General features: G+C 40.8%; 1 protein-coding gene across 1 annotated transcript; it reads left to right on the top strand.

Annotated features, from left to right (window-relative positions):
* Positions 1 to 13754: 13754 nt before the first annotated feature.
* On the top strand, positions 13755 to 39223 carry TAMALIN (trafficking regulator and scaffold protein tamalin). The gene is made up of 8 exons (XM_075199698.1): positions 13755 to 14010; positions 24486 to 24535; positions 25500 to 25554; positions 26905 to 27007; positions 31138 to 31231; positions 32569 to 32635; positions 32920 to 32986; positions 33728 to 39223. The coding sequence occupies exons 1-8, from the start codon at positions 13831 to 13833 to the stop codon at positions 34162 to 34164; spliced, it is 1053 nt and encodes a 350-aa protein (XP_075055799.1). The 5' UTR covers positions 13755 to 13830; the 3' UTR covers positions 34165 to 39223.
* Positions 39224 to 72089: the final 32866 nt, after the last annotated feature.

The raw sequence follows: 72089 nt of genomic DNA, 5'->3' as shown, positions 1-72089 counted from the left end.
GAGAAACTTGTGTTTTGTTATGAAAACTATACTTTGTGGTATGATACTGTTGGCCTCAAGGGTCATGCTGCAAGCTTGTATCCTGAGTTGCAAACTTAAATATATATTTTTGTTAATTGTTAAGTGAGGTAATAGTTGTTACAAACGTGTGGGAGAATGAGATATAATCATACTTGCTTACTTACAGTAGGCGGCGTCCGGGAAAGGGGCTTGACTGATGGGCAGGAGGGGGCGGGGCTCCTTGAATCGCGTCATTTTGGCCCCTGCCCCCATGAGTAAAATGACGTTTTGTCGCGGGGGGCAGGCCCCGGGAGACTGACCCGAATTTCGGGAGTCTCCCGGACTTTCCAGGAGAGTTGGCACGTATGGATATAATTACACCCTACAAGGTCTGGAATTTTAGCTATAGAGGACCAGGTCAATCTGTCTTATGTCACAAATCATTTCAGGTAAACAGTGGAGGAAGGGTTGTTTGTTCATTTTCTCTCTACATGGTAGATAACAAGAGCTACTACTGCTATCCCTTCACTTTCTGCCAAACTGAGGTCAGCAGGAGAAACGAATGTTTAATGCAGACTTAATTAAAATAGTGAAAAATAATCTCTTTAAATAGAGTACAGGGAGTTTGTGATGATGTGAAATAGATTGATTTTAATTCTAACTATAAAAAATATCCATTCTTACCTATATTCTATATTTCCAACAAGTGTACATGACCATTTGTTTTAAATGGGACACTTTGCTCTGTACTCCTAACTGAAATTTCAAGTTACCACTTCACATTGTTGTCCGTACTAAGTGATTGCTGTCAGCAGGCTAGGCTGAGATCTCAGATGTGTTGCTAGGATGTTCTCAACAACTATAGCTGGACATATAGGTGAACACATCTAATGCTAGCCACAAAGGCTGAGATCTTGTAGCTGAGACCGGTCACTTGGCCCTATAGCGCAGAAACGACAGTGATGGCCCATAAAATCCATTAAAAAATGATCAGATGAGGAAGTTTGTTATAGATTGTAAGCTTTCGAGCAGGGCCCTCTTACCTCTATGTCTGTATGTATTACCCAGTATTGTCTTATTAATGTCTGTTCCCAATTGTAAAGTGCTACGGAATTTGCTGGCGCTATATAAATAAATGTTGTTGATGATGATGAATTCTGGTAAGTAGATTTGTGTTTATGCAGGGGGACAATTTGCAGAAAGGGGAGCATAGTGTGTGCAGAAAGGAGGATAGAGTGTGTTCTGAGAGGTACAGAGTGTGTTCTGGGGTGACAGCGTGCAGAAAGGGGGACAGAGTGTGTTCTGGGGGACAGTGTGCAGACAGAGGGACAGAGTGTGTTCTGGGGTGACAGAGTGCAGAAAGGGGGACAGAGTGTGTTCTGGGGAAGAGCATGCAGAGGGGGGACAGATTGTGTTCTGGGGAACAGCATGCAGTAAGGGGTGTGATCAGGGGGGACAGCATGCAGAAAGGAGGACAGAGTGTATTTTGGGGGGACAGCATGCAGAAAGGGGGACAAAGTGTGTTCTGAGGGGAACAGAGTGTGTTCTGGGGGGACAGCATGCAGGAAGGGGAACAGAGTGTGTTCTGAGGGGGACAGAATGTGTTCTGGTGGACAGCGTGCAGAAAGAGGAACAGAGTGTGTTCTGGGGAACAGCATGCAGTAAAGGGGAAGGGCTGTGTTCAGGGGGACAGCATGCAGAAAGGGGGACAGAGTGCGTTCTGGGGGACAGCATGCAGAAAGGGGGACAGAGTGTGTTCTGAGGGGGACAGAGTGCAGAAACGGGGACAGAGTGTGTTCTGGGGGACAGAGTGCAGGAAGGGGGACAGAGTGTGTTCTGGGAGGACAGCATGCAGAAAGGGGGACGGAGTGTGTTCTGGGGGAGAGCGTGCAGAAAGATGGACAGAGTGTATTGTGAGGGGGACAGAGTATGTTCTGGGGGGACAGAGTGCAAAAAGGGGGATTGAGTGTGTTCTGGGGGAGAGCATGCAGAGGGGAGACAGATTGTGTTCTGGGGGACAGAATGTAGTAAGGGGGAAGGGGTGTGTTCAGGAGGGACAGCATGCAGAAAGGGGGACAGAGTGTGTTCTGGGGGGACAGCATGCAGAAAGGGGGACAGAGTGTGTTCTGAGGGGGACAGAGTTTGTTCTGCGGGGACAGCGTGCAGAAAGACGGACAGAGTGTGCTCTGGGGGACAGCGTGCAGAAAAGGGGTCAGAGTGTGTTCTGGGGGACAGCGTGCAGAAACGGGGACAGAGTGTGTTCTGGGGGACAGCATGCAGAAAGGGGGACAGAGTGCAGAAAGGGGGACAGAGTGTGTTCTGGGGGACAGAGTGCAGGAAGGGGGACAGAGTGTGTTCTGAGGGGGACAGAGTGCAGAAAGTGGGACGGAGTATGTTCTGGGGGAGAGCATGCAGAGGGGGGACAGATTGTGTTCTGGGGAACAGCATGCAGTAAGGGGGAAGGGGTGTGTTCAGGGGGGACAGCATACAGAAAGGGGGACAGAGTGTGTTCTGAGGGGGACAGAGTTTTTTCTGCGGGGACAGCGTGCAGAAAGACGGACAGAGTGTGTTCTGGGGGACAGCGTGCAGAAAGGGGGACAGAGTGTGTTTTGAGGGGGACAGAGTGCGTTCTGGGGGACAGCATGCAGAAAAGGGGACAGAGTGTGTTCTGAGGGGGACAGAGTGCAGAAAGGGGGACAGAGTGTGTTCTGGGGGACAGAGTGCAGGAAGGGGGACAGAGTGTGTTCTGGGGGACAGCATGCAGAAAGGGGGACGGAGTGTGTTCTGGGGGAGAGCGTGCAGAAAGATGGACAGAGTGTATTGTGAGGGGGACAGAGTATGTTCTGGGGGGACAGAGTGCAAAAAGGGGGATGGAGTGTGTTCTGGGGGAGAGCATGCAGAGGGGAGACAGATTGTGTTCTGGGGAACAGCATGTAGTAAGGGGGAAGGGGTGTGTTCAGGAGGGACAGCATGCAGAAAGGGGGACAGTGTGTGTTCTGGGGGGACAGCATACAGAAAGGGGGACAGAGTGTGTTCTGAGGGGGACAGAGTTTGTTCTGTGGGGACAGCGTGCAGAAAGACGGACAGAGTGTGCTCTGGGGGACAGCGTGCAGAAAAGGGGTCAGAGTGTGTTCTGGGGGACAGCGTGTAGAAAGGGGGACAGAGTGTGTTCTGGGGGACAGCATGCAGAAAGGCGGACAGAGTGTGTTCTGAGGAACAGCATGCAGTAAAGGGGAAGGGGTGTGTTCAGGGGGGACAGCATGCAGAAAGGGGGACAGAGTGTGTTCTGGGTGGACAGAGTGTGTTCTGGGGGGACAGATTGCAGAAAGGGGGACGGAGTGTGCTCTGGGGGAGAGCATGCAGTAAGGGGGAAGGGGTGTGTTCAGGTGGGACAGCATGCAGAAACGGGGACAGAGTGTGTTCTGGGGGACAGCATGCAGAAAGGTGGACAGAGTGTGTTCTGAGGGGGACAGAGTGCAGAAAGGGGGACAGAGTGTGTTCTGGGGACAGAGTGCAGGAAGGGGGACAGAGTGTGTTCTGAGGGGGACAGAGTGCAGAAAGTGGGACGGAGTATGTTCTGGGGGAGAGCATGCAGAGGGGGGACAGATTGTGTTCTGGGGAACAGCATGCAGTAAGGGGTGTCTTCAGGGGGACAGCATACAGAAAGGGGGACAGAGTGTGTTCTGAGGGGTACAGAGTTTTTTCTGCGGGGACAGCGTGCAGAAAGACAGACAGAGTGTGTTCTGGGGGACAGCGTGCAGAAAAGGGGACAGAGTGTGTTCTGAGGGGGACAGAGTGCAGAAAGGGGGACAGAGTGTGTTCTGGGGGACAGAGTGCAGGAAGGGGGACAGAGTGTGTTCTGGGGGGACAGCATGCAGAAAGGGGGACGGAGTGTGTTCTGGGGGAGAGCGTGCAGAAAGATGGACAGAGTGTATTGTGAGGGGGACAGAGTATGTTCTGGGGGGACAGAGTGCAAAAAGGGGGATGGAGTGTGTTCTGGGGGAGAGCATGCAGAGGGGAGACAGATTGTGTTCTGGGGAACAGCATGTAGTAAGGGGGAAGGGGTGTGTTCAGGAGGGACAGCATGCAGAAAGGGGGACAGAGTGTGTTCTGGGGGGACAGCATACAGAAAGGGGGACAGAGTGTGTTCTGAGGGGGACAGAGTTTGTTCTGTGGGGACAGCGTGCAGAAAGACGGACAGAGTGTGCTCTGGGGGACAGCGTGCAGAAAAGGGGTCAGAGTGTGTTCTGGGGGACAGCGTGTAGAAAGGGGGACAGAGTGTGTTCTGGGGGACAGCATGCAGAAAGGCGGACAGAGTGTGTTCTGAGGAACAGCATGCAGTAAAGGGGAAGGGGTGTGTTCAGGGGGGACAGCATGCAGAAAGGGGGACAGAGTGTGTTCTGGGTGGACAGAGTGTGTTCTGGGGGGACAGATTGCAGAAAGGGGGACGGAGTGTGTTCTGGGGGAGAGCATGCAGTAAGGGGGAAGGGGTGTGTTCAGGTGGGACAGCATGCAGAAACGGGGAGAGTGTGTTCTGGGGGACAGCATGCAGAAAGGTGGACAGAGTGTGTTCTGAGGGGGACAGAGTGCAGAAAGGGGGACAGAGTGTGTTCTGGGGACAGAGTGCAGGAAGGGGAACAGAGTGTGTTCTGAGGGGGACAGAGTGCAGAAAGTGGGACGGAGTATGTTCTGGGGGAGAGCATGCAGAGGGGGGACAGATTGTGTTCTGGGGAACAGCATGCAGTAAGGGGTGTCTTCAGGGGGGACAGCATACAGAAAGGGGGACAGAGTGTGTTCTGAGGGGTACAGAGTTTTTTCTGCGGGGACAGCGTGCAGAAAGACAGACAGAGTGTGTTCTGGGGGACAGCGTGCAGAAAGGGGGACAGAGTGTGTTTTGAGGGGGACAGAGTGTGTTCTGGGGGGACAGCATGCAGAAAGGGGGACGGAGTGTGTTCTGGGGGAGAGCATGCAGAGGGGGGACAGAGTGTGTTCTGGGGGACAGCATGCAGAAAGGGGGACGGAGTGTATTCTGGCAGAGAGCATGTAGAAAGACGGACAGAGTGTGTTCTGAGGGGGACAGAGTGTGTTCTGGGGGGACAGTGCAGAAATGGGGACAGAGTGTGTTCTGGGGGGATGGCATGCAGGAAGGGCAACAGAGTGTGTGTTTTGAAGGGGAACAAAATGTGTGTTTTGAAGGGGGCCAGTGTGTGTGCAGAAAGGGGGACAGTGTATGTTCTGAGGGGGACAGAGTTCAGAAAGGGGAACAGAGCGTGTGTTTTGAAGGGGGACAGAGTGGATAAAGGTGGACTGCATGCAAAAAGGGGGACACAGTGTGTTCTGAGTGAGACAGAGTGCAAAAAGAGGGACAGAGTGTTTGTTTTGAAGGGGGACAGTGTGTGTTCTGAGGGTGGACAGCGTGCAGAAAGGGGGATAGCGTGCAGAAAGGGGGACAGTGTGTGTTCTGAGGGGGACAGAGTGCAGAAGTGGGCAGAGTATGTTCTGAAAGGGGCAGCGTACAGAAAGGGGGACAGCGTGTGTCCTGAGGGGACAGAGTGCAGAAGGGGGGCAGAGTGTGTTCTGAGGGGGACAGTGTGCAAGGGAGTCATGAATTGGCCGCTGTGGTGTGATGAAATGGCTAGGGGGGTCATGAATTGGTCACTTGTTGGGGGTATGATCTCTGCATTGTGTGGTGTTCATGAGGATGCTCTCTAAAGAGCCTAATCATTGAGGGTTTGTAATGTTTGCACATTTTTAAAACAGGACCACAACTTTGCTGAAGATAGCTAAACGACAACTAAGCTACAAGAACAAACAAGAAAGAACAGCAAGAACAGGTAAGAGAATCTGTCTAAATTTGTTTGCAGGAAAATACACCTGAATTTTCCGTTAATGATTCGGGTGTGCGCTATGGTGTATTAGTCCAGGGCGGCCAGAACCCTTAATTAGGCCCTGGATATTGGCATGTGTGTGTGCCCATCTTCCGGCTGCATTACCAGGCTCCTGTCATCTCTGTGTGTGTGACTGTTTATCCATAACTTGTACAAAAGCCATTAAGGGAACCTATGGCCAGTAATATTCACAATATATATATATATATATATATATATTCAGTATTCCCGCACTTTTACAAAACTTGAGGTGTTTTACACTCTATTTACATCTGCTGTGCAGTTTCGTGCAAGCCATTGTTCTCTGCTATCTGCCATTTTCTGTTAAGAGTTGACCGACAGCAGCGTCCGTCAGGGGATTACCGAAAGGAAGTCTGCTGTGTGTAGGAAAATAACTTGATTTATTTCAATCATAATGTGTTTTGACAATCTTAAACATATTACCATTATTTTTTAGAAGGTTACTATTATATCTACTTTATAAGGCAACTTGTAATTTTACTTTAGCAGCGTTTAAATTAAAGTGATATGGAGTTCCCAATAGCTGAACTTCCCTTTAAAGACCATTAATTTCCTGTTAGTGTTGCTGCAGCCTGTCGCTATGTCTCATCTAACAAGCTGGATAACTGCGATGTAGGCTCTCCTGGCCAGCCGTTCTGTATCTGTTGCCAGCACTGTACTACCATTTTATTGATTCATTTCAGTCTCCAAGAGCAATGATTCAGCAATCAATGAACTCACATAATTAAAACAGCATTTCATGTCTGGCACACGGACAAGGTCTATTCATTTCTATCTTGGCTAAATACTAGTCATACATCATTCCTTCTTTTCCTATCAATACAAGACACCAATATATTTTGCCTGAACTTACAGAAACGGTGCTATATATAAAATAGTATGATTACATGTGCTAAAATACAGCCAATCACAGGTACATTTTTAGACCATCCCTGTAATTCATACTTGCCAACTCTCCCGGAATATCCGGGAGACTCCCGAAATCTGGGTCATTCTTCCGGACTCCCGGGAAAGAGGGCAATTCTCCCGATTCCCGACCGGCTGTGGAAAAGTAAATAAAGGGGGCGGCGTTTATTGGAGTCATGGGCACCTCATTGTGGCCCCGCCCCTTAGTTTTATTGGTCGAAAATGGTGGTGACAGCTTTGGGGGCAGGGCTAACAGTGCGATTCTTTGAGCCCCGCCCCCACACACCCACCTGCGCCCCGGACCTCCCGGGGCACAAGCTGCCAATATTGGCAACTATGCTGTAATTTTAAGTGCAAATTAGAAATTGCATCTGTGTTCTTGCACAAAACATTTTGACAGTGCAGCTTTACTATAAAGATGTGTTTGTTGTAAAAGATGAGTATTTGTTTTTATTCAAAGGTACATTCTGACAGCACTGGGGAGGATATTAAGGAGACAGGATGCATTATGGGAGAACAGTTGCAAACAGAGTTGAGAGGAAGCCATAAATTACTTACACCAATTAGGTGATTTGGTTGCCAACAGTAAGCAGACAGCAAAATGTAAACACACAGAATCCTTTTTACTTTAACAAGCGCTGGAATCAACATGTTAATTTCCATAATACATACAAAAGATTGGTGATGGTAACATGTGATTTGTAAACTTCAAAATAGATAAAAGGAATTCTTGAAATGAAGATTTGATCCCTTTAATGACTAAAATGTGAAATTACTTTCTTTAGTTGAGCCGAGTGTGACCTAAATGGAAACTTTGATTATAACTGATGCAGTTATTTTTTTTTTTACTGATGTCATTAACTGCCAGATTGGGTTCTTCATTACAAACAATTATGTATTGGTCATCTAGCTTAAAGCCACATTACTACCTAATTAATACATTTTGCTCATCTGCTCCAGCCCTTCCCCTGGGTCTGTAATGTAGTTCACTAGTTTAAAATGGGCGCAAAGGGGTGTTGTGCTGTACAGTCAGGGCCGGATTAAGGGAATGGAGGCCCCTGGGCTAAGGGCGCCTCCATTCCCCCGTGAGGCCCCCATTGTGAGCCGCCCGCCGCCCCCCATGAGGGCCCCCCCCCAAAGTGCTTACCTGTCAGTCCAGTCCTCCGTCCCCGGCGCGCTGTAAGCTCCTTACTGAGGAGATCTCGCGAGAGTTCACTCGCGAGATCTCCTCAGTAAGCAGAGTACTGAGCGCCGGGGACGGAGGACTGGACTGACTGTGCTCAGCAGCATTGATCGGGCTGGGGGCGCCCCCGCCCCCGGACCGATCAATAATGCTGCTGCGGACTTTGAAGGGCCCCCTGGATGCCCGAGGCCCCTGGGCTATAGCCCAGTTAGACCTCGGGTTAATCCGGCCCTGTGTACAGTAGTTGCAGTTTTTGGTTGATTGAAGAGATGAACTATCCTAATTCTTCAGTGCATGAGATTTATCAATATTGTGTGTGTGCGTGTGCGTGTGTGTAAGGGGGGTGGCAAAATGCATACAGCAGTAAATTACCACCACCATTACCACCATTTATTTATATAGCACCACTAATTCCACAGCACTGTACAGAGAACTCATTCACATCAGTCTCTGCCCCATTTGGGCTTACAGTCTAAATTTCCAAACACACACACACACAAACCTACACACAGACTAGGGTCAATTTGTTAGAAGCCAATTAACCTACCAGTATGTTTTTGGAGTGTGGGAGGAAACCCACGCAAAAACAGATAGAACATACAAACTCCACACAGATAAGGCCACGGTCGGGAATCGAACTCGTGACCCCAGTGCTGTGAGACAGAAGTGCTAACCACTGAGCCACCGTGCTGCCCTAGTAAATAATCAATTTCCTCTACTATGGTATGTCCAAAATATGTAAGACACATATAGCTGTCACTGTGTATACTTTGATGCATTTCATGCAGTTAGATATCATTTTAGTGGCCATCGAATAAGTATTTTGTCATGTAGCATGTAAAATGGTAAGACTGGAAGAGAATGGAGTATTCACTGGACGATCAATACGTAAAGTGCAGAATGCCTATATGCATTGGACACAGCCAGTTCGTGGACTGACCTGTATTCATAAGGCTAGGTAGTCTATTTCACTAATTCAGTATTTCATCAATTTGTGATGTAATTAAGAACCACGTTCAGCTCTTCATAATCTGTTCATCTGTAATGTAGCTGTCAAAAAGTACACTTGTAGTTTATGTTAATTAATATTAAAAACCCTTGATGTGCTGTAGATTAATATTTAGTATTGTACATGGAAGTGACCATCAAGTGCTGTATTTTGTAGTGCTGTAAGACATGCATCAACATGTCTAGCTTGTTGTTTGCCAAGTGCTCTCACTAAACACAGCGCTATCTACATTGAGCGAAAGAGTCATGTTTTCAAATATGTCCATGTCCTTTATAATCAGAGGAGATCCAGGGGGTCATGTCCCCCAAGGCTACTTCTAGTCTGACAGAATGGGGTCACCACTATTAGCAAGACCTGCTTTTCCCTAAACCATGGACTTCTATTTTATCAGCACTGTATTGTTCATGTAGTCAGGAACTGGATAATGTTGACATAGTCAAGTGAATTGCAGCAATGCTGAATATTACTTTAGCTGTTTCCATATCTTAGCTTCTGTAGAATAAATTAACTACAAAAATATGCAAAGTGAAATAGATCAGTTGTCATATGGGACCAGAGTGCTTCTAATAGTGAATAAACCCCCCATTTATTTATGTAACGGCAAACAGTTCACTGTTGCTCTAGACATATGGCTTTTCCCCCTGGAATGATGGTGCTGAGTCAAATTGCATTCAAGATTGTACATTAATTTACTAGTTATTCATAAGGTTATAAGTAAGAATTCTCTGTATTCTAAGGATCTATGTCAGCACTGGTTATCAGGTGGCCCTAGGGCCTCATCCGGCCCTCTGATCCAAAGTGTATCAGGTTGCCCATTGCTGATCTATGCAATTATAATATGTTGTCAGTATTTGTTTATGTATGCTTTTCAATTATTTGTATACATTAACGGAACATAACGCTTTTGGATATACAAAACAGAAACGGATATTTATCAGGTTTTGACTGTTTTGCCTAAGTGCTATTAGAAAACAATTATGTTGTGTGCCTAATGTGCAATGCTTCATTTCAACGTCAGTGTAAAATAAACATAACTGGGATTTGCCTAGCCTGAATTTGGATACAATGCAGACAGAATATTTTTGGCAGCACAGCACGTTATGGTCATGGTGGTATATTTACTAAACTGTGGGTTTGAAAAAGTGGAAATGTTGCCTATAGCAACCAATCAATCAGATTCTAGCTGTTATTTTGTAGAATGTAGTAAATAAATGACAGCTAGATTCTGATTGGTTGCTACAGGCAACATCTTCAGTTTTTCAAACCCGCAGTTTAGTAAATATACCTCATGGTTTGTATTTCCCAACAGAAACATAGCACAGAAAACCATCTGTCAGTAAATGTAAGCTGTATAAACCCAGATCTCAATAAAACAATGAGATTAAGAGATACATACAGGGATCTCTGCTGGATGTCAATGTAAAGAGCACAGATGGCTGTGAGATTAAGGTACATGTACATGATCTCTAAGGTCAAGTGAATGTTAGCAACATAATCACATATCCCAGTGTGACTTCTGATCATTTTACAGAACGCTATAATTCTGCAACTAACAAAACCACTCAGGCTGTAGATGTAAAGATGCTATCAATACAATTAAGGCAAGTAAAAGAAAATTTAAGTCAGTAAATAAACCTGTCCAAACTGTGCTCTGTATCGAAATAAATGCCACTGCCATACTCTGTGTCAATGTAAAATTGATTTACTTGCAGCTTTGGGCAAAGCCAGTACGTTTCAGTCCATCCTTTGTATTGATGACAAACTTCCTGCTATGGAGATTCTTTACAAATTCATCTTTAATTTCCAAGCATTTGAATCTAATGGTATTTTGTTCACATCCGATATCTATTCTGCCTCTTGATCTAAAAATGATCATTAGTGAACTAAACACAGAACAATATTGAATGTCAGCCAAAATTGATGAAGCTTCACATGCTGATATGGTCAGCCAGCAAATCCCATGACCAGCTAGGAAGGGCTCAACATTGCTGCTACCATTCAAATGTTGGGTTCATCTTTGGGAATAAAGATTAACAAACCTTTGTTATTGATTAAAACAATTAAGTTATAAAACCATATACCTGTCTATGCTGCCCTGCGAAAATAATTGGTGACATGGACTATTACATTTGCATGTGGTTCATGGTGGACACTGGGAGATTATGGTAGGACCAGAAGTTGTTATATGGAAGTGGGCATATGTTGGTTATATGGGTCTTTGTGAGTGTGATGGTTATGTGGCTGTCATGAGGAACTGGTTTTCATATAGTATGCTGGCCAGTTCAGTCTGTTATGTAGTTTGTCTTTATTGCACTATCCTACCTACCTGATTGATGTACACTGGAGAAGACCACCAACATACGGCATTATTATAGGTGCTTATTCTGGTACGTGCATTAGCTGTGTTTTATTTATCTAATTCACTGTTGGTGCCTCTATTGTGCATCTTCATATATAAAAAATAAAAAGTGGGTAAATGAGAGACACCAAGCATATTGGAAGCAAGGTCTTCCACACTATTGTGTTAATTATACAAATAACATCCCAACATGTCCAGGGCCATGTATACAAATGGGAAACTGTCCTGGTTTCCTATTAATATGGCTATAATAGCTGCAAGAGGAAACCTCAATGACTTTCAAAGAAGGGTGATTATTGGGGGGCATTTGGCAGAAGCGTGAGTGACCCAGACAGCTCAACTTGCTAATGTTATAAGAACAGGGTGTCTAAGTTGATGTCAGAGTGGAACTGAGGAAAAACCTTGTTAACAACAGGCAACAGTGGAGGTGGAATCTAGTCCAGGGTGGTGATATATGTGCATTAATCTGTGCATTTATTTCAGGTGGCAAAAAAGGATCAGGTGACTGAAAATTTCACCCTGTGGTGAATTAAATAAAATTATATAAATTAAATAAAAATTAAATAAAATAAAAAATTAAATAAAATAAAATAAATAAAAAAAACTCTTCTGTGAGAACTCCACAGAGTAAGATATCATAATCAGGCTGAAGTGTTTAAATCACTCATTATAGTAATAGACGTTCACTGGGCAAAAAGCACATTCAATGGACTACTGAGCAGTGATGGAAGGTGGAATGGTCAGATGAATCATCCTTTACTATGTTCTTGACCAACACGTGTGCACATGTGAATCCAACTTAAAGAAATCTACAGCCCTGAGTGATTGTTTCCATCAGTGAAGTGCTCCGCTGGTTCCTTAACATTTTGGGGCACATTTTCCTGTCATCCCTTTATAAGACAAGGTAAATGCTTATCACTACTTAACGGAACTGGGTGATCATCTTCACCCCATGTTGCAGCATTAATATGCAGGGATTAACATACTCTGAAACAAATAGGGTGGGGGCAAAGTGATCCTGACAGAAGGGTGTCTCCCAGGATGACACCTACAGAGCATGTGTGGTTGCCCAATGGTTTGATGAGCACGACACGGATGTTTTCCACATGTCATGATCGTCAGTCACCAGATCTAAACTCAGTCCAGCATTTATGGGATACTCTGAAACAACACCTGCGGCACGTTCCACCACCATGAACCAGGCAACAGTTGAGTGAATTTCTTTTGAAAGAATAGTGCTATATCCCTCTTCCACAATACCACACACTGGTAGACTCAATGCCATACAGACCATTCTGGTTATAATTGGTGGACTAATGTCAGGGACATAACTAGAAATGTCTGAGCCTCGTTGCACAATTGTGATGGAGCATTTCTATGCACCATAATAAAGTCACACAAACCACAATGTCTGCTCAATCCCCAGTCAGTAGAGTACTAATTGTAATAGTAACAATCTGCCACATTAGTCTGAATTATAGTCATTTTCTTACAAAGAAAAGTTTGCATTTTAAGGCATATTTTTTCCTCTAGGATAAGGGGTCAATGTGCTGCTGGGCCCCATAGCATTCACATAAACTTCTATGGCTGTAGTTAGCACTTTGCTTAATGTCCTATCAAATTACTTTAAATTGGTATTAAAAAAAAAATTGTCCACATTGTACCTTTGTGCCATCTTTTTTTTTTGTTTTCTTGCATTACCATGCATATAGGGGGCTTATATTTCATTAAAATTCCCCGAAAAGCATCACAGCAGATACCTCCAATATCTGCTGTGGGCCCAGTGTCTTCGAACGCAAAGCAGCTTTCAATGGGGACTGCTATTTTGCACGATTTAGATGGTGCTAGCCATTGAATCCTATGGGGAGATCATTGTGGTAGAGGGATCCCTCACTGCATTTTACACCACTTTGCAATAGTGTCCATAGAAAGAGATAGAACATGGCTAAAATGCGTATTTGCCAGGGCAGCTATTTGTCGTGACTGCTGTCCCAGCAGAACACTTTTAATAAATGCTCATGATCTTTCATTCCTTTATCATTACAATAAGAAATGAAAATGATTGTGTCAAAAAAGTGGTAGATAATAAATATGCCCCAGAACATCTTTCTTGCCATACTGCTCACCATGCGTTATACAAAGGATCTGTGAAAAATATATTTTCAGTTTGCAGAAGAACCTTACTAGGAACAATTGAATACGCCCCATATAATTAGATAACACATTATGTAACACTAACATTATAATATGTCTTATGTCATAGAACAAGGCTGCTAGTTGCAGCAGACATGTGCTCTCTGTGTGTGAGTCAGGTCATGTTCCTGCATGGAGAGGCGTGTCCTCCGCTTGGCCCAGCCCCCCAGAACAGTTATATGTCTCCTGCTTCCCTCCCTCCCCTCCATAGAGAGTGAGCTGGGTGCAGGAGGCTCACACTGCCGGCTGTGCTGCTGCTGCTGGGACAGCAATGACTTTCAGACGCCTCAAGAAGCTGCATCTGAAGGAGGACTATGCATCAACCCCGGACCAGGTCATCTACCGGGAGAGGGACAAAGCTGACCCCTACATGGCCCTGGGCACTTACCGGACAGATGACATGTACAAGGCTCTGGTGGTCTCAGGCGGGACCCTCCCCAGAACTAAAAAGGTAAAGAAATTAAATTGCTATGTTTTATTTTTTTTAATTGAATGCAGAAGCTGTTTAGAATGCGGCTCGATAGTAGATTAGTGGAAAGTGCTGCATGGAGGAGTCAGCACAATTAGTCAATATCCATGATCGAGCCCCCTGCAGTGTGTAGCTAATGTAAGGAACGTGTCTATATCGCCTCCTTCTGTTGTCATAGCATTTAAAAGACTTTACTGGCACACTCTGTAACACTTAGGTGGGGGCGAAGTGATCCCATTGTGTTCTAAGCACTATTGTTTGAAGTCAGGCAGCCTGCGCTGACATTGAGCCCAATCTACCTGTGCTAGTACCTACTCTATGTCACACAATGATGAATAGCCCATCTCTCTGCACCTTACCATAGACTACACTTCTCTGCTGTAATGGGCAGCAAGTGGTAGACTGGACAGAAAGTTACAACCAGCTGCCATCTCTAGCCTATGTGCTTGTTCCTGGTTTTCTTTTCATTTTAAGAAGGTTGATATATATTCAAATTATCTTAAAAACAAACATTGTTGTTTATTTTTACTTTTGTTTGCAACTCATCCAATTGTTGCCCTTTCAAAGTATCCACTGCTTCAGTAATAGTTCATGTACACATCAAGTTGAAACTTTAGCACTTCTCCTTGTGTATCAACCCATTGTCCCATAGTGTAAGCTTGCAAGCAGAGCCTTCTTACCTCTACGTATGTAGGCATTACCCAATATTGTTTTATTCCTGTTTGTTACCAATTGTAAAGCGCTACGGAATCTACTGGCTCTATATAAATGTTGATGAAACTTAAAAAAACAAAACAAAAAAAAACGGTCTTTAAGGTTGGAAAATACAATGACTGCTTATTTCTATATTTTTTGGTAGCCCCATCTCGGTTACTATTTATACATCTAAGACATTATCTGTAATTTGGGTCTATTTAGCCATCTAGACATTTCCTGAATAATTCCTGTAACACGTTAAACCTCTTACCACAGCTATGTTTTGTGGCCGCTCAGGTCTTGTTCTCATAATATGTTTCCGCTGTTCTCAGTTTGTCCTGGGGAGTGAGTTAGTGCAGACAATTGTTTTACTTAAGGCAGGATTTGATGGTCAGGATGACTACTAGTGGGAGACTGACAGTGCCAAACTTCAGCACTACAAGGTCAGCTGTATGTTTTACAGGGAACTTTTTTCTGACAGCAAGAGTTTTGTTTTGATCTGCTGTTACTCTGTAATTACATATACAGTGTTAGATTCTATACTACATGCTAAAGGAGGTTCTGGAAACTTAATTTACTATAATTAGGACAGAGTGGACTACATTTACTATAATAGTCATTTACCTAGCATAATTGTTTATATGGTCTGTTCTCCAAATTGAAGCTTTAAAAATATTAAATCTGTAGAGCGTAGTTATTGGTTCCTTTAGGATTTAGTATTGCAATGTAGGCCCATGCTTGGCTTTGCCCATGTTTATCAAGTCCTCAAAACCACTAATAGAAAGGACATGTTTTTAGAATATGCTTGATTAATAACAGGTGTACATCTGACTTACCTGTTTCAAGTTGAGTTTGGGGAGAGCAAATTTTGCAGGATGCCTCTAAAACATTAATGTGCTAAATGGTGTGTTAATTGGCTACTTTGAGACTACTGCAACTACAAAATTTGTACAGCTTATAAAGTGATTCTGGTTGTGAGAGAGCGCCATATTGGTCACAGTATACAGATTAGCTCTAATATCTATGTTTCAAAGTGGAAGGCGGGGGGGGGGGGGGGGTTCTTTACAAGTAATAGTTTTATGGTAGTAATAAAACCTTTCACTATTTTAATTTGTTTTATCAAATTATGTTTGTATATTTGTCATTTTTATTTTATATTTAAGAAGGGACAGGTAAGCTGTCAGTTTGTCAGTTAGAGGTTTTTGTGGCAGGTTGCTGCATGGGTTAACTGGTGGAGCCAGGTGTGAGGATCTATGTAGTGCAATGTCTGCTAAGGCTTTGTGATCAGTGTAATGTCTGGCTGAGGTAAATTTAATGCAGAAGTACAGAACTGTAGTAGAACAATAGGTATTGTTCAAACATAGTGTAAGAGCAAATTTGAAGCCTATAACTTCTCTCTGGCAGGGGTGACATGTCCTAAATTAGACACAGTAGTGAAATATATTATCTTTGCATAGTGAGCAGGTGTAAATAGCCCTGCTTACACAGGAAGGTGAACAATTGCAGAGCTTATCTACCAACACTGAATTTAGGTGTAAATTTGCACTAAACCATAGCAGCCAATCAGACCGTTACTTTCATTGTCTATCGTACACCAGTCAGATAAAAACAATTTAACTTTAGTTACTATCCTATGGGGCAAATTTTGCACCCAAATGAAATATTGAGCCTTCATATCATAATACATCACAATGTGTGAAGTTCATACCCTGTGCACTGATAATTGCTGACCTCATAATGATCTATTGATAAACATTGCGAGATCCATTTTTTTCCCCCTGCATCCCCCATTCTACAATTGTACGTCAGTGTGTAAGCTAAAGTTAGCCACCTTTGTAGCCAATGTTTCCAAATCTTTGCTTGTCTGGTTCCAACAACCAATAAAAAGGCAGAGAATGATTATCTGTCCTTCCCAGATTAAAATGCAGTTGGATGGTATCTGTTAGATTGGATTTGGCCAATTGGATAGAGATCTGTCAGTTTGACAATCAGTTGTGCATGTGCCTTATCATGGAATATAAAGGCTAAATCTAATCTGAAGGAATATAATTATTTCAAGCTGGATCCAGCATTTGGCACCTAGATAAGAAACTGTCGGTTATGCAAACATTCTGCTATTTACTTGAAACTGGGAAATCGAGTTTCTGTTTGAGTGCAGCAGGCTTCTCTAGGGCTCATTTTATTATCAAACTAGGGCCTAATTACTTACTAATTTGCATGACTTGAAGTCAGCCAAGTCAAAGCCCTGCCATACAGATAAACATCTGCCAGCTTTCATTTCCTAAACAATTCTAGAATACTGACTTAGACAGGGTTCCTCCCACACCACATTTGTCTGACTTTTCTAACATAGTGAACTGAAGTATTAAGTGTAAATGAGGATTAATGACAGAAATTGTATATAATAAGCTTAAGTGCCTTGCATGGGGTCCATGTCTTAACTGCCCATAATGAGTGAACCTTATGTTCTGTATAACCTTATTGCACTGACTGTTTTTACATTGCAGTCTTTGTAGGAGTCATGTGTGTCATGTTTTTAAAGCTATATAAACGAAGGTCCCACAAATTGCAGCTGGTCCTCTTATTTAATAACTTATATAGTTTAATTTAGAGAGATAGCTAGGCGAGAGGGTTATCTGTTCGGGATTGTAATGGAACTTGAACAGAACCTTTTCTGTGTTTGTTCCATCTGGGCTAAGGAATATGTCCTCCCCATCTGTCAAGCAAAATAAAATGACTGTACTAATACTTCTCTGTGTTTATCAATGGATGCATAGATTTATGGTGCTAGCCTGTAACGGAAAGCTCACAAGATCAACCTGTATTTTAAATATTGGTTTTATAAAAGCAAACCTGTAATGAGGTTTGTCACTTTTGTGCAATGTCTTTCCATTGCTTTAGCTTCCAGAAGAAGTTAAAAGCATATTTCTCTCGTGACAGCCAAGTTTGGGTGAGTAACTCACATTGGCCCATAAGGCTTATAAATAATGTGAATGAGATTAGATAGGACCTACAACCGCTCCAAACTGCCCCGCTAGTCTTCCATGTGTGGTGAAACCTGACAGATCCAGGAACCGAGTGGTTGGGTGCATCAACCAGAGTGGCCTCTGTCATGGATAGGAGGTGCCATAGATGCAGAGTGCTGTGAGTGCTGCTGTAGAGCTCCAACTGGTTGTCCATAAGTGGTTGAAATCTTTAAATCGTTTTATTTAGGTGGTTTCATTGTTAATTCCAAAGATCACTAATCTTTGAGTGCACTTATTTCTTGTCCTTTGTGATTCATCCTGTTACCAACAGAGGCACCTGATCAGACTTTGTGCTAAGCAGTTTTGTGGCTGGTCAAGCAGAAATAGTTGTCAATTCTGTTTACTCACTTTGGTTAATATTTGCTAGGTGAAACTTTTTTAACCTCCCCATGTTTATGCAGTATGTGATAATTAATGACAGTGTCACGATTTTGACTGTTTGCTAACAGAAACCGTATTATATTTTTAGTGCCATAAAATCTGTTTATCATATTTATAACCCATGAAAATAGGAAGGTTTAGCCAATGTGGATTATATTTGTTTTTCACACATTCAGGTCTGGCTGCTCTTCCCAAGCACTTTATGGTCTGGTAAAGCCACATATGTACATGCTGGGGCTCAACACTTTGGTCAGACGCTAACAACTCCCATAGTGAGATAATGGTCACCATGTACTGGATTTTCCCCTGTCTCTGAACATTCCTGATCAGATGTTGATTGGGTTTGGCAGTCTGTTGTATTATATAATAAACTACTCTTTACCAAAAACAAAACCATGAACATTTGAAACTCCAGCTTGTGAAAGAGGTATAGATTATTAGCTATACATATTTGGTTAGGAAACCATTCCACATATACTTATTATTTTATGCTTAAGTAGTGTGTGTGGTATCTTCTAATATGTAATATTGTGTACACCATTGTCAGGTTATGACACTGCCCATTGTTTAAAACATGCTGACTGCCCTTTCTTTAGCTAGATGTTGCACATGTGAACTTAGAAGCAGCTTAAAATTACTGCCCTGAGAGTTATCTATCTTGATGTCTTTACCAACTAATTTCTGGGGAAACACATTGACTAATATTGCATTATTCTTGCAAATTTAGTTGTGAATGGCATGTTCCTAAGGTTCATTGGAAAGCTGTTGGTAGGCACGTCAGTTAAGTTTATTTGTTCATATTATTGTTAAGCCTTATTTAATTTTGGTGTGAGGGCCTGTATATATTTTATCTTCACTTAGTGATGGTTCATACAAGCAGCTGAAGTACCCAGTCCTAGAGCCAACCTGCTGGTTTAGATCCAACCTGTAATGAGAGCATAATAAAAGTTAAAGGATAACTCCATTATAAACTACAAATTAATTTTTGGGTGGAATTATGTGAGGTAACTAATATAGGAAACATTTGTTCACTTCTACCTCTCAAGTGGATTGCACAGTGTCTAATGGTCCTGTTAGCAGTGCCAAGTCATTTATCCAATGTTCTGGCATCACGTAAGTGATTCCCAATGGAACGTGTTGCATAAATGATTGGGGGACACCAATGCCAGACTCCACTCGTGTACAAATAGTGCCAATTCCACTCATGTTTCTGATGTAAAAGTTCCTGATTTGGGTTAGTTAATGTAATATGTGCCCATGTAAAAGTACAACAATTAAATTTTTGCTTTAGTTTTCAAGTTAATTACAACATGTCTAAATTATACACAGAAGCTATTTTCTGGCGACTTGCTGGGTGTGCTGCAAACACCTGGGTCTTTCAGATTTAGTAAAGTTCACAGTCAAACTTGACAGATCCAGCTGCTGGATTCATGGGCAAGTTACCCAAATTGGCCCATGCATTGCCAGCTTTAGGCCACGAAAAGCGATGTTGAAGGGACATTATTGGCTTTGGCACGTGCTGAACAGGTGTCAGGTCTCCGCATATTCTCCATTATAATGTTGGCATAAAAAGCTTATGGGATATGTTTCCCAGAGCTATTTTTTTAGAGACATAATTAGTGAGTGATAGTGTAATTCAATGTTTTATTAAGACGGAAGTGTCTTCTGAGCTCTAAAAGTGGTGTAGTAGTGACAAAGGTCAATTTTTATTATTAAAGTACCTTGGGGTGAATGGTGTCTGAAGGCTGTGCTTTTGGCACCAGACTTATTTTTTAACCAAACACTGAAGCTAATCAGCTAATGATGTGTCTGCTGCTTTGTCACTGTCTATTTGCTGATCCTTTTTGTTTATCCAATTTGCGCTAATTATACTGCTTATGTTAGTGGCCATATGCAACTAAACTGCTGTCTCACTTTTTCATGAACATTTTTTTAAAGAATCAATTTGTTTTGTGCTCTTAGACAAGCAGGGGCGTGGTAGTCACTTTTTTTTTTTAAATTGACATAATTTAATTCTGCTTTGTTTAAGCTTTATTGGCTTATTATCCTTGGGGAGCAGATGGTTCATGAAGTTAGGGACAATAAGATTGAGCATTTCATGTAAGTAGACAGGGGCTTGGACATGTTTTAAGAGACTTGCACAATTGTGCATGTTTATGTACTTTACAATATAGTTTTATAGCTTTGAGAAGTTTATTTACTTTGACAGACATAAAATGTTTAACCAGTAGTAATCATAATATATACAGTTCTCTATTCGCCATATGGTTGGCAAGGTATACTGTGATATATTGCTTTGTAAAAATGCAATTTTTCACATTTTTATTAGCTTTTCAGTTCCTTATTTTTTCTTTCTATGAATAAATGCTGCATTAGGAGGTTTAGATTCAGCAAACTGATGGTACACTATGCACCTGTTGTCTGTGTACACTCGAGGCATCCATTTTGTGTGCTGAGCCAATGTTCTGCCTACTAAGTCACTAGAAGCTAGCTCGTTGGTCCAGCGCACAAAATGGCTACCTCCAGGATTTCAGTTGAACACATATATTTATGTGGTGTGGTTTTATTTATTGTATGAAAATGCTACATATACTCTGGCTATGTCCTCCATGTGAGTATTCCTTTTTCTCCCGGGACCTGTGTTGACATGTCAGACTGGTTTTGAATAACTAAACTGGTTTTGCAGTGTCTGTAGTAATAAGCACCTGAGGAAAACAGGAGTAAGATAGCCTAGGGACTTGTTTACAAGTTTGGATGACAAAGTATCTTGTGGTCCTCTTGTGTCATAGGGACACTGGATGTTCCTGTGGCATTAATGCTTTTCTTTTAACAATTTTTTGGAATCATTGTTGCTATATAGAGTAACTAGTCGTTCTTGACATTTATAGATGTGGGTGCGTGTTCCCTACAGACAAATAACTGGGAATAAATGTAGAATGTGGATTATTATCACCAGAAGGCGGCAGTAAAGAAAATGTCATTAAACTGCAAATCATATCATTTGTGCAATATCAGAAATTAGTGATAGTTTCCTTTCATATGGATATCATGTTGTCAGCAAGAAGTATTTGTCATTGGAATACAAGTCTCCCTAAACATCAATTACGTAAAACAATTGTGATGAGTCTTTCTGATGTTTCATAATAAACTTGAATAATATACAAACCTAGTGATGATAGGAAAGCTTGTAGACACTTCTGCAAATATGTACAAATTCTGCATTACTGTACAACACAGGATACAGACTTAAGCTGGGTACACGCTATTGAAAATGACTTCAAATGGGATTTCTGTAAAGATTTTCCCAACGACTGAAAGTCCCGATCATCATGCAGATTTATGTGTACACATCTACATGATTTAACTTCAGATCTTCGCTATACATCTATCATAACCATCTGCTGGAAAGATCCTGACTCTGCACTCTCTATAGTGATGCCTACACTGCTGGTCCTGCGTGCATACACACATTCACATTTCCCTACATCAGTGTCGGCTAACCTGTGACACTCCAGGTGTTTGTGAAACTACAAGTCCCAGCATACCCTTTCAGCAATATATAGCAGCTACATATTTGATCGTGTTTTTTTTTTAGGAAGTTTATAAAACCAAATCAAACATTAGTGTGCTTTGGTACGATTACACATGATTGTGGGAGCGTACACACTTTTGCAATATCTGACCAAAAGATCATTTATCGTGTGATCTGCACGATAACTGCATCCGTGTGTACCCAGCTTTACATTTGGACTTGACGTAAGGTGTTTGCTTTGGATTGTAAGCGTTAGCTAGCACCATAAAAGTAAGACAACAAAACACTTCCCTATTAACGTCTTCAAATTTACAGAAACAAAACGCATAAATGTTCAAAAACTAACAATGTGTTCCTTTTTTAGCCTTGTGTAATATGTAACGTAATTCATTCCATGTAATAAAAGCAGAAGCAAGCTCTGAATCAAGAAAGAAGTGGTTTGGTACAGTTTATTTTATCTGGTTCACATCAGTTTATTGGCTTAGTGGGTTCCTCAAGTTTCTGCAACAATTGTCTTTTGCAGCAAATATTACATGGCCTTAGCAGTTTAATACATATTTTACATTCTTGCTTGTGTGAAGCTTTGGCCAGAGATATTCTCTCACGATTTCCCCTCTACGCCTACATTAAGGATTGAAGGTCCTATTCAAATAAGCTTGGAAGAGGCTCTTTCCCCCACTCAGTGTCTGACGCTTGTTTCGATCTATGAACCTCGTATAACACAATGGCAGAAATTGTCTTTGGAAATGAATTGCAAGTTATTAAAATATATGCTGGACAATATGAAAGAGACTTTTATGAGTGAAGACTGGGAAAATAATGGGCTCCCCTCATAAACTTGTGTGAGGGGCATGTGTTATATAGAGTATAGAGGAATATGGCACAATTGTAAGATTCCTATTAAAGTTGATTGTTTGAATGCATGTTGGATGCAAATTTCTGGGTCATTTACGCATGAACCATGTCAGTTTTTGAATATTAAACATTGACATAAAGGATTAGATAAGGATTATGTTGTATTTGTTATATGAACGGCAGGATGTTGGTTTTCCCCTCAGATTGCTTTCCACCTCATAACTAGCACAACAGATATTGTTTATGTTCATAGATTGCTGCGATTGAGGGCTATCTAGGCTGTTTGTGGCCTATAGGCTGTAAATTGCTGTGGATGGGCATGAACTCACTGCTGATCCTGAGGGTTAGGGTGTCGTTTGGGAGTGGCAGAAAGTGTATTGTCGTCCTCTTATTACACTGGATGTGCACCATGGGATGTATGGTTTTGCCACATGTAACTAGATTGGACATAGATCATTTGGACCAAGAGTCTGGATTCACAGTATTACTTTGTGGAGGTGGATGTAACAGATGGGAAACATTGCTTTTGTTCAGTGAATGTCCATTTGCTTATTAATCTGTACAATGGAAATATCCATAGTGTTATGAAACGTCTTGGTTCAACAGCGACAGAGATGCACAATGTACAGAATCATTTAGGGCTAGTTATTACATGTTGTGATCTGTATTTCATCTGTAGCTGGAGAGTGACAGGTTATTGAAGCCCATTATACAATATACTCAAACGCTGTCTCTAATAATTGCCATTTCATTTAGAGGAACGGCTATATGTAGGTCTGTAACTAGATTTGTGTGAGGGGATGTAACTGTCTGTGGCGCAAATCTGAAAGGGAGGTATGAGCGCAGGCAAATTAATATTTTAGGTTAATTTGGTTAAAGTTGACGACAATGGTTCAGTGTCTTTATGCGGCCTTTTCTGCTAACAGTGCTATTAAAACTACATCTGCATTTATCTTCAAGCAGAATAATTATTGAAAGGAAACAATCTTGCCTTTAGTGGTCTTTGTAACTGATGCACATTCCTATATGCAAGTCCATATGGCTATGTCCATACAGAAAAATAATCACCTGACTACCTAACAGTCTCACTAGGAACCTTTTAGTGTTTTCCCTCTCATTACCCATTTGACTGGAGACTTACATTTACACATAATGTATTTATTGTGTTTAATCCCAGATTACCCTACTGAATTCCTTATTGTTGTCTTGGTGCCTCACTTAAGATTAACGACTAATTTAGATTTCTACTCTCAATTAATGTCTTTGTTCTTAAAGAGCAAAACATAATTCTTTACCGTATTAAGTGGGGTAAAACGCACATATTGGCTGTTTGAACGTGTTCTAAGTCTATCACAGCTGGCTTACTTCTCACATTTCACAAATCATTAACATTTTAGATGAAATCAATAAAAATGTAACATAGAAGTCTTTGCAGCATCAAAGGGGCTAGACTGCATTAAACGGTTGTTAGTGACTTATTTGGTTAAATAGAAGTGACATGTTTAGCCCTTAACACGCGTTTTCTTTTTATCTGATGTATTTTGTTATTGTTTTGATAAGTCTGACTTGTAGGCCGGGCTCAGTGCATAGTATGAGTGGTGTATATACTCACCTCTGTGTGAGATGACAGGTTCTACAAAGTGCAAGGGAGTCTGTAGCTTATCTCTGTTAGCTCTTTGAAGCCATGGTGGGAAAAGATGACACTGAGAACCCCTAAGATCCAATGCAGACAAATCCCCCACTATTAACATTATTAGGTTTGTCTGAGGAAGCACTTTGCTCCCTATTAAGGAGATAAGACATGACTGCTTATGGACAGTGCTAGTTTGCTCTTCTTTGTACAGGCTATCCTAAATCAATTACTGTAGCGTTAAGCCAATTTGTTCCAAGCAGTACAAAAACCATGAGCAATTGGATTATTTCCGGGTTTACATTTTTTTTTAAATTACTGTTTTGTTTGCATCCAGGGTACTCCTATGGGTTGGAGGAATGTGAGCCAGATGTCCGAGCATCACAGGTAAGGGTTAAAACCTTCTTTTGTTGGCTGATATTTATGTCATTGTATACATAATGTAAATGATAATACGCTGCCACCGACCGTTTTATGCTATAACTGCGTTATACAACCAGCTTGCAGTACTGTTACTTTACTGCTGTAATTGCTGCTTTTTTTTTATTTAGCTTTTTCTATGTGTATTTGTCCACATGGTTTTAACTGTTACTAAAGAGTGACAGTATTTTATGTTTTAAGTACAACATATGGCAGCTGGATTCCATGTTCTGCCCTGTGTGCTTTACTCAGTTAATGATGAGCATAGTGATTGTAGATTAATTTGTAGTGTAGATATTACATTTTATACCTAGTGTACACTACATGCAGGTGAAATTCCAACTATAACTTATAGCAACATAGTCTTGTGAGATGGATAGAATTCCTCTTCATATACTACATATGTGATATACATTCTTACCTGGAAATCCTACAGCTCACACTCCTCGGCACAGAATCAGATATGCAGAGGTAAAGGGGGATTCCAGGCGCCCTGAGCTTGTCTGACGTATCTATCCCCTGAGTGGTTAAAGAGAAATATACTCTCTACGTGTTGGGCTACTTTATATTAAATGTGCATTGGCCATCATGTTTAATGTTGGTACTCCCAACATGTTAGGTTCTGATTTTTGAATCCCAATTGCCAACATTGTAAGCTAGTAGTTTAGCATTAATGATGACCTCTAACACAACATATGTGCAAATGTGGGCTTTAACAGACAGCAGAATAAAGGCCTATTGAAACGTTGGTGGGTGTCGTGGCTTTGTAAATGAGCGGCCCAAAGCCTCATTTAAGAAGGACAATGACTTGTATTGTGAGACGCACAGTGCATATGCTTTGTCTTTGGTAGTGGTAAACTGCTGTGAAGATGTAGGGGGGGGAGGAGAGTGCTATAAACATAAATGGACCATTTTCTTGTTTTATTTCCAGAAAAATAGTCACTCTAGAAAAAGAAGATTCTGAAACCTTTGGATTTGAGATTCAGGTGAGTAAATTCTAAACAGTCTAATTTAATGTGCCTTGGGAATATGAATGTTACAGGTGGTTAATATATAATCTGTTCTTGTTCTGTTCACCTAGACAGGGCCTTTGAGTGTTATCTGTTCAGTAAACAGAAGCATCTGGCAGTGTGTTCATCTAGTTCAGCCCCTGTCATGGTTGCTAGGCTGTGGTCAGATGAAGTATTTGTATATAGTCTGTCTTTCCATATTTCTGTGACCATGTAATGCTTTGTTTGGGGAAGGCCAGAGTTTGTTCCATATGTCTCTAAAATTATATTATACAGTGCCCTTTAAAAAGGTTATTCTATTCTTGAAATCTATATAATTAGCGTGACAATAATATGTAGGCAGACCCCATACCCACCTACCAGATCTCTTCTCACCTGGTGCTTACATCTCTGGTTCCTGAAAAAGTCTAAAATTAAATGTGTGGTGTAAGAAATACTTCCAACATTGCAGCATTGACAAATGCCTTTTCTAGGGAATTAAAACAAACACTGGATTAAAGTAGAATATCGTTACATTGCAATATGGTGTTTTTGAGGTGGGTAATAAGATATTAATAATCCACTATTGATGTTGAGTAGCAAGAATATAATGCCAGTATCTGTCTCCTGAATGGTGCTGATCCAGTTTTTTTGCATTGCATTATGACATGGGGTGATGGGTTTTATTAGTAAGAACAGTTTTGGTTTTCTATCCAATCAAATCTGATCTGTCTTATAATCGTTTTAGGAAAACACACGTACAATGTTTAGTCAGTTTAGTCAAATTGTGTTTACGAGTTAGCTTTACTAAAGCTGGGTACACACTACACTGTTTTCGTCCAATAATCGGCTCAAACAGCCGACATACGACCGCTCGTTCAAAAGTCGGGTCAGTGTGTGCAGTTGACAATTGTCGCCTCATTTGGTTGGTCGTACTGTTTAATATTTTCGTTCCAATCTGGTTTCCGCTGTGTAGTGTGTATAAACTTCCGACCGATCCACAACAGTGAGTAAGAATTTAGTCGTTGCTCACGACAACATAGCTATAAAAAGTCGCTAAAGGGACGTCTGCTCTTCCCTTTATAGTCCTAAACAAGTCTAGTGTGTATGCAGTCCATGGACCGAGCGATCGGAACATCCATTGCATGTAAAATCGCTCGGCATAAAAAGTTGGTCGAAATTTCTGTAGTGTGTACCCAGCTTTAGTAATTAGTGTAATCTACGTTTCGTGGCACTAAATAAATACGTACATCAATTTTCCTTCCTGGTGACATTTTGGACCTCCCTCAGGAAGGGGTACATAGAAAAGCAGCCTCAATTCATTCTTCACCTCACTTCTTTCTATAGACATATGGGCTGCACCATAAAGACAAGAATACTGTGGAAATGTTTACGTTTGTCTGCCGGGTACATGAAGGAAGTCCTGCCATGTTGTGTGGCTTGAAAGTTGGTAAGTTTTCTCACGTGTCTCAGGATAATTAACAATGACTGTTTGACTTTAACATAAAAAAAATATATATATATATATATATATTTGTATTTGTCTGGGCTTTCCTCATGTTATCGCCCTGTTGTCATTTGTAAGAAATGAGTGGGTTTACTTGAAAAACTAACTTCCTGACACTTTCCTGTTAGTGATATCTTTATAATGAGCACAAGCCGCAAACCGATTATCTAATTTAGTGTGAAACCTAAAATCAGTAATACAATTACATCTCCTTGTTTGGTGGGGAGTGGTCTTTGGTTAATTAATCATTCATGTGTCAGCTTTTTTTTTTTTTTACTGTGTATTGTCACCATCCATCATAATGAATCTTTATCTATTTTAGTTTATGCCAGCTGAGATCAGTTTATTTACGAAAAAGTTAATTTTTCGTTTGTCTTAACCCATTCTTTATTAAAAATCCATTATATTATTTATAAACTTCATGATTTATAAATGAGGTTTATAGCGAGCGCAATGTACATCTGAGAAACATTGTTAGTGATGAGCAATCAACCAATAAACTATACAAAACGAACTGACAACATCGGAAAAAGAAAATCTAAAACATGGAAAATGATGCATCTGGCAGTTTCCCAACCCGGATACAGGTCCCAGCATGCTTTTCTGTAACCTAACAAAACACCTATTTATGCCCGTGTGTGCAACACCTTAAGGGTAACATGTGGTGTTTATGTAATCACTAGACTGTGAGGGTTTTCTACTCCTTTTATTACAATTTGTCCAAAAATCTGTTATCTCTGTACTTGTTTAATTGTACAGGTACCACTGTATCTCGCCAACGTCATGCCTCTTCATTTGAGCCACTGTTTCAAAACTCCCATTTCCTGGCTCATTTAAGTTGATATGTTCATGGACAGCCAGGCAGCGGTACTTTTGATAATCACTGTGGGTTTCAAAGCATGTTTGGCCCTTGGCTGCAGACAGAGCTTTCTTAGGGAATGGTGCATGAAGCCGTGCTGGTGAGTTAGATGCCAGTCTTATCTGACGTGGGCATTTATTCGCTGACTTGGGCCAGGTAGCAGGAGATCTGATGCAGTGGCTCGAGTCAAAGTTGGACTGGTGATTCAGTGGTGCCTGTATAAACACATACCTACACCCCATCACCTCTCAAGCTTTGCAGAATTTCAGGACATTGAAGTGTGAGAGAACTGACCGCTGAACAGAAAATGCAGGCTAGCTCATAAAATTGAGCTACTAATGACATTTACAAATATGAATGGGCGTTTTAGAAGCTTATCAGAAAGAATGAGATTTTGGAAAACTGTCATACTGTGAATTTTGTTTCTTCACTTCCTGTCTGTAATGCCATTGAAGGACACAATCGGCCGCTTTTAGCCAAATATGTCTAATGGAACAATAGTTTGCACAGCCAATGCCAATAGAATGTCACACGTCTTCAGTTCTCAAGGTATATGTAAATATTAATGTTATTAGTAGCTTATATTTAGCAAACATGTTGGGTTTAGTGGTCCTGTAATTTTTGTCTACAGTTGAACATTTTTGAGCAGAGCAGAATTTCCTGTAATTGGTTGTTTATTAAATTCAGTCCTATAACACGAACAGATGGCACTTCCATTAGCCTTGGTTTTGCCCACACTAGTGGCAGAGATGTCAGTGCTTTTTTTTTTAGTAAATGGTGATAACCATGATGATGTGTATAGGAACTTCCAAATCAGTTAGTGATGGCCCGTTACCATGCCTGACAGTAGATGGGTTGCTGCTGCAGGAACTGTTAACCTGATTAGCCTATCGTAATATGTCTTGGTCCCTTCTGTACAGTAAAGAAGAGATTTTAGGAGGCAAAATTGAAAATCCGTCCACCCTAGAGCCTGCTGGAGAGATCCAAATGTGATAACTTTTTGTCGCCACTTGTCTAGGACCAGGTTTGCTCTACCAGTGTCCTGGTCACCGTTTGTCCATATGTAGACAATGAAAAGGTCCTATATACTTTCATTTTATCACTTATGTAAAAAAGTCCATAATGTGTTGTACACACAGTGACCTCACTGGCAATAGTGGCAAGTTAACGATGCATCTGAGTGTATGTACAGAGAACTCATTCACATCAGTACCTGCCCCATTGGAGCTTAGTCTAAATCCCCTAACATACACGCAATGCGGCACGATCAACCCAAGTGTGCCGATCAGATTAGATTGCAGGAAAACCCCATGTACTTCCCGCTACTTTGTCCTCTGCCTTGGAGGAAATGCAAATTATTTGTTCCAGTCATCCTGTGGGTTGTGTGGGATCCTTGAGAGCCTGGAGTCTGTTATAAACTGGTAGTTTAATGTGGTAGAAAGTTTTTCAGGCACATAGTATGTACTGGCATGAACAGAACACATTTGCACTCTGTGTAGTGTCCCTCCTTATGCGTCACAATAGCCTTACACTTTATTTAAATTGTCTTGTGTGGGCAACACACCACCAGTTGGCTTGTGTTCGAGAGCCAATGTACTGGAAGCTGGCAGACTGATGCCACATGACTCTATGGAGCACACTGAGCATGCTCCTGCCAGTACATGTGCTGTTCATTCATTAATAATCATGAATATTCATAGCTGCCCAGGATATGGTTAACTACATAGAAATGGATACAGTGTTATTAAACTATGCATGTAATCCATTTATTCATATTGTGTAAGCAACAAGTAGATCTGACAAAATGTAGTTTTGATGACTTTTCACTATGCAGTGTAGCTTCTATAGCTGTAAACAAAAAATTGAGCTACCTGATTGCATTTTAGTGGTCACTAAGTTGTGATGAAAGGTTTCTTAAATCTGTTAAATTTCTGTTTAAGTCCGTAATCTGCCCTCCATAGCTAGTGTGTGCAAAGTATCAGAATCATTAGCTGAACAGCAGTTTCTTAATGTGAAACTTATGTTTGTGGAGATGTTTTTGTTTGAGTCCCTGTTGCTTTTCTCCATTATACAACATGTCCTGTGCAGGAAATGAGTCACTTAAGCTAAAATCTTGGAAAGGAGCCTTCAATTGTGTCCACACAGCATCGGACGGAGCATGAACTTCCATTCCTGCTCTAATCAGAGTTGCCAAACTTCACTAAGATTCAGGGAAATATTTGAAATTTGGGCCCCTTCCTAGCATCCCACTTTATTTCTGTGTTTGAGGAAGTATAAAGAACAGTCAGTGACCACAGCAAGATTCAAATTCAGTTGTAGGGTATATTTGTATATTTGTATATACTGTTGTACATCTGTGTTAATAAATACAGCCCATACACAGAACCCAAGCTCCTGTATTATTGTACATATTGTGTATACCACCTATATATTTAGATTGGGAAAGCTCACAGGCTATGTAGTTTAAGCCTTGTGGTCACAATTGACATACCTGAGATTGAAGTGGAAAACATACAGTATTTGCAAGCTGTGTGTGTGTTTCCTTTAGCGACCATTAATTTCCAGGAATTTCCTTTTAGTGTCCATACCAATCGGAGGCATAACTAGCGAGCTGTGGGCCCCGGGGCATGAAGGAGGGAACTGGGGCCCCCGACCCTCTGCATCTGCCATGCAGCACCTTCATTATCTCTGTGGGCCCCGGTGCGCTGTGCCAATGGAGGTTTCGCAACTGATCCCAATTTATATTTGCCTTCCAATGTAAGCAAGTGTTGCAGACCTTATTAGAAACAGCGCCACCTAGCTAATATGTCATATGAAAAATATTCAGTGACTGCACCATCCATCAAGGGTGACTTTGAAAAGTGGATTTTAATGGAAAACCTACACATCCCGTTACATTTATCCTGAGATTAGAAAAGATTCTTTTGGAGCATGGTCATATGGAGAGTACATAGCTGCCTTCAGATGTATTGATAGAAGTGTTTAGAATAGTGCAGTAGCCTTTAATAGTGTGTTATACATAAGGTGTCACGTTGTATTTATACATTTGAAATTAAGCCTGTGCAACTATATGTAATTCTTACTAGTTTATGGAGTTTTGATTGAAGCAGCCTTGTTTTGAGTTCTGTACATTACAAGATTTGTTGGGATAATCTTATGTATCTGTATCTGTTTATTTCTATATACATATGATGTGGTGTTTTTTTCTCTTAAGGTGATATTATTGCTGGAGTAAATGGCTTAAATGTGGAAGGAGTCAGGCACAAAGAAATCGTAGAGCTGATAAAGTCTTCTGGGAATAAAATGAGGTAACTGATTTAAAATAAAGTAAATTAAAAAAGTTTGTATTGTGATAATCGGGGAGGGGGGGGGGATTTAATTGTAGTTTCACATCTCACAAAAAATACAGATATGGGCATTTGTTTTAATTTGTTACCAGTTATTTGTAATTTGCTCTAACTGCCTGGATTGCTGTATGAGGAAGAGAAAAAGCAAACTGGACTATAAAATCAGGAAAATGTTAAAAAGTCATTATATTAAGTACTGCGGTTTATGGTTCACAGGAGACAACTTCCAGGTACACCACGCCCTCTCATGCATGCCAAAAAGAAAGTTTGCACCTTTTTGTCTCCTGAGCTTTGTGAATCATAAGTCATGTTACTGCATATAAGCTTTTTAATGTTTTTTTTAGTACTAGCTAGGACATACTAATTATCAGAATCCACTCGTTCCAGATTGAACATGATATAAGCAGACCACTCTGAAAATCATGTAGGCATTTAGAACATTGATCTAGCACTTCGCTGTTTACTGAGCGGCAATGTGAATCGCGGGTCATAACAGGGCACCACATCAGTGATCCTGATGTTCTGCATGATGGAGCATTTGGCTCATGTCTCTATCCATCCCGGGATGTGGTGTGAGCAAACCATAAACCAAGTACTTAATGATTTCAGTTTTGCTTTACTCTTCCTTGGGTTATACTACAGAGTAGAGTGTAATCCCCCTTGGAGTTTGTTCCTTGGTGTACTGATTGGGGCTCCTCTTTGGCAGTGTGAAGCTGCTGATTGTTGATTTGTAAGGTGACACAGCGGAGAAAAACTGGTCATACAACCAGGACATACAAGGCAGACCAAGTAAATGCAGACCTAAAAACAAACAGTAAAGCATCCTCAACAAATCTACTGTTTGTAGAAACTCGATATAAAGTTTTGACTATATGGTATCGATGTCCAAGTCTTTTGGCTCCATTCTGTCCTGGGGTTCCTAACTTGTGTTGTAGGTGTGATGTAGCGGTGGGTACACATTTCTCATATCTGGTGGGAATATCCTAAATTACGTGACTTTTGGTGCAGTGTTTTTGCTCACACTAAAATTATATTGGCACGGGTAATCCAAGACTCCATCTTTTTGGTGATTACAAAAGACAGACATCCCAATTTCCAAGTACAAAAAATCTCTTCTAACTAAACTGTGCTGCCAAGGCTGTAATCCCAGTTCTCGTATGATCCCCCATGCCTCCGACGATAAATGTAACTACAAAGTGTAGTGTGGACCCCACTCATGAGAGCTTACAATCTAATGCTGCAGAAATGATTGCCATGATTTATTTTTTGCCTAATGTTCATGTTGTGTATATTGACAGGCTGGAGACGGTTTATGGCTCTGCTATCCGAAGAGCCGAATTGGAGGCCAGGCTACAATATTTGAAGGTCAGTATGTGTGTATATCTAGATCACTATTAATGTCTCAGCTGAATATACCTTAAAATTGTGAATTCCTGGCATATATGAGCAGTGTCTTCCACCCACCCACCCCTCCTAACTAACCTTACACCCCTGCTATGATGCTCCCCCAGGTACATATTCCCTCTTAAAAAAAAAAAAAAAAAAAAAATAATAATTTGGGAAATTTCTGTCTCTTTACCTGTGAGCATCATAAGAATTCTTCCATTCTCCCAGAGTAATGAAATGACATTTGTTTCTTGTCCTTACAGCAAACCTTGTATGAGAAATGGGAAGAATATCGCTCACTCATGGTACAGGAGCAAAGATTACTACATGGTATGGGAAGTTCTTACTTTAACAGAAGTACATTTGTTATTTCACACTACATATGGCTTCATTTGTTGTTGTTGTTGATGTTTTAACCTATTACTTTAGTACCAGCTGTTCATTTATTTTGTTTTTCTTTAGATGTTGCTATTTTGACATACAAGTTGCTTACCGAGTTCTACTTCCTTGAATTATTTTGCATTTATTTGCTTCTCCTATTCACTGATGTTTGTTCTGACTAATTTCTGTTTACACAACACTTTTCGTATAACCTTGGGGGACATGCAGCAGAGCTGCCTGACTGCAGGCCTTGACCCGTACAGCAGGACATTTAATGTCCTGACAAAGGTTATGCATTAAAAAGTTTCTTTAGTGTTTTTTCTTTTTTTGTGGCTGAGTAATTAGGTGCATAAAAAATTAGAAGTTTACCTCCAAAGATAGAAGCTGAAATTTATGGTTTCAAAACACCAGTTTGTTTGCATAGGTCCCCGTCATGCGTGAGAATCCTTTCTGGGATAAGTTGAAACAGATACTGATGGTCATAAATAAGTTTTACTGTCTTGCATGTTTTTGATTGACTTTTTATGATCAACCATGGCCTGTTTATTTTGTTTTTCCGTTTATTATTGGGAATAGAGCTGCTATTTGTTGTTTTTTTTGTTTTTTTACTATCCATATGTGTGTAGATCATAACTTGAATAATAGGTTGCTGAACTGTTTGTCTTAATGCAGTTGTCTCCTGTTTTCTAGGCATCGTTGTAAAGGACCCCAGTGTATATGACACCTTGGAATCTGTCAGATCATACATTTATGGGACAGTGCCTCAATGTACCAAAGAGTTTCTGCCAAGCTCCTTAGCCACTGGAAGTATGTGCAGCAGTGCAAGCTGTCTGAGTACCACGGAGGACAATGAGGAGGCCGTCTATCAGACCTGCTACTTCAGCTCGGACTCTACAGATGAACTTGCCAAGGTGCCCAGCAATGGCACCATCAAGCCTTACAAGTCTCCACTAACCCGCAGCTCTAGTGTGAAGTGTGCAAGCCCCGCCACGAACTGGGATAAGCCAAAAGAGCAGCGGAACTATGCATCTCTACCCAGAAAAAAGCACAAAAGTTTTCGGAAAAGACTCTTGAAGTTTATCCCGGGACTAAACAGATCATTAGAAGAGGAAGCCAGTCCTCTTTAGCATATCTTTATATAAACAGTTAAGTTATTTATTTATTGTTTTGCAAAAGAGTGAAAAGCTTTGTATTTACATGGTTAGACTTAATTTCAAAACTTCATAGCATTTGTTTTTCATTAAAATGTTTGGCAAGGCAATGGGTGCCAAACTCCAGGTTTTTCTATGAAAAAAAAATGTAAGTATTCTTCCAATGACTTTGGTTGTTCAAAGGCTTATGGAGGAGTACTCCAGCCAGCAGGAAGCTACTGCACATTGAGCAGTTCTGGTTCAAAGCAATATAAAGTGACACGTTCTTTATTGTGCTGTAGCTGAGTAACTCTAATCAGTCCACGTCTCCTTAGCTGCCAGGGGAACCTGCAGTGCACATAATATGGTAACTCTGCCTTTCCATCAGGTTTTATGCATTTAACACACTCACCATTGTTCACTGGTCCAGGAAGTGCTTGCTTGTGGATACACTAAATGGTTAATTTCCTGCACATCTAGGAACACTCGCACCACAAGGCTCTTATTGACTGTTGTCATGCAGGAACTTCTCAAGTTATACACTTATTACATGTACAGTTGTTGGCTTGTGCAGAAGTGTCCACCCAGATTTTGCATATTACAGGGTTCTCCTCCAAACTAGCAGCACCTGAATATGGGACTCCCACAGTTCTGGGAACACTCGACCACCTGATTGGACGGCCACAGCGGCTCGTGTTGATTTCATTAGAGATCCTGCCAGGCAGTAAACGCGAGGGGGAGGGAGCTTTAGCTGTATATTATGAACTGGGGTCTGCAAAGGGTACCGTGCAGTTCTGTTTAGAGTGGTGAGGACCAGCAGGATATTCATTCTGGGTGGACATACTTTATTTTTTTTATTTTTTAGAATAATGTCCACTAAACCTAAAATAAAATATGAATCCAATTTGAAATTTTCTTTCAACATTCTTACATAAGTTCCCCATACCAAGACAAAGCTGGAAATATTTCTCCACGTAGGTAATCTTGATAGCGATGTGCAAACCATTGTAGCCTCCAGATGTTTGTCTCCCGGTCGTTTCTGTGCAGATGGTCGCAGCATAATTCCAAATGTATTCTGTTTTGTCAAGTTCCTGAAACTGACTTTTAGGGGGGAATTCAATTGGCAATTGCTTTATTGCCAAAAGTAACACAGCCTGCGCATTATTACCGTTACTACAGTAATAGTGTGTATTACCTTTAGCCTGATCTTTTATTTTTGCTGAAATCCGGGTTTAAATGACTATTAAAGGTAAAAGAGCGCAGGCAGCGTTACTTTCCGCAGTAACGCGTCCAATTGAATTCCACCCTTATAATTATGCACTATTACTCATACACATTAATAGTATCTGTTTTGCATGAACCAACCTTTATTTTAGGTTTAGTGGTTGTTATAAATTGGCAGAATTTTCTTTTTAGTAAGTCCCAGGGTATGGCCGGTTTTCCAAGAGAAGTAATCGCTGCTTGCTGTCCTTGAATGACCCTGAGCTTCTTTTGGCTTCAGTTATGTATGGTTCATAAGCAGTTTTTCTCAGTCTCCAGCTTTTTCTTAACTATAAAATATAGTAACTTTTCTATCTAGCAGTTCAGTTTATGTTATGCCATACAAGATACAATGATGTGTAAGATCTGTGGTGCTTGTAAGGGATTTAAAGCCTCTTGTTTTACAACACAAACTCTCTAGCCCTGCGATGTTGATGTTAATAGGGCACTCCTACATTCCTAGATGCCCATGTTATACTGCCTGCCTGTGTGAGCGGAATGTTTGCCCTCCTCTGCTTGGGAATTGTTCCCATGTGTAGTTGCAGCTTATTACAAATCTCCTTTGACTCGGTACAGTATTACCAGTCAGCAGCGTGCTGGCAGGCAGAACAAGCACATGTGCCGGACAAATGTTACTGAACATTACGGTCCCACATCGGCTCCAACCACAAGTCCACATTCCAACATCCCAAGTAAATCTCCACAGCTGTGACAAACTATGCACAGAAGTCATTGTGGAGCTGAAGGCTTGTACTGTCAGTGTGTGCTGTGGATTCCTTAGGGGCTTACACCCTCTTACTGGGTCTGCTGACCAGTCTACCAGCTTGGTTACCCTCACAGGGTGTTTAATGCACATTCATAAGTAAACTATAGGTAAAATCTAGTTTACATTTTGCTGTGTTTTGAAACATTCCCAAACTGTACTGAATAAAAGATCGTTTTAAATGGCAAGTACCACTTACACTTACAGCCAATCTACATTACTCTAACATACAATTTGTAATGATACATGCTGGAAAAAGTGACAGCCTGTGTATGTATATAGTAAAATAGCGCTTCCAGGTACGTTCAGGTTTTTTTTAGCATATTTAACATTTTTTTCATTCTTCAAATATGCTACTAAAATGCCTCCCAGTTCATCTCAATGAGTCTTTAAAAAAACTAAAAAAAAAACTCCACAAACCTAATGCCTTGAAGTGTTTTTACCCCTCTCTCAATTAAAACTTCAGGTTCAGACATGACAGCTATTCATTTGTACGTAGCCTAATGTTGAGGCACCTTGACAGTCTCCTAATAACATTAGGCAGAGACCGGTCCCGGTTGTAATCGGTGTAGTGCATAATAAACCAATGGTAGTGTTTATGGATATATTATATGGGTGCTCGGTGACCTTCAATATATTAGGCTGTATTTAGTAACCTGGTTAGTTTTCCTACTGTGAATTATTTCAGACGTCAATAGACTGACATTTATGTGCCCACTCCCTTCTGTCTTGCCGTGTAACATTTTTATTCAGCGAAACTGGTATTGTATGCTGGCATAGGACTGGTTAGTTCTACACACGGTCCTTGGTAATCTTGTCGGAGGTTTTGGAAGCGTACACTTAATTAGATCCATGCAGATGAAGCAGCTCACCAGCATTGCATGTGCACTGAAGGCGGTTTGTACTCGTCAGACCTGTTACCCATATGCTGGAACAGCTGTGCCAATTTGTAGAAGATGGATTTGTTGTTGTTGGAGAACCCTTACAGTTCAGACCAGCCTTAAAAACCACTTCCCTTCATGGTTTCATGTTTACAATCTTCATACATGCCACCCCTAGTGCAGCATGGGAGGACTTCTCGGAGTCAGTTTTTCATAGGCTTGCTCCATTGTATAGCCCTACAGCTTGCTTCTAATGCAGTATGTCATATAGCGGGTGTGCTGCTGTACATTAGAAACAGCAATAGTTCATGTTGGGCATTGCTCACTAATGAAAATTCTTGCATTTCGGCTACTGCTGTTGGTGTCTGCTCACTTTAAGGTTGTTTTTTTTCCTCCACATTACTTTCTGCTCATTCATGTTCAGCCTCAGGCAAAGGCTGCCAAATCATTAAACATAAAAACCAAAACGTACAACTAGTAATCTCAGAGTAGGATGCTGGAGGCCTGAGACATCTTGTTTCTTCCAAATGACTAAGGCCCTCCAGCCCCTCTGAGAAGACAGAGGAAGTTGTTTGAGTCTGACACATGGTTACATCCAGTCTAAACAGTTCATCTTGGGCAGCATTTAGGAGCAAATGTCAATAAATGAGACAAACCGCTTAGTATAACAATGTTTCCTAGACACATGTTCAGTGTATGTTGCACAAATTCCTGTTGCCATTGTGCAGTATTATGATTATATAGTAAAATGAGTTTCATTGTAATCATTTAATTTATAGAACAGCAAAAATATTCTGCTTTCCTTTATACTAAGTTGCCCAGTAATCATCCATGTGGGTATCAAGGAGGACTGTTATGCAGATGTCATATCGGGTTAAAATTAGGATTCTTTATGTATGCAGTAGTATGAAATCAACTGTTTGCTATTTGGGTCAATCAGTTGGCTCTTGCATGGTTTTACTTGGACCCTATTATTGGGGGGGGGGGGGGGGGGGGGGGTCAGAAGGTGGCCACATACAGGCATATAGGTAGCTGCCATAGTCTGGTATTTTTGACAATGTCTGTTAATAATCCAATCAGTTTCAGATGGATCATTATTGGGCATATTTATATATTTTGGACAACATACACTGCAGTGTCAAGCCTTTAGGCCTTCCTTTGCTAGGACAAATCTGCACATGTCTCTATATGTAGAAGAAAACGAAGACCCATATTGACCACACTTCTTACTGTATTAGCTGACTAGGTATACATGGAAACTGTAAAATAAGTTAGAAGGGGAAAGAATGTTTGTGAGTAATTGAAAGTTAAAAATGTAATGGTGAAGCTTAGACAGGGCCAGAATTAGAAACAGATAAACTGCTATTACAAGCTGATCATGGCTGTAAACAATTTGTCCACACGTGGACAGCTAAACTTCAAAGATTTCATTGCTCTGATGTACACTTACTGGATTGTGATATAAACTGACCACATATACTTCCTAAGGATTAATGTCTTGGCCGCACAAAGCAAACATTTTGCATTCGGCTGTGTACAGTCCGTTCAAATTTTGCCCTTTTGGGATGGGGGTGGATGGACATTGCACTTATCAGTCAATTTAGTTTAAAAATGACCAATTGAGATGACCAAATCTGTCCAGCAGGACACTATCCACCAAATTCTTATAATTTATTATAGGACTGACCAGCCCACATGGTCATAACCCTTCCATAACATCTATAGAGGTGCCAATCAATACGCTACCTCAGGTTTCCCCTATTACATGTTCATGTGTCAAGTTAGCCAAAGTATAGAGATGTTTACATGTACATATGCAACTGGTCCAAGGTGCTCAGTTTCTGGTTCTATATTTTCTTTTATATCAATGTGTGAATTTGAAGGAATCGCTCGTCTACTAATTTTATAGAAGGCTTTTTTTTTTACAAAAAATGTTTTATAAAAACGTAAATGCACCATTGAGAACTTTGATTGCTCTTGTTGGGGAAATACTGGCATTTAACATAACAAGTTTGTTAGAAAATAAAAGACTGCACCTACATACTTTTTATGTTTTTATGTGTTGTACTCTTTAAGTGTTACTAGTGACATTTCTATGCACACGTGTCCTTTATACTGTCTGACTTGTGACAATACAAGACTGCTATTTTAATCCATTTGTCAACACTGAGTCTTAATTCAACTACATGGTCTTGTGGTATTTTTGGACTTTGAGCTTCCTTGTCAGTTTCTGGACCATAAACTTATTGGTTTAGTGTATGCTAACATTGAGCTTAACAGTATCATCTGCTTCTGTGCTCAAAGTCATTATTCATTAAATAGCTGAACAGGAACATAAACAGAATACAGGTATGCATGGCAAATGAATTGTACGGGGCTGTGCATGTTCTGAGGACCTCACTATAAATAGTTCCCAGCCCATTGCTTATAAGAATACACAAGTGTGAAGGCTGAATCAAAATATCATCTACTCCACTTTATAAATAAGTGTTATGCTGGCTACATTGTGGTTATACTGTAACTACTACTACATGTTGGCCATGGTTGCCAGTCATATATGAACATAATTGAGACACAATTTTGATGTAAATTTGTTTTGTATTACCAAAACCCAAAAGGCCACTGCTTCACTGTAAATATTAAATTACATCTTCAAAACCAAATTAGTACAGTGCAGATATCTTAATGGATTATACTCCACAAAACGCACATGATTAAATTATGAACACAAATATGTTAAAATCACAATATGATGTAAAAGTAGATTGGCTTAATAACAAAGTATGTAAGTGAATGTATGATATAGCATTGGGTCTTAATATAGGAAGAACAAGTCACAAACATATTGTCATGATTAAATGGGAGTTCATTAGCAGATAAATCCAGGATCTAGTTGCAAAGGGCACTGAAGGTTCCCAAGAACACTAATTATATTTAGAACAGTTTGTTTTACAGAATCAGTCTTGTGTGTCATTATTCTGATGTTGCTCTATCAGTGATGGGCAACAGGCTTCCTGTGGAGCCTTCACCTGGGTCCCTACAGGTCTCTTCTGCTTCCATGCCCCATCGAGCTGACATCCCCTCCCACCAGGTCTTTTTAAATAAGTGAGGGGTGTTTTAGGGAAAGCGGGAGATATCAGAGGTGTTTGAGGGTAAATGGTATTCTAAATTGAATATGATGGTGTCTCAGATGAGTGGGCATTGTGCAGGGTGTTTTGGGGAATGTGTGGGTCTCCATTAAATGTATTTAATACTGGCATAATTTAAAAACAATAACTCTAAGAATAGAGGGGAGCCTAGAGTTGTATATGCTTTGCCTATCACTGCTCCATATAGCCATATGGGGGTTTCCCCTAAATAATAACCTGTGCTAAGGAATACATAAGTTGTGATTCTCACTGCTGGAGCCATGGCTGTCAAATGACAAACCGTACATTACTGCCATACAAAGTGCCTTCAGGATCTGGGATGGTATGATATGGGACTACTGGTCATTTCAGGATTTAATTATTTTTATTTAAAGATAAGTAGAGGGCCCTATCTGGCTGCATTATTGGGGAGTGACATGGTGGGGTAGACAAGCCCTTCAATGGCCTCTGCATGTGAGTTAAACGTGTACGTGGTATGCTTTGAGCTAGATAGTCTATATTAGGGTTCTGGTTTCAATGTGACTAATGTGATTTTTGTTGCTCTCCAGGAAATGTGTGTATATCTGTGTGCAGATGAGTGGTATGAGATGCAATTCTGAGTCAGAACACACAGTGCTCTGGTTGAGGCAAGGGTTAGTTGTATCTTCTGATAGCAGCCCCAATAAGTGCATTTCTATTTCAAAACACAACTTAATATGTAAATGTATTTCTGCTGCTGTATACAGCTTGGGAAAATGTTGGGTTTCTCAGTCTTGGGCCTTGGCCATCCCATCTATTTGAAAGTCTCCAATAAATTATTTATAAATTAACTAAAATGTTTGATGCCCTGTTATTTTAAAACCAAACGCTTAACCAACCTGCTGATAACTCAGAGGAACTGAGAGCATCTAGAGCAGTGTTGGCTAACCTGTGACACTCCAGGTGTTGTGAAACTACAAGTCCCAGCATACCCTTCCAGCAATAAGCTGTTATATATTGGCAAAGCATGCTGGGCGTTATAGTTTCACAACACCTGGAGTGTCAGAGGATAGCCAACACTGATCTAGAGCCTCATTCCTTAATGTCCCTAATTTACAGGGTGCATTCTTGTGAGTATTTGTTCAGCTTCACAAAATTACCTGTGTAAGCAACATGTACACTTGAAGAGGATCCTTTACCTATTTTTAGCAGTTCTATTATATGAGAAGTACAATCATGGGAGTGGTCCAGTTCTTTAGTACTGGCGTCTGCTTGGCACATGGCATAGCAATCGCATTGCCTTATAGAAGAAAACAGTTTGCTCCCTGAGGTGTTTTGAAAACACAAGATTTGTAAATAATTTAGTGCATGCTGTGGATTAGTTAAGCAATTAGCAGAGTGGTTACAGTTTATTGCAGGAGGAACAAATACAAATACATTATGCAGTAAAATAAATTCCCTTTTTGTCTCTATTTCATTTGTTTAACATGTAGCTTAACAAACTTCTTGTAAACCACAGTGCTCCTGGTCTGACTGATTAGACCCAAGCGGCAGTGGAAGCTAGAGCTGAAACTCTCAGAAGCTGCATGATTAGGGGAAGTGGAAAATGACATTAACCACAGAGGCGTCACAATGATAGCGAAGCCCACAATGCTTGCACGTCAGTGATACACAGCTAGGAGGGAGGTGATGTTCTGAGAACAACAAGTTGCTATATTAAGTGGTTCTAAATAAAAGTACAGTCAGTCCTCCACCCTAAAACACCAAGAGGAACTTCAGATTGAAACAAAACTCAGAGATAAGAACTTGTTCAGAGGGTGTTTCAGCGTGGTGGATCTCTACATATCTGGTTAATACATAATGGAAAATGTAAAAAAAAAAAAAATATATATATTTTTTTTAATCTATTGTTGGTCTAATTAGTTAATTGGATTGATGCAAACATATGTTTGACAATCTGGAGGAAGATAAACTGGTCACACACAGTATGACTTTGGTATGTCCATTTGAGCAGCTGTTGTGTCATGGGGGGGACGACTCTCTATACCAGATCAAATCCTATCCTAATGGGTCGATAAATATCCTCCAGGAGTTGACTGGACAGACATGATTGTGCATGGTAGCTGAGCCCCCAGATCAGCAAAATGTGGCACACTACATACATGGCCATATTTGTTCACTGCAATTTAAATGAATAGTTTAAAGGTGCATTTATTACCAAAAATGCTTACTTTTTTTTTTTTTTTTTTTTTAAAAAGAGGAACTAAAGCAAAAATCAAAATGCACTATGTTAATAGACTAACTGGATGTTAATGTTTAGTCCAATAATTAGCTTTATTTGACCACACTGGCACAAAATTAGTAACTATGGTAAAGCATCAGTATATTTTGAGCATCCCCACTTTAGATGCATGTCTGATCAATGACCGTGAAGTATCTCTGTTGCTATAGAAACTGTTTCTGCTTTGTGCCACTTAATTAAAGAAGGATAAGAAACAGGTGCACACTGTGAGGTCACTGATTAATACACAGGATATTACACTGTGCTAGCCCAATATCAGGCACCTATACTATGTTAAGACCAGGTAGTAGTATAAAGATAAATTGACAATATGTTTAAGTCAACTTAAAAGCCTGTTTTATGCATGTAGCCACACAGTATGTATAATACATCTGTGTCAATATTTATTTAGCTAATCTGGTAACTGTCCCAAGTCTCATCTACATTGTATGTGAAATACAGCCCATTGAAATGTCAGAAGGAGTAGACCTGATCATGGTTTTGAAAGTGAAAACTACCAAAGGTTTCAGTAGCGGTCCCCATATCATGAATATATACAACGATTAAGTACTAGAAAGAAAATACCCCAGGATTATAGTACATTTATATTTTATACAACCTGTTAATTTAGGTATAGTGGAACCAGCGCAATGAGGAACTTATAAAAGGAAGGCATTTCAGCTCGAAATGTGGGACCAATAATGTCAAAATCTTTTATTCCAAGGAAAACTGGGTAACAAATGCACTGTAACATTATTTCAGGTAATAAGCAAGAACACTCTTAAAATTAATTTACATTATGAGTAGGCTGAATAATCAGGAATTAATCACAGTTCTACCCCTCATGAAACACATAAGAGGAATGTTGACCCTATGCTGCTGTTGGCTTATATGACCTGTGAACCTACACACTGGGTGCAAAATAGTGTCCATAATTTGGAAATAAAAAACTTGGACAGCTATATGCTTCATTTTATGTCTCATAGAAGGCAACAGGGCTACAAGAACCTATGGCAACTTTTCTGTTAATATTGATTCATAGGAGTTTACATTATATGAAATCAAGGTGGAGGGAAAAAGAGACATGTAGAAAGCCATCAGCAGGAAAGACACCGCATGACAATTCTCTATTAAGCTGTCTTACATATCATATATTGCAGACCCCCCCCCATATCCCTATTGGCTTTACAATGAACATGTACTTTGGTGGTAATTCAGACTTGCTTTAAAATGTAGACCCACTCAACATCTGCAGTGGCGTTACAATGCAAATCTACACAGTATACATTCCACTCCTGTGGTCTAATGCTGACTCTCTTGACCACATTCAATCAGAAGTTCTAGGAAGCTGTCATACCCAATAGACACTCGTGGAACTCTGGTTGGTTCATAGTGCTAGCCATTCAGTATGTCAGATGCATATTTTTTTCTGAAAGCTAGATAGCTGCTAGCTGATAACGTGCAGAATAAATTCCTGCATTGATTGGTGGATAGCACCAGCCATTCACGAAGCAGTATCCTGAGAGCTACTGTCTCTCTAAATGCTGAATGGACAGTACTATCCAAAACCTGGAATTGTGTAAACTGTCTAGTGGGTAGGAGAGCTTTGCAGCAAAGCCAACAAACCGAAATCAGGTCAGAACTGGGTCTCCAACTGAGCAGGTCCTGGCTGGAAATCAGTCCTAGAGCCAACAAATGGAACAATGCCAGGCCCAAAACTACTAAACAGACCGACAGCATTGCACCATGTAATGCCAGCCTTATAAATCGAGAGATAGGTCTGTATTTATCAAATAGGCTAATTTGCCACATGGCTAGGGCACTACAGTTTAGGGAACTGAAATGGCTTATATTACTAGATATGTTTCCAAGTAAAATAATGAAATAGGGGACTTTGGATAAAGAAATGTCCACAATTGCTCATTTAGCCAGTATTCACTAGGTAATCACTTGGGACTTTGATCCAGTTGGTGTGAGTTTATCCAACTCTACTTGTCTACATTCATCTTTACCCAAGTAATGTAAATCGGTGGTAACAAGCTATCAGCCGGTGTAAATAAAATCCCATACTGATACATTATCTGGCATTATTTAAACTTAAATGTGCAATTAGCAAATGGTATAATTTATTATACACAAAGTAAATGCTGTGTCTTTATGTGTATGTATGTCCATAAAGGTAGAGAGGCTAATGTGAGGCTGCAGTGAATTGTAATCTAGCTAGAGTTTATGCTACTATACTCCACATTAAATAGACCTTACATTTTCTTAGGGGTTTCCCACCCTCAGGTAGATATTGTGTGTCGATACACTTAGAATGGGTTCACAATGTTGTTTGTCATACCGTAGTCTACTGATGAGTGTTTGCGGTCTGTGACTGGACTCTTTAAAGACAGGCGTTGTGACATCATCCTATTACAAGAGGGCTTTCAGGTTCTAACAGACAGCTGGATATACTGATATTGAAAAATACAGTAAGGTACTGTCCCTCTCCAGTTTTGCTATTTGACTTCTTTTTTTACTTTCAGTTTAATACTTTAAATCAGGGGTGTCCAACCTTTTAGCTTCCCTGGGCCACATTGGAAGACGACGAGTTGGTTTGGGCCGCACATAAGATACCCTAACAATAACGATAGCTGATCATCCAAAAAACCATAGAAAACATAGTTAACATATATATATGAGAAAAAAAGTGATATATATATATATATATATATATATATATATATCCCTTTTTTTTAAAATCCCCCTATACTTACCTTTCAATCGCCATGTTCAAAAAATCCTCTCTAGTTATTATACTATAATCACTTTTTGTATTGTTTCGATGCAATATCAATAAAGTGCATTTAAGCCAGGCATTGTATATCAGGGTGCCCTGACCAGGCCTGCGGTACCTGACATATACATCACTGTGACCCCAAATTGTGACCTGTTTTGATAATTACACCACTATGTTAGTTAAGGGATAACAACTTATAATGGGCCAAAGAGAATAATATATAATGCCCCATTAGTATTACAAGTAGAAGTATGTAGCAAGGGAGATAAGGTCCATGATGCTCCAGGACTAGGTGACTTTTATTCACTGGTCAGCGTCCCTTGAAATAATAAAAAAAATCCCCCTTAACTTATCTTTTAATCGGCTTGTTCTCCTGTCCTCTTCTCTTCTTTTCTCCAATTCTGTGCTGCTGATTGTTCTTCTCGCGCGGGTGACTCCTCTGTGCTGCGCTCCGCAATGGATGTTGGGCGCGATGACATCACGCTCGACATTCACCGCGAGCACCGCACGGAGGAGGAGACAAGGGAGGGAGCCGGAGTACCAGCTGACGTGACCGCAAGGTAAGTATTTTCTTTTTTTTTGCAGCATTTTTTTTTTCCATTAACAGTGCTGCCCCCTTGCCACAACCCAAACTCCTTCTGGGCCACATTTACAGGCGTGCTGGACAACCATGCTTTAAATGTAATTCTGAAAATCTTATCTTACTAGAATCTGATGCTCAAAAGTTTCCTGCTTCCTTTCCACCCATCAAGGATACATGTTTAATGTCAAGTGAGTATGTGGAGCGTCACATATGCAGCTCAGCCCTGTTTCTTAATTCCTACAGTTTTACAATTACTGTATGTTTGGCAAACACACAGCAATATTTTATTTATTATTATTTATTTGTATGGTACCATCATATTACAGAGTGCTTTCCTCAGCATATTGAATCATTCACGTCAGTCCCTGACCCAGTGGAGCTAGCGATCTAAATACCCTACACTAAGATTGTAGCTCACTACTCCAAATTCCACACAGATGGGAACATAAAAGTACCTGCATGACAACCATTACTCTCCCTTTAAACTTGAAAAAAAATAGAGCTGTCATTTCTTATGTATGTTGGATATGTTAAAATTTTGTTTAAGCCCTTTGTGCAACAGGATGTAATTGTATAGTACATCCAGGTAGTGCAGTTACATCTTACCAAATTTCAGCTGCAGCAGTGGACAGAGGACAGCCTCTGGTCCATGTGTAACAGCCATGAACCTTAATGAGTAGTTCCAAGGCCATTAGATCGCTCAATATAGAAAGCTGTGCATGGGAAGTACAGATGCTCACTGACCCCCGTGTTTTGGTTTTGGTTTTGGATCTGGATTACAGTTGTGTTTTGGTTTTGCCAAACCGTCATTGCGTGTTTTGGTTTTGGTTTTGTTTTACCATTTTTGGTCTAAAGTAACCTAATTTAGTGCTCCACTAGTTTCTTGGATAAATGAGGTAATTCTAAAGCTAATAAATTATGAAAAAAAAACAGTTTAATCCCTAGTAGGCCATCCTTAATGCGAACACTTGCCTGCAAATTATACAGACAAACCTGGTTGTCTACCTCCTCCATCTTTGATTATTGGCAATGTAGCCATCGTCTTTGGGTGTATATTACACCCTCCACTTGTAGTTGAATAGAAAAAAAGCAGCCTGCATAGACTGTAGAATTAGAAAGTAAAAATAAATGGACCAAGGTAGTTTGGTGGCTATCTATGCCCCCCACCCTCCACTTGTAGTTGAATAGAAAAAAAGCAGCCTGCATAGACTGTGGAATTAGAAAGTAAAAAGAAATGGACCAAGGTAGTTTGGTATCTGTCTGCATCAGACCCCCTCTCCACTAGGAGTAAAATAGAAAACTATTCAGCCATTATAGAGTCTAGAATATAAATAGAAATTGAGAAAGGCAATTTGGTATCTGTCTGCATCATAATCATCAACATCATCATTAGTGTCCTCGTCGCCTACACAAATCTCCCCCTCATCCTCTTCTATTTCAAAAGTGGCATCCTCAATTGGTGTATCACCGACTACACTCGGGCTGTTTTGGCACACATCAGCAGAATTGTTGAAAGGAACCTTCTTTATGGGTACACTGTCACTAACATAATGCTCACGATTAGACATACCACTGGTGGATGGACTCTCCACAGGGATTGGTGTCATTTCTGATTCAGAGCATACATTATCCTCTAATGCCTTACTGTTTTCTTGCAGCTCGGCTTTCACGCGTAACAGTACTTGTGCACCACTTTTAGACTTCAAATTACTTGGTTTTGCTTTGTCATGAGTGTCCGTACAAGAAGAAGGCTCGGTAACATTTTTTGATCTGCCACTAATAGACAAAGGTGAAGGCCTCATTCACTCTTTGCCACTGTGTGTGTAGAATGGCATGTTGGCAATTTTTTTTTTATCGGCAGTTAACTTTTCCTCAGTTACACTTCTTTTTCCCTTCAACACGGTACTTTTTTTTTTTTTTTTTTTTTTTTTTTTTTGTGTGTGTTTTTTTGATTGATTTCAAAAGACTGTAGTTTGACATCGTCTTTCCCAGATGATGTACTGGGAACACTACCATCAGGACTGGTGACAGAACCAGGTTGCTCATTCTGCTCATATGTGGACTGCTTTGAATCCATTATGAGCCCACTTGTAGTGCTACAAATTGTTTTAGATACTGCTGACAAATATGATTTTTGACAGCCAGAAAAATGAATGCAAAAGAATGGGGGACACCCCAAAAGCACTTGGGAGTGCTAAATATTATATTTTAAGTCTGCTGACAGATAGGACTTTTGACAGCCAGGAATATTAATGCAAAAAAATGGGGGACACCCCAAAAGCACTTGGGAGTGCTAAATATTATATTTTAAGTCTGCTGACAGATAGGACTTTTGACAGCCAGAAATATTAATGCAAAAGAATGGGGGACACCCCAAAAGCACTTGGGAGTGCTAAATATTATTTTTCAGATTACTGACAAACAGGACTGTTGACAGCCAGAAATATTAATGCAAAAGAATGGGGGACACCCCAAAGCACTTGTAGTGCCAAATATTTAAAATAAAGACTCCTCTATCCTTCTCTCTTCTCTATCAATTGTTATCAGAATTATAATAATAATTGTAACCATAATTGTATTCTCTGTCCCTGCTTTAATCAGCCTGTGACTACACCCTGCTCTCTCCCTCTGTGAAATGGCGATGGATTGCTGTGGAGGCGGGTATTTATAATTTTCAAGTATCGCGAGAACCGAGCCCCGAGATCCGACGACGTCATGATGACGTTCGGCCTCAAACTCGGATAGACAAAGTTCGGGTGGGTTCGGTTCACGGGGAACCGAGCCCGCCCATCTCTAATAGGAAGTGATGTCCCCCATTTGGCTCAGAAACCTTTATGGTGTCAGCGTTGGGATTTCCATAGAGAATTTAAAGTCCCTTTGTCTAATAAGACCCAGGGAGGCTCTGTATGCTCTGCCCTACCTTTATATCATGTTTTCACATGCTTTAACATTAGCAATTAGATGTCACTGACGTCTAAGGTAATGTCTTTGCATGCAGATTTTATTAAAAAGAAAAAAAGAAAGTAAAAGACATATCCTCATTGAGGATTTAAAAAAAAGATGTAAAAAATAAAAAAGTAAACAAAGAAAAAACACACATACATACTCACCATGTATATATAATACTCACTAAGCGTAATCTGTAATAAAGTACACTTGTATCTATAAATATTACAAGTTATAGAAAAAAATGTTGTATCCCAAAATTAAAAGAAGCATTGAACCAGGGGATTACAGAGTGCATATAGAGATGTGCAAAAAGACACGGTATTGAATAAAATATATTGTTTCTTTATAAATTATTGTAAGCAATAATAAAAAAATCATGGCATGATCAAAAAGGATGTCATATTTAAATAACACAATATTTTAGACAAAAAGTAAGTAATGGCTTTCCATAAAATTGTTGAAAATGCAATAAGTAACACTGATTGGATATCATTTTTCATGATAAAAATGCAAAAGTTGCCGTATCAATTCATCTGTATTAATATTAATTGGTGAAAAAAAAATGCAAAAGTGAAAAAAGTACAAAACGAGAAAGAGGAGAAGGCACAAATTGTAAAATAGAGTCTTATGCATATAAAACAGTTGCAAAAAGGGTGCTGTGGAAAAATGTGCCAAAAATTAAGTATAATTGCCAAAAAATAAGCAAAGTGCTAGTACATCAGACAAAGTGCTTGAAACTGTTGTTATATAATCAATATCTCTTAAGTTAAATCCAGTTCGAACAATAAGTCTGCACTAGCGTCCTCACCAGATACCTCCCAGAAGATGGGATGAGAACACCAAAACTGGACGGATATATGGACAGATGATGAGATCTTGTTAGAGTTTGGAGAGGTGGCCCAGACTTATTGTTCAGGTTGCATTTAAATAAATGTAGTAATATATTTCTGGGGTTACACCAACTGCGTAAATATAAGGGGCAAAACATACTGAGAGGCATTTATTAAAAGTGATGCAATGTAAAAGGGTAGTGTTGTCTATAGCAACCAATCAGCTGTTTGCTTACATTTTTAAAACTAAACTAGAAAAGGACACAATTTGATAAATTGCTGTGGGCGACACCACTTTTTTTCTTTGCGCCAGTTTCATGAATGTGTCTTACCGGCTCCTGCATGTTTGTATGGGACAGTTTTAGGTGAGGAAGGTATTTAGACTTAAAAACAAACATTTATTTAAAAGTTTTGCTCTAGGTAGCAGACATTGTGGGGAATCAAAACATACACATGCAACTTGGACAGAACTGTCAACTTTTGATTGGGATAAATGGCTGAATCCTATGAGACCAGATCAGTGTGACTGTCCAATTACAGCACACCTTACCAGGTTTCACATTGGTCCAGCAGTCCTCACCAACATCTAATCATAGTCAAATGTTCACTCAGATAGCCAGTAGTTTTGGGATCACACCTGCACCAATTATAGAGCAGTTTGGTCTAAAATGTCCAAACAGGTCAGACAAATCTTTGGGGTATGTTTACTAAACTTCGGGTTTGAAAATGTGGAGAGTTGTCTATAGCAACCAATCAGATTCTAGCTTTCATGTATTGTATTTATTCTTTCATGTAGGACAGCTAGAATCTGATTGGTTGCTATAGACAACAGCTCAACTTCTTCAATCCCTCAGTTTAGTAAATATACTCCTTTGTGTTTATGAGAAAAGTAAATAAACAAGTTTCTCCAGCCCTCTTCTCTCTGTAATCTTATCTACCGTCCTCTGTTTTCACAAAGGTAAAGTACTTCCTACCTCTGCTTAACTGCAATATTATCATCAAGCAGAACATTGAGGAATACCATATACAGTGTAAATTGAAATCTTTTCAGGATATATTTAGTTTAACAAATGCTCTCACTGGAAAATGAATGTCAGTCAGCTTCCTATGCAAAACATCACCTAGAGGTGATAAGAAAAGACCAACATATCTTCTCACAATCGTGTGATGGGCCACTGCTCTGAACACCACACACAGGAATATATGCACAGCTAACCATGCGTGCAGATGTAGGAGGAAGGAGCATGAAGCAGGACACGTTTACACACAACCACCTGCCTCTGTCACAGAGAGTGTGATTAGAAAGAAGAAGATCATGTGAAATGTGACACATTTGGAATTAGGACCCATTCATTAGTGTGCTGATAAAGTTAATCTGTCCGTCCAGTAACTGCAAATGATGCCAACTAGCAAACATTTAAGGTTATAAAATTAATGTAAAAATCATCATGAAAATATGATTAAAAAAACAATTGGCTAGGTTAACGCCACTCTAACATAATATATTTGCTTAGTTGCATCTAATACAGAGAAAGGCAGATGCTAGTTGTAGTTTGATGGTACCCTGTGTGCAGGCTATGACCAAGCTAAAAGGTTGTGGCTGATTATCTTTCTACTGTTGTGTTTGTGGACCCTCTGGATTTGCCACACCCACAGTAATGTGATATGCCCTCCCTAACCTTTGTTTACAAGTCTGCGTTTGTCAAACATGTGTGTCCCTGTTTTACGTATACCCTGTTTTCCCCACCGGCCAGTGCTGTGAAGCACAGTGGTGCCTTACAAATCTTCATTATTAATAATAATAATAATAATAATAATAATAATAGTAATAATAATAATATCATGCCCACAATGAAATCATGTCCAACAATGATTATTACACATGACCAAGATTGACAGGATCTGCTTTGACGCAAGATAAGGGTATTATGGGAAAAAAGACAATAAAGATAATTTAATAAGCAGCAAAAATGTGCCTTGTTTTTGTGCAAATGTGGTTAATGTGGAATAGATGCTCATGTGTTATAGAGCCCAAATGCAAAAACAAGATTTTGTTTTTTGGGAAAATATAATTAAATGAGAATCAAGGGTAGACTGGATGCATGGGTGGGGGTTGTCTCCTGCTTAGAAGGTGGTCCCTTTTTTTTCCCTGCAGAAGAAATTGCTTTTAATGGAGAGACCAGTAATTGGAAGTTGTCTTATATATTCAATGAATGCTTTTTGCACCATATAAGCAATATTTTCAGCAGCACTTTATTGGTCAATATGTATAGTTGTCTGCTGGCTGTGGTTGCAAATGCCCAGAACAATTTAAAGAGGAAGCATAACCTGAGTAAGTTTCTGTGTTTAATTGTACTGTTTTTAGTAAAATATTTAATGTCCTTTTATCCAGGTATAACAATGCCAGGGTAACTGGGGTTAACCACAGTAATTAGAAATCTGTGCACACATTTGCTAAAAAGACACACGACTTTTAAACCCATTGTTCATGTATGAAAAGAAATCATCAAGAACATCCAAAGACCCATTCCAGATCATAAAAATGTCATCAATGTACCGCAGCCACATAATTATATGGTCAAAGGACATCTCTATGGATAGATTAGTTTCAGTCCAGACAGTCCACAAATAGTTTGCAAAAGCCACATTGCCCATAGCAGTACCACACTGTTGTTTAAAAAGGCATTATGTCGAGATTGATCCAAATCATAACATGAAATAACCGATAATATGGACATAAAATCATAAGTATCCAAAGGAAGGCAGGCAATGATCTTACAATCAGTTGTAACTAATAATGAACAAACTCAGCTTAGGTTGTGTAATGGAACTTTTTTGGAAGACCATAAACCACAGGCTTTACAGGATAGACAATTCTCAAATATTAAGCTTTCTCTGAAGAATTGCAATCATTGGTAATACCCATCTCAACTAAAGAGTTAAAATGTGTCTTTATACTGTGGTTGGGTCATGTGTCAATGGTGAATAGCATTTATTAAGCTAGCATCAATTTCCTATCCCATTGGTAAAATGCAAAGTCCATCAGGACAATGGAATATTTTGTAATTCTGTAGAGATTTAAGGATGCTTCACTCAGTCTTAGAATGATTTGTACATTGATGTTGTCTGTAACTGAGTTGCATGATATCATCTCTAACTGTTCAAATCTATACATCAATCATAGGGAAATACCCTGGGGGAACAAAATTAATTTTCAGTTTGGATTTAGAGATCTCTATCTCCTAATGTAGAGTAGTTGAAATTTGAAATTAATTTTTTAATATTTACATTATTTCCAAAGGAATAAAGTGGACTTACATCAGTGCATAGTTGAAAGTTACACAATTAATTTAAAAGTAACAGGTTCTCCAAAGGGAGGAGGTATCTAGAGAAGAAACTCACAAATCCTGCATCACACTGCTGTCAGCCAGTAAAAGAGACCAGGACAAGTCTTATGACCATATTGCATCAAATTGACAGATCTTGCAATAAAGTTACAGATGTTGCCCTTTGGCCCTTATAGCAGTATTTTGTAAAGGCCCCCATGTACCACCCAAGGGTGAATAAAACACATATACACATGGGGCATTGCAGGGACCAGGGCAGCTGCACACCCTGCTGCTATGGTACATACGTCCCTGACTGACACATTTGTCTACCATATATCCACATCCTGAACAGAGTGACAATTGCTTGCTTGCAACTCCTAATCTAAATGACATGTGTTGATTTAATTTAGGATAAATTAGAAGCAATCATCATCATCATCATTTATTTATATAGCACCACTAATTCTGCAGCGCTGTACAGAGAACTCATTCACATAAGTTCCTGCCCCATTCTCTAACACACACACACACAGACAGAGAGAGACTGGGGTCAATTTGATAGCAGCCAATTAACCTACTAGTATGTTTTGGGATTGTGGGAGGAAACTGGAGCACCCCCACGCAAACACGGGGAGAACATACAAACTTCACACAGATAAGGCCATGGTCGGGAATTGAACTCATGACCCCAGTGCTGTGAGACAGAAGTGCTAACCACTTAGCCACTGTGCTGCCCAAGCAATCATTGGATATTCACAGGTCAGAATCAACCTTTGCCCTTGACCAAAATGATCATATTTTATGTATCCATATGCTCTATAGATTGTACATACATTATACATAGCAAACTTCCTATGTATGTACTACTGTACAGACCGATAGTTCTTTCCCTGCAAAGAAGATCCAGTACAAGTCTGTCTGCAGAATTATCAGTGCTCTTACTGGAATGGTATTGCTGCACTAGGGGCTTATTCTGGGAAGCTATACTCTGGATATTCACATTTAGGGTAGAAAAAACCTTAAAAATGACCCTGTGATTACTCAATAGCCATACAGAGACCAGTCATTTTAGAAACTGGTTACTTTTCTTTAAATGATAAATGGTTGACTTCAGCGACTACATTTGCTAAACAGATTTCAGTTCCCATACATTAATTCACTATCATACATTTCCCAAAAAGTCATATAACAACTACTCCAATTAACCAAAAACCCTCATAAGTGGATGAACACTCAACCACAACTTCCCATAAGCCCTGAAGCAACTGATCCTCATTGATCTGTTTCATTTGCCTACTGTACTTCAACTGATAAATGTCCCTCATTGCAAACATCTGTGTGACATACTTGTGAACGAACAAGATACCAGGATGTCTGTAGACTCCATACACAGAGCTAAGTTGTGTCCCAGAAGGCAAACATGTTAGGGCATCATGCAGCCTCATCTTCAGGACTGCGGCTAAGTAAGTATGTACAGTTAGTCGACAGTGTGTGTGTATATAATAATAATAAATAACAATATTATTTGTAAAAGATCTATCAGAAAGATCTATTATTCATATTCTACAGAACAATAATGTAGAGATGAACTTTCAAAATATAAAATGGAAATGGATTGTGTGTATTTGGGTCTCCCCTATTTTCCTCATGAAAATATACAATGTGAGATATATGTTCCTGTAAAGTGTTAGTCTGCCCAGAGCTTTCATCATTTGTGTGTTAAGTAGGGATGTGCACCGGCGACTTTTGAGGTCTCGTGTTTTGTGTTTTGGATCCGGATTTTCGTTATTTTTGAGGTTCGGATTTGTCTCGCAAAACACTTGACGAAAGGTCTCGGTTCGGATTTAAGGTATTGGATTCGGATTTTTTTTGAAAAAAACATAAAAAGTTTAAAAATCAAGTTTTTGGGCTTATTTTCACTCCTAGGCTATTATTAACCTCAATAACATTCAATAACAAGCATTTCCACTAATTTACAGTGTATTCTGAACACCTCACAATATAGTTATTAGTCCAAAACGTTGCAAAAAGGTATCTTTCTGGACTGCGTAGAGGAGTGGGTCACCACAATATCTTAAAAACCCTGAACTTTTATGATTCGCACCAATAAATGTACCTGGACTGCGTAGAGGAGTGGGTCACCACAATATATTAAAAACCCTGAACTTTTATGAATCGCACCAATAAATGTACCTGGACTGCGTAGAGGAGTGGGTCACCACAATATATATTAAAAACCCTGAACTTTTATGATTCGCACCAATAAATGTACCTGGACTGCGTAGAGGAGTGGGTCACCACAATATCTTAAAAACCCTGAACTTTTATGATTCGCACCAATAAATGTACCTGGACTGCGTAGAGGAGTGGGTCACCACAATATATTAAAAACCCTGAACTTTTATGAATCGCACCAATAATTGTACCTGGACTGCGTAGAGGAGTGGGTCACCACAATATATTAAAAACCCAGAACTTTTATGAATCGCACCAATAAATGTACCTGGACTGCGTAGAGGAGTGGGTCACCACAATATATATAATAAGAAAACCATCAACTTGTTTGATTCGCACCAATAAATGTACCTGGACTGCGTAGAGGAGTGGGTCACCACAATATATTAAAAACCCTGAACTTTTATGAATCGCACCAATAATTGTACCTGGACTGCGTAGAGGAGTGGGTCACCACAATATCTTAAAAACCCTGAACTTTTATGAATCGCACCAATAAATGTACCTGGACTGCGTAGAGGAGTGGGTCACCACAATATATATAATAAGAAAACCATCAACTTGTTTGATTCGCACCAATAAATGTACCTGGACTGCGTAGAGGAGTGGGTCACCACAATATATTAAAAACCCTGAACTTTTATGAATCGCACCAATAAATGTACCTGGACTGCGTAGAGGAGTGGGTCACCACAATATATTAAAAACCCTGAACTTTTATGAATCGCACCAATAAATGTACCTGGACTGCGTAGAGGAGTGGGTCACCACAATATCTTAAAAACCCTGAACTTTTATGAATCGCACCAATAAATGTACCTGGACTGCGTAGAGGAGTGGGTCACCACAATATATATAATAAGAAAACCATCAACTTGTTTGATTCGCACCAATAAATGTACCTGGACTGCGTAGAGGAGTGGGTCACCACAATATATTAAAAACCCTGAACTTTTATGAATCGCACCAATAAATGTACCTGGACTGCGTAGAGGAGTGGGTCACCACAATATATTAAAAACCCTGAACTTTTATGAATCGCACCAATAAATGTACCTGGACTGCGTAGAGGAGTGGGTCACCACAATATATTAAAAACCCTAAACTTTTATGAATCGCACCAATAAATGTACCTGGACTGCGTAGAGGAGTGGGTCACCACAATATCTTAAAAACCCTGAACTTTTATGAATCGCACCAATAAATGTACCTGGACTGCGTAGAGGAGTGGGCACTGGGCACCACAATAAAATATATAAAAAACCTTCAACAGGTCTGCATTACACTACACATACGGCTGCTCCTCCATCCTCTCCATCATATACATGTTGGAGTTTTAGCGTGTGACAACCTCTTGTTTTTGATAATGTCAGTGCATTTTGAATATTTTTCAATTTGCCCCACACCACTGAATGTACTTTATCTATGATACGCATCTATCTATCTTGACTGCGTAGTGTGGTGGCCCCGGTACACAATTTGGTACCGAGGCCACAATAGAATTAAAAAACCCTCCACGTGTCAGAATTCCACCAAACAAGTATCTGGACTGCGTAGTGGGGTGGCCCCGGTACCCAACTTGATACCGGGGCCACAATAAAATAAATACACCCTCCACGTGTCAGAATTCCACCAAACAAGTATCTGGACTGCGTAGTGGGGTGGCCCCGGTACCCAACTTGATACCGGGGCCACAATACCTCCTCCAAACATGCTACAGACAATTCGTCATTGAGATCCCATTAAGTATGTTAAAGACAGACAGGGTCCAAGTGTTATTAGTTGACTTTGTAATGAAAAAAAATGTCCCTGTTGCACATAGTCGTGCAATGAAGACTTACTTTTTCATTTAAAGGCACGATCTTTCAAGTGTAGTGTTTGTAAGTCTAAGTCATATTATACTTTTGGTAAAATTGGTTTTTTTTGTTCCTCTTTATGTTAATTAATTAGTAATAGAATTAAAGTAGGAAATAGAATTAAATAGAATTAAAGTAGGAAATAGAGTGGTATAGAGTTGTAGTGTGGTATAGATAGAGTGGTCCACACAATATAATAATAAAACCCTCAACTGGTCTGAATTCCACCAAACAAGTATCTTGACTGCGTAGTGTGGTGGCCCCGGTACACAATTTGGTACCGAGGCCACAATATAATTAAAAAACCCTCCACGTGTCGGAATTCCACCAAACAAGTATCTGGACTGCATAGTGGGGTGGCCCCGGTACCCAATTTGATACCGGGGCCACAATACCTCCTCAAAACATGCTCCAGACAATTCGTCATTGACAGACCCCAGACAGACAGGGTCGTAGTGTTATTGTTTGACTTTGTAAACCCAAAAAAATGTCCCTGTTGCACTTGCACATAGTCGTGCAATGAAGACTGACTTTTTCATTTAAAGGCACGATCTTTCAAGTGTAGTGTTTGTAAGTCTAAGTCATATTATACTTTTGGTAAAATTGGTTTTTTTTGTTCCTCTTTATGGTAATTAATTAGTAATAGAATTAAAGTAGGAAATAGAATTAAATAGAATTAAAGTAGGAAATAGAGTGGTATAGAGTTGTAGTGTGGTATAGATAGAGTGGTCCACACAATATAATAATAAAACCCTCAACTGGTCTGAATTCCACCAAACAAGTATCTTGACTGCGTAGTGTGGTGGCCCCGGTACACAATTTGGTACCGAGGCCACAATATAATTAAAAAACCCTCCACGTGTCGGAATTCCACCAAACAAGTATCTGGACTGCATAGTGGGGTGGCCCCGGTACCCAATTTGATACCGGGGCCACAATACCTCCTCAAAACATGCTCCAGACAATTCGTCATTGACAGACCCCAGACAGACAGGGTCGTAGTGTTATTGTTTGACTTTGTAAACCCAAAAAAATGTCCCTGTTGCACTTGCACATAGTCGTGCAATGAAGACTGACTTTTTCATTTAAAGGCACGATCTTTCAAGTGTCAGAAAGAGAGAGAAGACACAGGAGAGGAGAGTTGTAGCTGGGGACCTGGGGTGGAAGCTCCCAGGCTCCCCCAGCATTGCCTGGAAGTCTGAGCGTGGTGACTGAGCCAGGGCAAGGAATGTGTGCCCTGGATGAGGGGGAGAACTCCATGCCACTATAGTGAACCCAAGAGAGAGGGGGACACTGCACATGGAAGAGGCCCTGGAGTGAGGGCTGCTACAAGAGGCATGGTAGCTGTAGTGTCAGATCCTGAGGCTGAGAGTACACAGAGTGACGTGTCAGAGCACAGGAGACATTATCCCCGCAGAGGAGGGATGAGCTGCAGTTGAGAGGTCTGTTGTTGAAATAGGACATGCACACTTTAACAAACCAATCATTTCAGCGACAGGGCCTACCAAACAACTTTGACTGAAATGATTGGTTTGTTTGGGCCCCCACACCAAAAAAGCTATTCATCTCTCCCTGTACAGACTAAACAGGCTCTACTGAGGCAAGATGTCGTCCTCATCCTCAACCTCTGATTCCTCTCCCCCTACAGTGTGTACTTCCTCCTCATCACACATTATCAATTCGTCCCCGCTGGACTCCACAACCACAGGTCCCTCTGTAGTATCTGGAGGGCAGTGCTGTACTTCATTGAGGAATTGATTATTCATTTTTATAAACATCATTTTTTCAACGTTGTGAGGAAGCAACCTCCTTCGCCGCTCACTGACCAGGTTCCCCGCTGCACTAAAAACTCTTTCCGAGTACACACTGGAGGGGGGACAACTCAGGTAAAATAGAGCCAGTTTGTACAGGGGCTTCCAAACTGCCTTTTTTTCCTGCCAGTAACAATATGGACTGTCTGACATGTCTACTTGGATGGTGTCAGCAAAGTAATCATCCACAATTTTTTCTATTGTGACAGCATCCAATGCAGCGAGAGTAGACATGTCTGCAATGGTTGGCAGGTCCTTCAGTCCGGACCAGATGTTATCAGCATCCCCGCCAGTGCCTCTTTTGGGAAAACTGAGCTTTTTCCTCGCAGCCATAGATGTGGAAGAAAATGAGGGTGGAGCTGTTGGCATGTCACGGTCCTCTTCAGAGGACAATCTCCTGACCAGCAGGTCTTTGCACCGCTGTAGATTTGTGTCCGCCGGAAACAGAGACACAACATACGCTTTAAACCGAGGATCGAGCACGGTGGCCAGAATGTATTCCTCTGACTTTAAAAGAGTGACCACCCTCGGATCCTGGCAAAGCGTACGAAGGGCTACATCCACAAGAGCTACATGCTTGCTGTAATCGCAATGGCTTACCAGCTCCTCCCTCACTTTCTCCAGCTGCTTCTGCAACAGCCTGATCAGGGGAATGACCTGACTCAAGCTGGCAGTGTCGGAACTGACTTCTCGTGTGGCAAGTTCAAATGGCTGCAGAACCTTGCACAACACGGAAATCAGTCTCCACTGCGCTTGACTCAGGCGCATCCCCACTCCTTTGCCTATGTCGTAGGTGGCTGTGTAGGCCTGAATGGCCTTTTGCTGCTCCTCCATCCTCTGCAGCATATAGAGGGTGGAGTTCCAGCGCGTCACAACCTCTTGTTTGAGGTGATGGCAGGGCAGGTTCAAGCTTTTTTGATGTGCCTCTAGTCTGCGGTAGGCACTGGCTGAATGCCGAAAGTGTCCAGCAATTTTGCGGGCCACCGCAAGCATCTCCTGCACACCCCTGTCACTCTTGAGGTAATGCTGCACCACCAAATTAATGGTGTGGGCAAAACATGGGACGTGCTGGAAATTGCCCATATTTAATGCCCGCACAATGTTACTGGCATTGTCTGACACCACAAATCCCCATGAGAGTCTAAGTGGGGTAAGCCACTGGGAGATAATTTCCCTCATTTTCTCTAATATGTTGGCAGCGTTGTGCCTCTTATTAAAGCCTGTAATGCACAATGTTGCCTGCCTTTGCATGAGCAGCCATTTTGTAGATGCTGCTACTGATGCAGCTGTTGCTGTTGCTGCGGAAGGGGATGCATCTACCCAGTGGGCTGTCACAGTCATATAGTCCTTCGTTTGCCCAGAACCACTTGTCCACATGTCCGTGGTTAAGTGGACAGTGGGTACAACCGCATTTTTAAGAGCACTGAGGACACTTGATCGTACTTCTCTGTACATTTTTGGTATCGCCTGCCTAGTGAAGTGGAATCTCGAGGGGATTTGGTACCGGGGACACAATACCTCCATCAACCCTCTAAATCCCACTCCACTGATGGCGGACACCGGGCGCACGTCTAACACCAACATTGCAGTTACAGCCGCAGTTATACGCTTTGCAATAGGGTGACTACTATCGTATTTGGTGGTCATGGCAAACGACTGTTGGACGGTCAATTGTTTGGTGAAAGACTTAGCGGTCTTACGACTTCCCCTCTGGGAAGATGACCGACTAACAGCAGCAACAGCAGCAGTGGCAGTAGTAGGCGTACCGCTGCAGGATTCCTCGGATGAATCCCGTATTGAGGAGGACTCAGTCTGGCTGGTGACTTGGGCTGCAGGACTGAATCTGATGGAGATTGTGGAGGAAGTTGACGAGGAGGGTGTTGCTGGTGTGTATCCAACTGGACCACGGGATTTAGGTGTCCCTGTACCGATGAGGGTCCTAGCCCCAGTTCCTGAACTAACCACTGAACTATGAAGGTTATTCAGGTGACGTATAAGGGAGGATGTTCCTAGGTGGGCAAGATCCTTACCCCTGCTTATTTGAGCTTTACATAAGCTACATATTGCCATACATTGGTTGTCTGGATTTGGATAAAAATAACTCCAGACCGAAGAGGTGCATTTTTTGGTCTTCTGACCAGGCATGACGATGGGCTTTTTCATCCCATGGACATCAGCTGTTTCCCCCCCTGGTGCCTCATTTACAATAACCACATCACCATCCTCATCATCAAGTTCCTCCACAGCGCCAGCTACATCATCAATAGCCTCCTCCCGAGCCACCTCTTCCCGTACAGTGATGGGAAGGTCAGGCTTGACAACCACCAACACCCTTGGACTCGCCTTGGGGATTTGTGATAATTTCTCTTTAGAAGGCAGAGTTGTTTGCTGTTTTGTTGCTGACAGCATAACTCTCTTCAATTTTTTGTAGGGGGGGGGAGGAGGAGGAGGGCTAAGATCCGTGGGTGAAGCTGAACCACTAGTCATGAACACGGGCCAGGGCCTAAGCCGTTCCTTGCCACTCCGTGTCGTAAATGGCATATTGGCAACTTTACGTTTCTCCTCAGATGATTTTAAGTTTCTCTTTTTGCTACTTTTTCTTAACTTGGGCTTTTTGGATTTTACATGCCCGGTACTACGAGATTGGGCATCGGGCTTGGAAGACGACGTTGATGGCATTTCATCGTCTATGTCATGACTAGTGGCAGCAGCTTCAGCATTAGGAGGAAGTGGGTCTTGATCTTTCCCTACTTTATCCTCCAAATTTTTGGTCTCCATTATATGTAGCACAAGATACTGCAGAATGTGTGAACTTGGTAATATTGCAGTACCAATGGACTTATAATGCTGGATTGGTTTTGCAAATTTGGTTATAATTATTATATATTTTTTTTTTTTTTTAATTTTTTATTTTTTTTTACTTTTTTTTTATTTTTTACAAACTTGGGAATAATGGGGAAATAACTATGCCCTTAGAAGCACAGAGCACAGGACACAGCACCACTGGACTGAACAGGACACGGCACAGGACCCAGCAGCACTACGGAACTCAGCAGGACAGAGCACAGGACACAGCACCACTGGACTGATACTGCAGAATGTGTAAACTTTGTAATATTGCAGTACCACTGGACTTTTACTGCTGAATGTGTGAACTTGGTAATATTGCAGTACCAATGGACTTATAATGCTGGATTGGTTTTGCAAATTTGGTTATAATTATTATATATATTTTTTTTTTTTTAATTTTTTATTTTTTTTTACTTTTTTTTTATTTTTTACAAACTTGGGAATAATGGGGAAATAACTATGCCCTTAGAAGCACAGAGCACAGGACACAGCACCACTGGACTGAACAGGACACGGCACAGGACCCAGCAGCACTACGGAACTCAGCAGGACAGAGCACAGGACACAGCACCACTGGACTGATACTGCAGAATGTGTAAACTTTGTAATATTGCAGTACCACTGGACTTTTACTGCTGAATGTGTGAACTTGGTAATATTGCAGTACCAATGGGCTTATACTGCAGGATTGGTTGTGAAAATTTTGTGGTAATTAAAAAATATTAAAGTAGTTTTTGGTATTTTATAAAAAAAACTTTTTTTTATTTTTTTAAACACAGGGGAATATTGGGGAAATAACTATGCCCTTAGAAGCACAGAGCACAGGACACAGCACCACTGGACTGAACAGGACACAGCACAGGACCCAGCAGCACCACTGACCTCAGAAGGACAGAGCACAGCACACAGCACCACTGGACTGATACTGCAGAACACAGCACAGCACAGCACAGCACAGCACAGCACAGCACTAAACAGCACAGCACAGCACAGCACAGCACAGCACAGCACTAAACAGCACAGCACAGCACTAAACAGCACAGAACTAAACAGCACAGAACTAAACAGCACAGAACTAAACAGCACAGAACTAAACAGCACAGAACTAAACAGCACAGAGGACCACCTAACACACCCTCCCTCTACCCTGATCAATGCCCGAGTGAAGATGGCGGCGACTAGCGGGGAATTTATAGGATCCGAGTATCGCGAGATCCGACAACGGGATTATGAGTCAGAGCCTCAGTTTCACTTTTGAATTTGGCGCCAATACCCGGATCTGTCTCGGATCCGACTCGGATCCGCAACGTTCGGGTGGGCTCGGATTTCAGAAATCCGAGCGCGCTCATCCCTAGTGTTAAGCATAATAAATTAACCCTGATCCTTTCAAATCCAGACAAGTTAACTGCAAATCAAGCGCCAGTTGGTCTTCGGATGTCAACCTGGTGCTTTAAAATACATAATTTTTTTCCGACAGAAAGGAAAGTATTCTGAAGCTGTGAAACTACAGTATTCACATAACGTTGAATGAATTTCCCTGTTATATGAGAGTTTACCAGAGCATGCATTGGTTTTATAAGTAGCTCATGCGAGACAGGGAAACAGAATTTCCCGTTTGATGTTATGCATCACTAAGGAAACCATTCACTCAGAACATCACATTTTTCTCATTAGTTAAACACATTGTTCAAAAGTCCCCATGTGACACCACCAATACAGAGGGACATGGAGGACTTTTCTCAGAAGTCACTTGCAAAAGGTACGTCACTAATCACAGTCTTGTGATTAGTGAGTAAAGATTCCTATGTAGATTCAATGTGTATACACATGGGGGTCATTTGTGAGCCCCACAAAATGCAGAGAGGTAGTGCATATTGTGGGCATGCAAAATTAATGTATTGTGTGTTTTTTTTAGTAAATGCACATACATAGGGCATACGCACGTCCGTATTCAACTAGAAGCAGATCTGAAGAAATGCCTCTTGTTGACTACTGGTCTAGGTATGCTCTGCATATACGTCACTTGCCGTATTGAGAGATACACCGCACAATACACCGCAGGATCCGTACAATACATATGTGGAATAGAAAGCAACAGCAGTACGCACAGAAAAAAACATGAAGTATTCAATTATTGTCACATGTTAATAATATAGTCATTAATGAAAAAACATTAAAAAAAATAGGTTCCCCCCCCCGTCCCCCGGATGAAATACATTTATCAGTTTGTTATTTCTATCTACTATATATAAAATGCCTTTTTACAGTTGCTCTTCATTGTAAACACTTGTTCTAGTATGTATACACAGCCGTCATCACTATCACTCGGCTCTTAGACCTGACCTGTATCTGGTGCAAGTGATACGACTGAAAAACACGTACTTTTGAGATGCCCAAAGCTTAAATTGGATGCTGCTGCACGCACTTGAGCTTGGCATGCCCTTACTGTGCCTTGACTATGTGCATAAGCCCATTCCACTCCCTATTCAGTCCATGAAATCATAGGCTGTCGGAAGTGACAATTGTGAAATTGGATGTTCTTGCGTTCACTGGCGTATAGTTCATTTCTGGTCACGCATATTGCAATTTAACGGGAAAATACTGCAATTTACCTGTTTTTTCTTCCAGCCACATGTATTGTAATGTGTCCTCATTATGCTCCTGATGTCTTTCTCTGTAGATGCTTTGTACACTTTGCAGAGTTGTGGATTTTGAGTTCATGTAAAACACTGCTTTGTAACGCATATCTCTTAATGGGTAATTGGTGTATAGTAACTATCATTATTTAAACTGTTAGAGCTTTAAAATTTGTACTTACATTGGTACATGTGAACATAGTAATAGGATTTCAGTATTAAATGATGCAAAAAAAAGCATCTAAATGAAAGAAGAGGCCTAGGTCTGATTATTAATACATCAAACATGAGAGTACACTGTATGGACAAACGTATTTGGCCACACCTGTTAATTATTGCATTGAGGTGTTTCAATCAGACCCATTGCCAGAGGTATACAATCAAGCACCTAGCCATGCAGTCGCCCTTTGCAAACATTTTTTGATACAAAATGGGTCGTTCTAAAGAGCTCAGTGACTTCAAGCGTGGTACTGTGATAGGATGCCACCTTTGTAATAAGACGGTTCATGAAATTTCATCCCTGCTGGATATTCCACGGTCAACTGTAAGTGATATTATTAGAAAGTGGAAGCATTTAGGAACAACAGCCACTCAGCCTTGAGGCTGAAGATCACGTAAAATCCCAGAGTGAGGTCAACGACTGCAAAAGAGCATGGTGCGTAAAGGTCACTAATGCTCTGCTGATTCCATAGCTGAAAAGTTCCAAACTTCCACTGGCATTAATGTAACCACAAAAGCTGTTTGGCCGGAGCTTAATGGAATGGGTTTCCATGGCCGAGCAGCTGCCTCACATCACCAAGACCAATGCCAAGCTTCGGATGGAGTGGTGTTAAGCACAGCGACACTAGACTGTGGAGCAGTGGAACCATGTTCTCTGTTTGGTAGTCAGATTAGAGAGTCTGGGTTTGGCAGATGCTGGGAGCCTACCTGCCTGATATCATTATGCCAACTATGAAGTTTAGTGGAGGAGGGATATATGATATGGGGCTGTATTTCAGGGTTTGGGCTAGGCCCCTTATCTCACATTAAGGGCAATCTTAATGCTCCAGCATAGCAAGTCATTTTGGACAATGCTATGCTTCCAACTTTGTGGCAACAGTTTGGGGAAGGCCCATTTCTATTCCAACAAGACTATGCCCCAGTGCTACAAAGACATGATTTGATGAGTTCGGTGTGGAAGACCTTGAATGGCCTGCACAGAGTCCTGACCTCAACCCCAATGAACACCTTTGGGATGAACTGTAACGGAGATTGTGAGCCAGGCCTTCTCGTCCAACATCAGTGTCTGACCTCATAAATGCTCTACAGAGTGAGTGGGCTCAAATTCCCGCAGGAACACTCCAACTTGTGGAAAGCCTTCCAAGAAGAGTGGAAGCTGTTATCACTGCAAAAGGGGGACCAACTCCATAAGTATATGCATCTCAATACAATGTCATTACAGTCCCTGTTGCTGTAAAAGTCAAGCATCTGAATACTTTTGTCCATATAGTGTATCTAATCACACACAACAAAGTCAATTTTTTTCAGCCAAAGCACCTGTCCTACTGTAGTTATCCTTCATTTTCTGAGAAACATCCTGATCTGCTCATGTCCCGCCAGCTCCTCCTGTCCTGAAGAGAAACCATTAGGTTCCCTTACGATGAAAACTACCTTGTGCATGTGTGTTAATGAACATGTGTAGTAGTAAAAAATAATTTACATTACATCATAAAAGAAAAAGATACATTTCACCTTGTTTTTTCACATTCTGAGCTTTGTAAATGACCCTTAAGACTTTATGGGAACTAATTGATGTTTCATCATTGATTTTTGCTGAATCAACTTTCCTGTAATGTTCTGCAGAAAAATCATAACACATTGGGCCGCACCCATTCTTCCCAGACCATGACCACTTTTCCGTACCGTTGGAGGAAAGGGGTATTATTTTACTAGGACAGTGTTTCTTAAACCTGGTCCTCAGGACCCTTCACAGTGCATGTTTTCCATATCTCCTGGCTTTAGCACAGGGGTATTTATTACTGAGTGACACATTGTAACAGATCCACAGGTGGTATAATTATTTCCCTTATCACCTGGAAAACCTGCACTCTTAGGGGTCCAGACTGGGTTTGAGAAACACTGCGCTAGCAGAAGTTAGGCACTTGCCTAACGTGGAAAGTTTTAGGGGGCACATAAAACACTGAATGAGTGACATAATGTCACTCATTGAGCTACTGTCATGGAGGTACAGCAGCCGGCAGCTTCTTACCTGTGAAGCTGCTAGTTGCAGCTCTTCCATGTCAGTGATACGCTAGGAGTATTGAGCTGGGCTATGCTGTCACAAGCTAGCACCAGTCTAAAAAGAAGGAGAAGATGCAACCGCCCCCTCCACAACATACAAGGAAAGAAGCCTGGGGCTCTCAATGCATTTCTGACAGCTCCATACTTTACTCTAGTACGCCTCAGTGGTCTGAATCTGCCAGTGCTGGTAGTAAGAAAATCCTGGGATAGACTTATCTGGCTAAATAAAAAAAACAAATTAGAAAAAAAATAAAAAATAAAAGATATAACAAACCATGTAAAAAAAATTGAAAACTTTATTTAGCATCTCCATCATATATTAAATAATATACACTATTATATTTGGTATCGCTATATATAGGATAACGAATTGGCAGGGGAAGGCTGTCAACTTTTGGCTTGGGGGACAAACGCAAGCAAGTAGCACAGACTCTTCTACCCGCACACCACAATAGAAAGAATAGACACAACGAAAACCGTGAAAATGTGGTTTGTATAACGTGGGCGGGGGTTTTATTTAGCCACTAACATATATACATGGTTGCCAACTCTCCCGGAACGCCCGGGAGACTCCCAGAATACTGGGAAATCTCCCGGACTCCCGGGAGAGTACTGTAAAATCCCGAATTTACCGGTGGAGTTCGGGGAGGAGTCCTCTTTCCAAACTGCGCATGCGCCGGTGACGTCATCAGCGTGATGACACGACGCACCTAATATCCCAGAAGACCCCAGCCCTTGCGGAGCACGGAGCTCCAATGCCCAGCAGCTGAACTGGTAATGCTATTTTCTTTAACTGTTAAAGTTTAACAGTTAAAGTAAATGACATTATAACAGAAATTGCATTTGGGACAGAATGTCTACATAATTCAGCTTTCAATTCACAATAATGTATATAATCCCCATGTCACACTTTGTTACATTTCTTTTAGACACCACAACCTGGTACAATAGTTAAATTAACTATTATACCAGGTTGTGGTGTGTAAAAGCATGACATGGGGATTATACATTATGGTGAATTGAAAGCTGAATGTTAAAATTAACTAGACTTTTGAATAATAATCACATATAAAGATATAAAATGGCATTTAGAATTTAAAACCTTGATCTCCAACTACTTTCAAGATAACTCTGACCCAGACATCCCCCCTGACATCATCTGGCAGGCTTATAAAGCCACCATTAGAGGTCATCTGATTAGTCTCTAAAAGGAAGGCCACAGAGGAGGTGATGTCCTTAGAATGTAAAATTACATTACTCCTCTCCCAACATCAGACCCAACAAGATCCTGCTCTACTCGCTCAAATCATTACACTGAAAGGCATACCTTGCTTTCTCATCGGGCCGCTTTCACTATGCAAAAACTCCAACAGCGGAACCATGATAAAGCCGACATGGCCAACTCAGTCCTCGCTAGAAAGCTTCACAAGAAACTAGCCTTGGGTCACACAGACAAAATAAACCACCCACAAACAGGTGCCACCGATGGCGATTGTCCAAAAGTTCTGGGACTTTTACTCCTCTCTCTATAATCTTTCCAAAGTCCACCCCTCCTTTTCTGGAGTCCCCCTGGTACATGCACTGGAGGAGTACCTCGCATCTACACCCCTTCCCACAATTACTCCGTTGCACCGATCCTCCCTAAACTCGGACATCATCCTGCCCAAGGTCCTGGCAGCCATTAAATCCCTAAAAGCCTCCAAAGCACCAGGTCCTGATAGTTTTACTCCACAATATTATAAGAAATTTGCAGGGGATCTAGGTCCTTTCTAACCCTTTTTTAACTAAATTTTGGAAGGGGCTTTCTTCGATCCTGCCTCTACCAGAGCTAATATTATTGTTATTCCGAATCCGGGAAAGGACCCCTCTTTATGTTCTAATTAAAGGCCCATATCACTAATTAACGTGGATCTTAAAATCTCCGCAAAAATTTTGGCCTCTAGATTGAACCCCCTCCTCCCATCCTTCATCCATTCTGACAAGGTAGGTTTTATACCAGGGCGTCAAACCCCTGATAATACTAGGAGAGTAATAGATTAAATTCACACTATCCATGGTAGCAAGCTTCCCCCTCTACTTATGTCACTCAATGCTGATAAGGCGTACAACCACATTTCCTGGTCTTTTATGGTCGGGGTGTTGGTTCCCTAGTAAATTTATAACTGGCATCTCAGCCCTGTACCGTTCCGTACAGCTACAATTTCGGCGAACGGCCTGACCTCGACCCCTTTTACTATCTCCAACGCCACACAACAGGGCTGTCCCCTCTCCCACCTCATCTTTGCCCTTATATTAGAGCCCTTGGCCGCCAGGATCCAGGCTAATCAACAGATAGAGGGCATACCCGTGGTCTCCTCTACTCGTAAAATAGCACTTTATGTAGACGATGTCTTAATGACGATTGCTAATCCAACTACGTCTGTCCCTTTCCTCTTGGCTGAGTTGGATCTCTACGGTTACTTTTCAAGCTATAAAATCAACTCAGACAAGACAGAAGTCCAAGACTTTTATGTACCCCCAAGCAATAAGTCACTGCTCGAGAGCTTCATCCCATTCAACTGGCCCCTCCAAAAACGCAAATACCTTGGGGTATCTCTCTCCAAACAGCACCACCAGCTCTTCCAATCTAATAAAAATGAACTTAATTTGCTCACATTGTTTTGATGAGCTCACTAATGTTTTGAGGACAGTTCAGTTTCCTGTGCTCTCATTTTATATGAAGCCATATTAGTGAAAATGGATGATTTACAATTATTCAATGTAATATACTTGACTTGTCATTAAGCTTCCTGCGGTGTAACCGCCAACACAAACAAGAGATTTAAAGCTCCAGGTTGCTATGCTTCCGAGCTACCATTCTAGGGCTCCAAAATGAACTCTGCTGAAAGGGAAAGAGAAGTCCAATATTCCCTTCCTGTCTGAGTGGTAAGTGAAGTTAAGAGCAGCATGAAACAGAGGAAGAGGAGGCAGTCATCCATTTATGTTAAGTGAGCATACGGTAGGAGAGTCTTTCCCTAGAAATTTAAGACTGTATATTTTTTAAAATCAGAAAATGAAAAGACATGGCATTGGCAAAACTAGTTACACCATAGACTTACTATTTGGTAGCACAGCCTTTGGCAAAATAACTGCAATCACCTTCTTTCTACAGGCATGGATGAGCTTCCTGCACCTCTCTACTGGCAGTTTGGTCCATTTTTCTTGTGCAAACTGCTCCAATTCTTTCTCCCAACTGCTGTTTTCAGATCTAAAGATGATCTACAGGATTAAGAGCTGGACTGATTTCTGACCACTTGAGAACAGTCCAGCATCATCATCATCGACAGTTATTTATATAGTGCCAGCAATTTATGCAGCGCTTTACCATTAGCAACAAACACAGTCATTAAACAATACTAGGTTATACAGACAGACAGAGAGGTAATATGGCCTTGCTTGACACCTCACAATCTATGGGACAATGGGAATTTGATACATGAGCGTAAGTGCTATACACTCCACAAAATGGGTGCAGCTCAAAAAAAGTCCTGTAACTGGGAATGGAAGTGTGGATGGCACACGCAGATGTTATGCAGAACGGAGCTGTCAAGTTGGGCGATATTTTGAAACAAGTGTGGTGCAATTTTGCTGATGGCCTTGTATGTTACTAGATGTATTTTATATTGGATTCAGTGAAAAACAGGCAACCAATGCAGAGACTGACAGAGTGGATCAGCAGTGGAAAGGAAAATAAATCTAACCGCTGTGTGCAAAATAGAGGAGTGAGAATCTGATTCAGGGAAAACCAGTAGGAAGGGAATTCCAGTAGTCAATGCAGGAAATGATGAGTGCATGAATTAAAGTTTTTGCAGTGTGTGTATACTGGAAATGTTTTTTTAGATGTATATAACATGATTTGATATAGAGTCGATGTGGGGAGCAAAGGATAGTTCGGAGTCAAGGATCACACCTAGAAAGCGAGCTTGTGGGGTGGGATTTACTGTCATCTTGTCAACAGAAATAGAAATGTGAGGGAGGTAACTTTGGTTGGTGGGTAGGAATATTATTAACTTGGTTTTTTGAAAGATTGAGTATAAGTTGGCGAGAGGACATCCAAGATAAAATGACAGAAAGATAATCCAACCCAGATGGTGAGAGATCAGGAGAGGATAGGTAGATTTGGGTATCATCCGCATAGAGGTGACACTGAAATCCAAAGGAGCTTATTCAATTTCCAAGAGAAGTAGTATAGATAGAGAAGAGCAGAGAATCTAGTACTGAGCTTTGTGGTACTCCAACTGATAGAGGAAGCGGAGGAGAGGTGGATCCAGAGAAATTAGCACTGAAAGAGCAATTAGATCGGTAGGATGAGAACCAGGATAGGACAGTGTCTTGAAGACCTAAAGATTGTAGCGTTTGTATGAGAAGAGAGTGGTCAACAGTATCAAATGCAGCAGATATCCAGGAGAATTAGAAGCAAGTAATGGCCTTTAGATTAAGCAGTAGTCAAATCATGGACAACCTTAGTCAATGTAGTCTCAGTGGAGTTTTGAGTTTGAAAGCCTGACTGAAAAAGATCCAATAGGTGGTGTGAAGAAAGAAAACATGTGAGGTGAGTGTAGGCAATTTTCTCTAGAAGTTTGGAGGGGTATGGGAGCTGAGAGATGGAACAGTAATTTGAGTGAGATTTTGGATAAGAATTTTATTTTTTCAGCATAGGAGTAATCACTGCGTCCTTGAATAATGACCAAAAGCTACCAGTAGAGCGAGAGTGACAGATTACAGATTTTGGTTAGTAGTGGGATGAGCACAGGAAATCTACTGATTTGTGAGGGTCTAGGATCAAGAGGACAGGTGGTAGAGTAGGAAAACAAGGACAACACAGCAACTAACCATCATCCTTCTCTTCTTTTTTCATCTCCAGGTATGTCCATCCATACTTCTGCTATTCTGAACATTAATCTGTGTAATTCATCCCTAAACTGTGTTTAAAAGTATGTTATAGGAAATTGTTATCTGTTTAAACTTAGGTTGGCCCAGTCTTTTATTGATGCCTAATTTATGATAGGTATCTGGCCTCCTCTAGCCTATTCAACAAATGTTTTCTTTTCCTTTGATTAGCTGACCAATTAGCACAGCTGTAGTGTATTCCTAAATTAGCCTGACTACATCTTAGCTTCAGTATATGGGGTGACGTATGTGGGGTGAGACGTGTGTGATTTCTACACTATGTGGGGTTTTCTCACAAAGTGGACGAAAATGCACAGTTAGACAACACAGTTGGACAAACATTGGACTACATTGGATTACTCCCAGGAATAAGCTATATCTGCAAAGTCTATTTCTGCAATACTTTTCTATCTATACAGAACACTGCAAAGAGGTAATTCTTTAAAAAAAAAAGAATGCTATTTGCATTTTTAATCCATTCTCTCTACATGTTGTGGTGATCTATCGTCCCCCTGGAGCACACCAACAATTTATTGAGGATTTCTCTGCATGGCTTCTTC

This window comes from Mixophyes fleayi, chromosome 2 (genome assembly GCF_038048845.1).
Source record: "Mixophyes fleayi isolate aMixFle1 chromosome 2, aMixFle1.hap1, whole genome shotgun sequence".
In the NCBI taxonomy this organism is placed as follows: Eukaryota; Metazoa; Chordata; class Amphibia; order Anura; family Limnodynastidae; genus Mixophyes; species Mixophyes fleayi.
This window is presented reverse-complemented; position numbering and strand designations above follow the sequence as displayed.

Bases quoted from the DNA above. Each gene is read 5' to 3' on its own strand.
- TAMALIN (XM_075199698.1), top strand. From the start codon at position 13,831: ATGACTTTCAGACGCCTCAAGAAGCTGCATCTGAAGGAGGACTATGCA. The intron at 24,536-25,499 runs GTAAGGGTTAAA...TTTTATTTCCAG, and splicing joins CAGATGTCCGAGCATCACAG to AAAAATAGTCACTCTAGAAA. The intron at 32,987-33,727 runs GTATGGGAAGTT...CCTGTTTTCTAG, and splicing joins GGAGCAAAGATTACTACATG to GCATCGTTGTAAAGGACCCC.